The sequence below is a fragment of the Apium graveolens genome, chromosome 3 (assembly GCF_009905375.1).
Source record: "Apium graveolens cultivar Ventura chromosome 3, ASM990537v1, whole genome shotgun sequence".
NCBI classification, from domain to species: Eukaryota; Viridiplantae; Streptophyta; class Magnoliopsida; order Apiales; family Apiaceae; genus Apium; species Apium graveolens.
In genome coordinates, this window is record NC_133649.1 from 154,762,212 (window position 1) to 154,834,300 (window position 72,089).

Below are 72,089 nucleotides of genomic sequence, written 5' to 3' on the forward strand. Positions count from 1 at the left end.
CCCGAAGGCATGCATGCATGTGGATTTCTCTTAGAATGTTGTAAGATTTTGATCATTTGGAAAGATTTTGTTAGTGAGCCTTAATTTCAGTAGGAATAATGTGTTAATATTGATTTATGCTCCTTGTTGCATGGTAATAATTCATGGTTATCTTTTATAAAAAAATATATATCTTGTTGTTTCAAAAGCATGAAGATTTGTGATTTGTGAAGTGTAGTCTCTTTTGTTTTGCCATAATTGTACCTTAGGTAAGGATGATCTCACCAAGGTTATTTTGAGAATAAGGGAGTTAGTTCAGTAGAATGCCATGTATAAGTCTTGGTTTAAGTATTTAGTTGTTGTTAGTTGAGTTTGTCAAGTCAAAACCTTGGAAAATGAGAGTTATAGTTTCTGCAGAAAAATTAGTATAGCACCCTGAGGTTTAGAGTGAGTTTTGACCATGTAATTGGTGTGCACTTTGAGGCCCAAGCTACCAGAAGTTAGTATTGGGAGTATATAAAAGTTTTTAGGAGTTGGTTGGAGGTTTGCATGTCATTTGGTTAGGTGCACAAATAGAATAACAAAATCTATCCAGCAGGGGACAGTTATGTTGCAACTTAGAATTAGGGAGATTTGACCATGTCATAGGTAGGCCCTCATTAGGCCCAATTGGGCGTTAGTTAGAGGGAGTGTCAGAGAAGTTTTGCCAACCATAGTTCATAAGATATGAGTTAGAACCATGTGTCGCAAGTTAATTCAAGTCAGGGCATTTTCTGCCCAGAAAAACAGGGGAACCTTGGACTTTTAGCTTAGGCCCAAGAAGGCCCAAGCCAGGCCCTTGAGCCACATAAAGTTTGTGAGATGCCCTTAGGTCAGGAGAGTCTTGTGTAAAAGTTTTGAAGGAAAGCTTGTAGCTTAAGAGTGTCTAATGTACTCAAGAAACCATAGTTGTCATTCTGAAATTTGCACCAGTGAGCACTTTCACTTATCACATAGTTTTAGAACACTTAGAAGTGAGTATTAGGTCAACCACCATAGTTTTAAGATAGTATAAGGTCAGTAGAGCAAAAGGCACAAGTGAGGGTCAATAGGTTTTGGATAATTTAGGAAAGGCACATCGAGTTAGGAAGCCAAAATTTGAAGATCTTGTCTAGTTTAGCGACCAAGTGACTTAAGTTGTGAGTCGAGATCATCCAAGCCTAGTGTTGAATTATGGTGTTATTTGGTATTAATATACGATATGTGATTATGTGGCTACGTGTGTATAATTGAAATATAAAGGTGGATATAAATTAAGTGCATATAGGCCTAAGTGCCATCCGTGTTTAATTTCGGGTTGTAAATAGGTTGAGATGGTAAGAATATATTATAATGAGGATTATTATTATTTATGTAGGATCTCGAGACGAGGGAAAACTTACCATAAAAGTCGAGTGAAGCTCCAGTTGCTCCTACCAGTCAGACCAGGCCAGCCTATCTCAAGGCAAGTGATTCAACTTGACCTTCATATTTACTATAAACAGTTCATATTTATCGATGCAATTATCCTGAGTCATTTTGATATGTTTAAATCAAGTGTATCTCTCGCTTATCTTTGAATTACATAGAGATGCCATGAACCCTCAAGTATGTATTGCAAGTAGTTCAAAAGTCTCTTCATGATAGTTAAATGCCATGATAAAATAAAGAGTTGTTATATTACTTGATTGATCCTTTTGATTAACATGATGATGATTCCTAAGTATTGATATCTCATCCTGATACTTGAACCCCTATAGAACCTTACCTTGAACTTTGATAGACAGAAACTTACCAACCTAATTCCTCATTGATTGATACCCTTTTTCCTATCCTAAAGCTTGACAATTCTGATATATACATTCATTCTGAGCTAGAGATCATTACCTTAACACCCATAGTATTCGTGAAGCTTATCTTCTTAATGATCCAACACCTGTACCTTGACGAGAAACCATTGCTTTAAGCCCAGTTTGGCATTACCCCTTCATATTATCCATTAGTCTCACCATATTTTCCTGTCCAAGTTCTGACATATGAAAACCTTTTGGTTACCCTAATAGAGTAAAGTTTTGTGAATCATGGCCCTGAGATTTAGTACCATATTTCCCGTGTTTCGAGTTGATCTATATTCCCTTAATAAAAATGTGTACTATTAAAAGAGATTTTGTTACAATTCGGCATCAGCTTTTGAAATAAATAAAATAAGGGTTTTCAGTCCCAAAGGGGGATAAATGTTTTCTTGAATAGTGGATCTGGACTGAGACGCGAGTCCTTTCCACACTTATATTAGGCTTAAAAGTTGCCTAGGGATTCCCGTTAATGTTTTAGAACCCAGCGATGTTCGGGATTACTTCGCGGCTAATCACCGGCTGTAATCCGTAGCGTCATAAAATGATTTTGATTAAGACATGATTGTTTTTTTAAATTGTTTTGATACAAGCAAAATGATGCCATCTCACATAGTTTTATCTCTCGTTATCATTAGTTATATCTTTCCATTGGCATTCTTAAAAGTATATCTCGATTTATGTTTTGTGTTGTGTTGTTAGCACTTGTTGAGCATTCGGCTCACTTCTTGCTTTACCCTGATATTACAGCTAGCAGCTATGGTTAGATTCAAGCAGACTACCCGTAAGACCTGTGATGCTGATGCTTATGTTCGAGCACAGGTAGAATAAGTAATAATAGTTGTGTGAGGACTCGGTATTTGTATTCAGATGTAATAGTTGGTAGTGTTGGGCTGTTCCAAACCTTAAACTGTAAGATCTTGGATTTGGTTGTGTATTCTTCATTAAAATGATGTAATAGCTATATTTATTTTGCTGTTTAAGTTGGGGGTGTGATAGGTTTTGGTATCAGAGCTACGGTTTAGAGTCCCTGGACAGCCCAAATAGGTTATAGGATTTGTGTGTAGGTTATAGATATTATGCGAGAGAGTAGGTTAAGTAAATTATTATTAATACTCCTCTTACTGGTTGTCAGCAAAGGGCGCATTCCTCGTCATCCTCTGGGTCGGACGACACTATTGCTTTCACAGTGTATGCTGAGTTGAGGCGCGAGTTCGACATGCTTCAGTGCAAGTACGACCGACTGATAGACCGACTGAAGAACGTGTATCCGGACAGCCGAAACTACGAAGGGAAGCCCAAGGAGCAGATGACTGCGAGACTTGAGACCTTGGTTCAGTACGTCAACACTAAGCTTGAGGAGATGCCAGCGTACCGGGACCGTACCAGCCAGTATGTCATTCAGATGGTGGCAGATGAGCTCCAGAGCATTGTGAAGACGCTTCGAGAGGAAAAGACTACCAAGCCCCGTTCAGATGGAGTGGAGCCTTAGTTCTTTCCATTTACCTTTCATGTTGTTGTACTATCAGACTCTATGGAATCCCCAGTTGTTTCCGTTTTTCCTTTAAATAAGCCTGTTATTCCTAGAATCAGACTATGTCCCAATCCTATATACTGTGACCTTTAAAATTTCAATAATTATGTGCTATTGTTCCATTTGCTCTCAACTGTTATTTTATGTTTTTATCATCATATCTACTTAATTTGGAAACTTGACCCCATATGTAAATGAGAATGCCATGTGATACCCTCGAATCATTTTATCATTCATATATGTTTTGATACAACTCTTATTTCAGGATCATGCCTCCCAAAAAGAAGAACCCAACAACCACCTCCACCACAGACCCAAATATTCTTCGACTATTGGAAACCTTGCAACAGCAAACCAATGCTATAGCTCAACAACAACTAACTCTTCAACAACGAATTGAAAACCAAGATAACCGTGAGCCACACCAACCACCTGAACCACCAGTACCACCTAGACAAATTGTCACCTTCAAGGCTTTTCAGAATGTGAATCCACCTGCATTTCATGATACCACTGATCCAGTGATAGCTAACACATGGATCAAGGAGATGGAAAGGGCTTTTGAGTTGGTACAGTTAGGAGACGATCAGAAGACGCCATATGCTACTTACTTCTTGAAGGGAGAAGTCATCTATTGGTGGGAATCAGTAAAGGCTATGGAAGTCACTCAGCAGGTTTCTTGGGAGAGATTTAAGAAGTTATTTCTGGACAAGTATTACCCTAAGTACATGCAGAATCAGATGGAGCTAAAATTTCTTGAGTTGAAGCAAGGGAACATGACTGTATTGGAGTATGAGAAGAAGTTCATTGAGTTGTCAAGGTTTGTGACAAAGTATACCAGCACTGAGGAGGAAAAAGCAAAGAAATTTCAGCAAGGATTGGAGCCTTGGATCAGAGATAGGGTGGCTATGTTTGAGCTTGAAACTTATGCGGGAGTAGTACAGAAAGCTGCTCTGATTGAGAATAATGGGATGCAGTCAAGGAAAGAGAGGGATAACAAGAAGAGGAAGGTTCCATTTTATGGAGAAAAGTCTGAAGCTGGAAGTTCGCAAGATCGGAATATAAAGAGGATTGGTTTCCAGAAGGGCGGAAATTTTCAAAAGAAGGGAAATTTGGGCAAAAGGCAAGAATCAAAAGGGAACAACCAGGCAAGCCAAGGGCAAGTTGGAGAAAACAGGTTCCAGAGACCGGAATGCAAGCACTGTGGGAAAAGGCACCCCGGAGTATGCAATAAGCTGAGCATGACCTGTTATAGGTGCAATCAGAAGGGACATTTGGTGAATGAGTGCCAGATGCCGAAGCCAGGAGTTACGTGCTACAAGTGTGGGAAGACTGGACACATGGCTAGGGAGTGTAAGGCAACCGGACCAGTCAAAGCTCTGATGAACGTGGCAAGTACCAGTGCAAGCGTGCCAACTGAGATATTGGCATTACCTCCACCACCTGCACCAACCCCGCAAGCAACAGCAAGGACATTTGATTTGAAGATGAAGGATGTTGTTCAGAATTATGAGGTGATGGCAGGTACACTTTTACTCAATAATGTCAAAGCTAAAGTATTGATTGATTCGGGAGCAACAAGATCTTTCATATCAGAATCTTTTGTTGATAAGCTCTAATGTGATAAAATGGTTATGAGTGAGGTAGTAAATGTGGTAATTGCGAAACAAGAGAAGATTCCTGTGAATCAATTTTGTCCAAAGTGTGAGATTGATATTTCGGGGTATAAGTTTTCAGCCGACTTGATACTCTTCAAGTTGGGAGAGTTTGATATAATTTTAGGAATGGATTGGTTAGGAGAGAATAGCGCTCAGATAAATTGTAAGACCAAGAGAGTGTATTTAAAGACGAAGAGTGGAGAGAATGTAGTATTTAAGGGGCAAAGGCAAGAGCAACTATTTCTTACAGTTGTTCAGGCTAAGAAGTTACTTAGAAAAGGTTGTGAGTCGTTCATAGCATATGTAGTGGATTCAGAGAGAGACAGCCTCAGAATGGAAGATATTCCTGTAGTTAACGAGTTCCCCGATGTGTTTCCCGACGAACTACCAGGCTTACCACCAGATCGATAAATTGAGTTCGAGATCAACCTTGCTCCAGGCACGGAACCAGTTTCAAAGGCCCCATATAGGATGGCACCAACAGAAATGAAAGAGTTGGCGAGCCAGCTGCAAGAATTATTGGATAAAGGAGTGATACGACCAAGTACGTCGCCATGGGGAGCACCTGTTCTGTTTGTAAGGAAGAAAGATGGGAGTATGCGTCTATGCATAGATTACCGGGAGTTGAATAAGGTGACGATCAAGAACTGCTACCCGCTACCAAGGATAGATGACCTTTTTGATCAGTTGAAGGGAGCAAAATGCTTTTCGAAGATTGATTTGAGATTGGGATACCATCAATTAAAGATCAAAGAAGAAGATATTCCTAAGACCGCATTCAGGACCAGATATGGGCATTATGAATTCCTAGTAATGCCGTTTGGATTGACCAACGCTCCGGCCGCATTTATGGATCTGATGAATCGGGTATTTAAGAAGTATTTGGACAAATTTGTCGTGGTATTCATTGATGACATTCTTATTTATTCTAAGTCGGAAGAAGAACATAAGCAGCACCTCTGGATAGCATTGGAGATACTCCGACAAGAGAAGTTGTATGCCAAGTTTACCAAATGTGAGTTTTGGTTAAAGGAAGTTCAATTTTTGGGGCATGTTATTGGAAATGAGGGAGTTAAAGTGGATCCGGCCAAGATTGAGGCAGTTATGAGTTGGGAGAGGCCAAAGACTCCTACGGAAGTGCGAAGTTTTCTAGGATTGGCCGGATACTATAGAAGATTCGTCAAGGATTTCTCGAAGATCGCCACGCCATTGACCAAGTTAACCAGAAAGAATTAAAAGTTTGAATGGAGTGCAGAATGTGAAGATAGCTTTCAAGAGTTAAAGCAGAAGTTGGTAACAGCTCCGGTGTTGGTACTTCCAGATGATCAAGGGAATTTTGTAATATTCAGCGACGCTTCACATAAGGGTTTGGGTTGTGTGTTGATGCAACACAGTAAAGTGATCGCATATGCGTCAAGACAGTTGAAGCCGCATGAGTTAAAGTACCCGACACATGACTTGGAACTAGCCGCCATAGTGTTCGCACTCAAGATCTGGAGACATTACCTCTATGGAGAGAAGTGTGAAATCTACACGGATCACAAGAGTTTAAATTACATTTTTACTCAAAAAGAGCTCAATATGAGGCAGAGGAGATGGATGGAATTGATCAAGGACTATGACTATTCGATAAAGTACCATCCTGGAAAGGCGAACGTAGTGGCCGATGCTCTGAGTAGGAAGGAGAGATTGAATATGATGATAACATCAAAAGAGTTATCTGAAGAAATCGAAAGATTGGAATTGGAACTTTGTGCTTATGGAAAAGTCGAGGAAGTTTGTCGTGCAATGACCTTTCAGCCAACACTAGTAGAAAAGATAAAGAAGTGTCAAGAGGAAGTAATGGAAAAAGAGAAGAATCAGTTATCTGGAGAGGAGATTAATACTCAAAGGGATGAGCAAGGGATACTAAGGTTTTCATCCAAAATATGGATTCCCCATGTACCTGAATTAAAGAATGAGATCATCCATGAAGCCCACAATTCGAAATTTTCAATCCACCCGGGAAGCACCAAGATGTATCGAGACTTAAAGAAGAACTTTTGGTGGCCAAATATGAAGCGAGACGTGACAGAATGGGTTGCGAAGTGCTATACTTGTCAGAAAGTAAAGGCAGAACATCAACGACCAAGCGGATTAATTCAGCCCCTGAAGGTTCCAGAATGGAAATGGGAAAATATCGCTATGGACTTTATAGTGGGACTACCGCAAACGAAATCCGGACATGACGCAATATGGGTTATAATTAGACCTGGCAAATCGGATAATCGGATCGGTTTCAGATCGGATATATTTCGGATCGGTTCCACTTTCGGATTATGATATAATTGGAGGTCATTCGGATCGGATCGGATGTGATTCGATTCGGGTCTAATTCGGATCAAAAGTGGATGAAATTCGGATAAAAATCGGATAAAATTCGGTTCGGATTAAATTTGGTTCGGATATTTCGGATTGTAACTTATTTATTTTTTCATGTTTTGAGACTTAAAAAAATATCTTTCTATTAAATGTAGTACTTTTAATATAATATAAGGTACTTTTACATTAATTTATAATTTAAATAATTAAATTATCATGAATATAAGATACATTTAAGTATGAATTTTGCTTATTTCAGATCATATTCAGTTCGAATATTATATGAATCAATTTTGTTCGGTTCCAATTTATAATCGGATCTAGTATTTCAGATCATTTTCGGTTAAATTTTCGGTTCGGATAATTTTCGGATTAGTTTAATTTGGTTTTCGGATAATTATCGGATTATATAATTCGGATCTCGGATCGGATCTCGGATCCATAGATTTCGGTTCGGTTCTTCGGATCCATACCCATTTTGCCAGGTCTAGTTATAATTGATCGTCTTACGAAGTCGGCGCATTTCCTTCCAATAAATGAAAAGTCGTCACTGGACAAGTTGGTTCATCTGTATGTGCGCGAAATCGTACTAAGGCATGGAGTACCTGTATCAATAGTTTCAGACAGAGATCCCCGATTTAACTCGAGATTCTGGAAGCAATTTCAGGAATGTCTTGGCACAAAGTTGAATATGAGCACGGCGTACCACCCGCAGACTGATGGCCAGAGTGAAAGGATAATTCAAACGATTGAAGACATGTTGCGCAATTGTGCAATCGATTTTGCAGGAAGTTGGGACGACCATTTGCCGTTGATTAAATTCTCTTACAACAACAGCTATCATTCCAGTATCGGCATGCCACCATACGAAGCTTTGTACGGGCGAAAATGTAGATCACCAACAAGTTGGGATGAAGTGGGAGAAGGAAGAATTCTCGGCTCGGAATTGGTACAACAGTTGCATGACTCGGTCAAGTTAATTCAGAAAAGGTTGTTTGCTGCTCAAGATAGACAGAGGAAGTATGCGGATCCAGCGCGTAAGGACGTTCAATTCCAAATTGGTGAAGCTGTGTTGCTGAAGGTGTCACCTAGAAAAGGGTTGATGAGATTTGGCAAGAAAGGGAAGTTAGCACCTAGATACATAGGTCCTTTTGAGATTTTGAGTCAAGTGGGAAAGGTGGCCTATGAGTTGGCCTTACCACCTCAGTATCAGCATGTGCATAATGTATTCCATGTGTCGTTGCTTAAGAAGTACAATCCTGACGCTAGCCATGTGATAGAATATGAACCTGTAGAAATTCAGGCAGACCTGTCATTTGTGGAGCAACCGGTTAAAATACTCGACTGGAAAGTAAAGAGTCTTAGAAATAAGTTAGTAAAGTTAGTAAAAGTACTTTGGAGGAACCCTAAGGTCGAAGAGTCGACTTGGGAGTTAGAGTCTGATATGCGTTCCCGGCATCCTCATCTTTTCTCTTAGATTCTGGGGACAGAATCCCTTAAGGGGGAGAGGATGTTACGACCGGCATTTTATGTAATATTATTTGTGGATTGGGTATAATATTAAAGTCAAATGAAAATATATTCAATGATTGTACGCTAGTGTGAGTGAAAATTTCTGCAATATAAATTTGCTTTGTGTAGTATATGATTTTTCAAAGCAAGAGTTTATTTAATTTCTTTATTTTGACTTATAAGGAATATTCTAAGCTTTGGAAAAAATTTCTTTTAAAAGGTATTTTGTTCACAAATTTTGAAAATGATTTTATAAAGTCTCTAAAAATCCAAGTTATTTTATGATATAAATTTTATAATTTTTGAACTTGTATTTTATTTTATAAAAATAAATCTTTATAAATTTTATTTGTTATAATTAGCAAATTACATGGCTACCCTTGCATGCAAATACTCTTCCAATTCAACTAAGGGGCAAGGAAGACATTTCCAACCCCACTCACTTTCATTCTACTAACCAAATTACCCCTTTACCCTTGCATGCAAATCTACCTAACTATATTGGAAGGTTACTCTTGTAAAATCTCAAATCCACTCACTTTTGGCCAAATAAAAACCAAACTAACATGATTATTACTCCACATTCACCCCACCATTTCCACACTCCTCCTTTCCTCCCCCTCCTCTCGGTTTTTCCCCCTCCCCTCTCGGCAATTCCCAAAAAACTGAGCCTCCATCCCCTTCTTTCTTCATTTCTCACTCAAACAATCATCCTATTATCAAGTAATTGTAATAACCCCAATTTTTGGAATTTTTGAAACCTTGATGAATAGTAACTTTTGCTGACTATGCTGATTAAGAAAAATTATCAGACCACGCTATATAGGAGTACTGTTATGGAAATTCTAAGATCGTATTAGTATTCCATAAAGTAAATGAATGTATGTAAAGGTCGTCATAATTCGAATTCGAACACTTTGATTTTTCCCGAAAATCCACCAGATACCGACAGAATTGAGTATAAGGTAACATGATTGAAAGGATTTTAATTCAAGGATTATAAATGAGGATCATTAAAGGATTATAAAATATTAGAAAAGATTTAGGGAAGCTCAAATAATGAGATCTCGGATATGATCCCTCAAACGGGTATCGAGAACGAAAGTTAAGCAAACCGTAAAATAAATACGCAACCAAGAGATAAGCTTGTACAAGAATCCAAGGTATTATGACATCATCAAACCACAAGACAAAGACATGTGGCAAATAGATGACACAAGCAAGATGACATAAGCATGACAAGGGGTTTTGTTTTGTTGGTTGATTTTGAGCCATGTAAAATTTACCATGGTAAAAAGCTAAAACATTTTCCAAGGCAAAAAGGAGAAGCAACCAAGCAAATATTATAAAACACAAAAATTAGACGTTGACTTTTGCTTCCAAGAGCAAAAGCTCTCGGCCAAAACAAACCCAGCAACTTTAAACTGCCATATCTCCTTCAATACTCACTCAAATGTTGTGTTCTATAGCTTGTTGGAAAGGTATTGAGATGGCCTACAACTCTTGTTCACAAGTCTCGTCCAAATTATCAGGGTAAGACCCTCATTTTTACAGTTCTTTCAATCGGACTTTTAGAAACTTTAAAGCCTAACTTTGTGTTCTTGATTTCTTTGGAAAGATCAAGCTTGTAGGAGGCTCCATAAGGCTTCCTAGTAACTTTCCACCCTCCAAGAAAGGTATAAATCTTCACACCCTTTAGTAATAAGTTTAAATGTTGAAGTTTGGAGATGGTTTGGATGGATGAGTAGTATTTTGAATGATAAGCATGATTCGAGATTAATTGTTAAGTAGTTTAGTTGAATTTGGAGATGTTATAATATATGATTGGATTGAGATCCTTGAGCTTATTATGACTGAAATCATTAGCATTGATGTGTATCTTGAGTTGTTGTTGATTAGTAGTTGGATTGATATGATTTGGAATGGTAAAAATTTGGAAAATCGCGTAAACATAGCCGTCGTAATGTCCGATTTACTTTAGACTGTTTTTGCTCTTAACATCAGGACCCGAGAACTCCCTGTTAGGTTTTGACCATTGCCATGATTAGATAGTTCATGTTACGAGCTTCGTTTTGATATGTGGTTCGTTTGAATCCGATATACGGTTTAGGAGAAACGACCGTTTTAAGTAACGGCGTTTTGCGACCGAACCATTACCCCTCGCCTTACTTTGAAACCTTGGTTAAGGACTTTAAATGACTATTTGGGGTATGAAACATTTGTGTAAAGTGGATTAGGCAGTTGGTAAGATACTCGCGAAAGAATCGCTTTAAAATTCTTAATGGTTAATTTATTAAAAATGGTGGAGTCGAGGGTACTCGAGCGACTTAAGTAAATCTTTAAGCGCGAAAGCGAACGTTAGGACTCTAAATGGTTAAAGTCTAGTTTCTTAAGCGACCGGGGTTTAATTCTGACTTATGTTGTTGTTCATAGGTTATCGGACCCACTCTAAGCTTAAGTCTAACCCGGAGCACTCAGGCAAGTTTTCTATCCGTTATACTGTTGTTGTGATGTATACACTTGTATATGCATTATCTTGTGATAGATGCATGATGGTTAAATTAGCAAATTCTTGCGATATATTGTAGCATGTGATATGGTACATATGCATGCCTGTTTCGTATTCTTTCCATATATATCTGTTGGTTCAGTTGATAATACATATGCTAGAGAATAGCGGTAATTTGCATATACCCTTAGTATAGGGACCCAAAGGTGAAAACATTTTCTAAAACCGGGAGTCGAGGATCCCGAGTAGATTTTATATATATATATATATTTATATATATGTATGGTTATAGTTTTCAAAACTATTAATCGAATAAGGTTTATTCGATAATTTTATATTATTTATTGAATATTACTTGAATATTCATTCGAGGACTTATGACTCCTTTATATTATTTATTGAATATTACTTGAATATTCATTCGAAGACTTATGACTCCTTTATATTATTTATTGAATATTATTTGAATATTTATTCGAGGACTTATGACTCCTTTATATTATTTATTGAATATTATTTGAATATTCATTCGAGGGCTTATGACTCAGTTCATATTATTTGATGAATATTATTTAAATATTCATTTGAGGATGTATGACTCCATTATTTTATTTAATGAATATTATTTATAATATTCATTCGAGGTATTATGACTCCGCTTATTATTTAATAATATTCTTTATTTTATTAAAGAATAATGTGTTGATAATCAAACTCACTTTTGATTATTCAAATAAAGATATTACTTTCGTATAAGTATATCTTTGGTTATTTAAGAGTCATTTCAAGTATAAGTTTTACAACTTCTACTTCAAGTTATTTATATAGAGATTATCCTTATGGGAATATTATTTAATAATATTCAGATATTTTCTAATATATCGGGACTGATTTACTTTATTAAATCAGCATTACTCCAAACACTCTTTAAAGTGTTTTCGAGTCTTCAAAATGATTTTTAAAGGTTAGAGCGGATCCCAAAACTCGTTTTCAAATTTAAGATCTTCCTTTTTGAAGGGGACTTAAATACTCGCTCAAAAATCTGAGGGATCCGGCTCTGTGGTGTGTTTTATATTCGCAACAAGGTTGCTGTTTTGATAAATGAATTGATTACTTACCCAACACTCGGGAAGTAAAATTCTTGGAACAAGATAATCCATTAACAGGCATCGCCTGGGAAATATCGGTGAGTTCTCCTTTCCAACTAGATACGACTTCTTGGTGGAGCCGTATCAACAAGTTTCTACTTGGGGAAAGGGGGAACGAGCTTTATATTTCAGAGTCATGGATTTCATCTGAACTAGGAGTGGCGTAAGTGGTCGAGTGGCGCCGGCCCAGCCTTATTATATTGGCCCAAATGGCCTGGAAGTTCCGCTAAGGCGGTCCATTCCTTAGGAGTTCAGTGTTCGGTTGACAAGTAAATCCGACAGGTTCTCCTCTACATGTAGAAAATGGTGGGGTTGCACTACTACGACTGATCATCGTAAGTGGTCTTCCTGGCGCGGCAAACTCCCGTAATGAGTTCATCATCCAATTGGATATTTCTGCAACACTACCCAGAGCACTTCGATAGAAAGGCTACGGTTGGGCGATTGTTGAGTGTTGGCAGGGTCAAGTTTTCAAAATGATGTTTGCATCAAATGAAGTATCTCGTAACTTCATTTTATTTTGATGATATTTTAAAGATTTAATCTATTCAAATCTGGTCTTGTAGTCTCATCTATGTGATGAACTTTTGAAACTAATTATAACTTGAACGGTGGTAGCTCAAGTAGTATTTGGAAAAGATATAAGTATATTGGAGTATCTTGTAACTTCATCTTTTAAACTTATATCTAGTAAATGATTATCTTATGCAAGACAAAGATTTTCAGAAAAACGTTGAGACAAGGTTAGATATATGAGATCACCTTGCAACGATATTTTTATACAGTTATAAACTGGAACTCTGTGTATATTATGCATGGAAGAGGACTTCCAAGATTTTGAAAAGTATATATGTATATATACTGAATATTTTGCGACTTCATCGCATTAAGATATCAAACTTGGTTCATTTCTTTTGACCAAGACTTTCATGAGTACTATGAGAAGGCTCATATATTGTAAATTATTATACATATTATTTTGGTGGGCTTGCTGCTCACCCTTGCTTTCTTCTTTCATCACACAACATCAGATAGACAAGATGAACAGGACCAAGCTCCCAATTCGCGAGTGGATAGGAAACGTTTCGCAGTTTCCTATAGGTGTTGATGTCGCTGTAGCTGAGGTAGGAGCTACCAATAGGCTAGGCTTTCAACTTTTGATGTATTAGACTTATGTATATTATGAATTGTAATAATGGCAAAGAAATGTAAATTTATTCAGAAACCTGTTTAAGGTGTATTGGCATATAATTGTGGAATAAAGCGACTTGTGATTATTTTTGGATATTCATCTCTGAGACTATAACTTGTGGTGTGTGTGTTTATTGTGGGGTCACAGTACAGAGTAGTTGATTATTTATTAAGATTGGGTGTTATTAAGGGAAATGGAACTCGTGACAGCCCGGATCCCCGACCCCGGATTCGGAGGTGTTACAGTAATCCTACTCCCTACATGTTGTTCTTGTATATCTTAAGAGTTTAGAGTAGAAAAACTTATGTGTTGACCTTGCATGGTGGTGTTTTGTTAAAACTCCAAGTGAATATCCTTGATTCTTGTGAATTCAAGGCTTTCACCATGAGTTATAGTAGCAAAGGGTTGAGAATGGCTAGACATGAGTATGCTACACTCATGCAATTGTTGTTTTCACCCTAATCCATTTGGCCATGACTTGATAGGAGCCGAATGGATGGTGTTTTGGTTGTCATGTTCCACTTTGTGTGTTTTTGTGATGATAACATGAAAATCTTAGTGAAGTCTTGATAAAACTCTTTGCATGCTAAGTGATCATCTAGGTATATCTTATGCTAGGCTTGCATGTCAATTTTATGATAGAACATATGTAGAAAATGTGTTGTTTTGGTTTGAAAAACCCGAAGGCATGCATGCATGTGGATTTCTCTTAGAATGTTGTAAGATTTTGATCATTTGGAAAGATTTTGTTAGTGAGCCTTAATTTCAGTAGGAATAATGTGTTAATATTGATTTATGCTCCTTGTTGCATGGTAATAATTCGTGGTTATCTTTTATAAAAAAATATATATCTTGTTGTTTCAAAAGCATGAAGATTTGTGATTTGTGAAGTGTAGTCTCTTTTGTTTTGCCATAATTGTACCTTAGGTAACGATGATCTCACCAAGGTTATTTTGAGAATAAGGGAGTTAGTTCAGTAGAATGCCATGTGTAAGTCTTGGTTTAAGTATTTAGTTGTTGTTAGTTGAGTTTGTCAAGTCAAAACCTTGGAAAATGAGAGTTATAGTTTCTGCAGAAAAATCAGTATAGCACCCTGAGGTTTAGAGTGAGTTTTGATCATGTCATTGGTGTGCACTTTGAGGCCCAAGCTACCAGAAGTTAGTATTGGGAGTATATAAAAGGTTTTAGGAGTTGGTTGGAGGTTTGCATGTCATTTGGTTAGGTGCACAAGTAGAATAACAAAATCTGTCTAGCAGGGGACAGTTTTGTTGCAACTTAGAATTAGGGAGATTTGACCATGTCATAGGTAGGCCCTCATTAGGCCCAATTGGGCCTTAGTTAGAGGGAGTGTCAGAGAAGTTTTTCCAACCATAGTTCATAAGATATGAGTTAGAACCATGTGTCGCAAGTTAATTCAAGTCAGGGCATTTTCTGCCCAGAAAAACAGGGGAACCTTGGACTTTTAGCTTAGGTCCAAGAAGGCCCAAGCCAGGCCCTTGAGCCACATCAAGTTTTTGAGATGCCCTTAGGTCAGGAGAGTCTTGTGTAAAATTTTTGAAGGAAAACTTGTAGTTTAAGAGTGTCTAATGTACTCAAGAAACCATAGTTGTCATTCTGAAATTTGTACCAGTGAGCACTTTCACTTATTACATAGTTTTAGAACACTTAGAAGTGAGTATTAGGTCGACCACCATAGTTGTAAGATAGTATAAGGTCAGTAGAGCAAAAGGCACAAGTGAGGGTCAATAGGTTTTGGATAATTTAGGAAAGGCACATCGAGTTAGGAAGCCAAAATTTGAAGATCTTGTCTAGTTTAGCGACCAAGTGACTTAAGTTGTGAGTCGAGATCATCCAAGCCTAGTGTTGCATTATGGTGTTATTTGGTATTAATATACGATATGTGATTATGTGGCTACGTGTGTACAATTAAAATATAAAGGTTGATATAAATTAAGTGCATATAGGCCTAAGTGTCATCTGTGTTTAATTTCGGGTTGTAAATAGGTTGAGATGGTAAGAATATATTATAATGAGGATTATTATTATTTATGTAGGATCTCGAGACGAGGGAAAACTTGCCATAAAAGTCGAGTGAAGCTCCAGTTGCTCCTACCAGTCAGACCAGACCAGCCTATCTCAAGGCAAGTGATTCAACTTGACCTTCATATTTATTATAAACAGTTCATATTTATCGATGCAATTATCCTGAGTCATTTTGATATGTTTAAATCAAGCGTATCTCTCGCTTATCTTTGAATTACATAGAGATGCCATGAACCCTCAAGTATGTATTGCAAGTAGTTCAAAAGTCTCTTCATGATAATTAAATGCCATGATAAAATAAAGAGTTGTTATATTACTTGATTGATCCTTTTGATTAACATGATGATGATTCCTAAGTATTGATATCTCATCCTGATACTTGAACCCTTATAGAACCTTACCTTGAACTTTGATAGATAGAAACTTACCAACCTAATTCCTCATTGATTGATACCCTCTTTCCTATCCTAAAGCTTGACAATTCTGATATATACATTCATCCTGAGCTAGAGATCATTACCTTAACACCCATAGTATTCGTGAAGCTTATCTTCTTAATGATCCAACACCTGTACCTTGACGAGAAACCATTGCTTTAAGCCCAGTTTGGCATTACCCCTTCATATTATCCATTAGTCTCACCATATTTTCCTGTCCAAGTTCTGACATGTGAAAACCTTTTAGTTACCCTAATAGAGTAAAGTTTTGTGAATCATGGCCCTGAGATTTAGTACCATATTTCCCGTGTTTCGAGTTGATCTATATTCCCTTAATAAAAATGTGTACTGTTAAAAGAGATTTTGTTACAATTCGGCATCAGCTTTTGAAATAAATAAAATAAGGGTTTTCAGTCCCAAAGGGGGATAAATGTTTTCTTGAATAGTGGATCTGGACTGAGACGCGAGTCCTTTCCATACTTATATTAGGCTTAAAAGTTGCCTAGGGATTCCCGTTAATGTTTTAGAACCCAGCGAGGTTCGGGATTACTTCGCGGCTGATCACCGGCTGTAATCCGTAGCGTCATAAAATGATTTTGATTAAGACATGATTTTTTTTTAAATTGTTTTGATACAAGCAAAATGATGCCATCTCACATAGTTTTATCTCTCGTTATCATTAGTTATGTCTTTCCATTGGCATTCTTAAAAGTATATCTCGATTTATGTTTTGTGTTGTGTTGTTAGCACTTGTTGAGCATTCGGCTCACTTCTTGCTTTACCCTGAAATTACAGCTAGCAGATATGGTTAGATTCAAGCAGACTGCCCGTAAGACCTGTGATGCTGATGCTTATGTTCGAGCACAGGTAGAATATGTAATAATAGTTGTGTGAGGACTCGGTATTTGTATTCAGATGTAATAGTTGGTAGTGTTGGGCTGTTCCAAACCCTAAACTGTAAGATCTTGGATTTGGTTGTGTATTCTTCATTAAAATGATGTAATAGCTATATTTATTTTGCTGTTTAAGTTGGGGGTGTGACAATTACCGAATACAGAATTGATTATTAAACAACTTAATCTTAGGGTTGTCAATGTGACTTAGTCTTGTTATTGTACAGACATGTCTTGCACAACAATTACACATAACCCTTGTTCCCTCTCACTTGTTTTCCATGCTTAGTTTGGGAAGTAGCCTCAGGTTCGAATCCTCCCACACCATTTGTTTAATTTATATATATGTTTACAAGTTAATCAATGATAATACTCATTTCTATTATTATTATTATTATTATTATTATTATTATTATTATTATTATTATTACCCGCTACATAAATTTTATGTATACACCTCATGACCACCACATTTTATTTAACTCTTAGTAACGTGATTATTTGATTATTAAGTAAAATAAATGAATATATATATATATGGTCTTACCAGAACCTCTACTAGTGTGAGATATGAGATATAATCATATCCACTCATTTAAATAAATCATATTCATCTCTCACCATTCATTTATTATTTAATATTTTAATATTTTATCATCTTCTATCTAATTCAACTACCACCTCCGGTGATCACCATTTTCGGCCACCACCACTTCCGACGACCACTAGAAAGTCACCACCGTCAAACATAAAATCACCACCGTCAAATCAAAAATCACCACCAAAAAATGATAAATCACTGCCAGCAACCAAAAATCGCCACATCCAGCCACTATTTCTACCCATCAGATCTGACCACCAGCTACGTTAATCAACTTCAATCACCAACATAATACGGTGTAACCTTTTTAATTCATGGCAGGGTATTACACAAATTATGTCATTGTCATATTTAATCAATGTATTATTTTAATTATATTAATCTATTATAAATAATGCGATAAAAAATTTATAAAGAATAATCTGATTTTTTATCGAAGTGGCCTGAAGGTTGATTGACAATTGATATATTGAATTGGATAAATTTTAAACTGTAAGCATAGCTCCAAATATATGTTAGATGACTCCAACTAGCCCTCCCCCTAAGAACCGCACATGCGAGTTTTTAGTGGCGAAGGCAATGGTTAGAAATGAATATGGCATATAGGCTTCTCAATAGATCGGATATCCCATGCGATCCGGTCCGACCCGAGTCTTAAAAAGAGAATATGAATTGCATAAAAAATAAACTGATTTGACAATAATCTGATCCGATACATAAAGAAGTGGATACGAATTTTGCCTAATTAGGTCTAATAAAAATTATATGTTAAAATTTTTTATATATGAACTATATTTAACTATATAAAACCAAATATGTTAGAAGCAAGTTAGCACCCTTAATATGTTTCATTATATTTATTCTTTTAAGCTGTTTATTGTATTTTCACGTTATTTTATCATGTTTAATCTCTCGTGCACACCATTATATCAGCATAGTTCGATAAATCATTATATTTTTCTGGCTATAATATAATTTTTTTGCATAAAATGTAGTGTATAATTATATGAATCCGGAGGTCCAATTTGATATTTTGAAACCCTAATATATTGGATATGGATTATGATATCGAAAATCCAAATGTGATCCGCTCTGATTCCTATCCAACAAATTTAAATGAATATGAACTTATTCAAAACCGATCCAAATCAAATCCGTTGAGAGGTCTAACGCATTCAACTTGAAATATGACAATATAAAGTAACCTATTGTTTATAGGCAGTACTAGAATTTACTTAAAATGCCTATGAGGAGAACATACTAATTCAACAAAAATATTACATCTTATAATTGTTATTTAGAATTAATATAAATTTAAATTTGATGTCAATCAAGTACTATTTCATTCTTACTTAATTTACTTGAAATGTTCTGGCAAAAAAAATACTTGAAATGTTCTGACAAAAAAGTCCGTTATGTTTTATTCAGTACAACAACATATATACATGAACCTTTGTTTAAAGAAAATATACACGATTGAACTTTTAATCTCAATTAAGTTCGACTTACTAGCTACTACAAGCTAGTGCATATATTGTGAATACAATCTGCGATTAATACATATAAATTAAATAAGTGTGTGCGTGAGTAAACGAAATCAAACAGAGAAAGAAATGATATAAACAGAAGAGAGATCCTCGATTCCAGTTGAAACTGTCTCCTTAAAGCTATTTCGCCTCTCACCGTGTGTGCGAGTCGATAACCTCCCAGGATAAAACGAGGTAGCGACGGCGTTACGGATAACGAGCACCTTCAGCGAGTTTGAACGGGTACGAAACTATCACAGAGAGAGAGGTAGGGTTTGTGTTTAGGAGGACGGCTGTATATGTTTAGTGAGTTAACCCTAAATCCTATAACGAAAATATATAGGCTTAGAGAAACGTGTGCACTACTTTTCTTATTTAATTAAAACGCGTTAAATTATAACTGTCAAATCAATTCATATTCGTATTTATAAAAATAAATACCGAATAATGAATATTTATTTAAGAGCCCAAGCCCAGTGAAAAATAGCAAAACTAGTCTGTGATTATTCGGGCCAATTTTCTGTTACATTTGTGTCCGCACGTCGCACACGCGGGCAAGCCCGAAGGTTTCGCAAGCCTCGGATTACCCCTCGAAATTCCACAATTTGCACCCCATACGCGCGCACATAGAAGATGGAGCAACACCTTAGTAACACTTTTAGATACTACTAAAGTGTTATTCTATATAAAGCAATGGAAACCCTTTTTTCCATTTTAATGTGGGATACAAGTTTATTTACAATATTTTCACCTTCAAGGCAACTTTAGATGATCACATCTCATTCATCCCTTAACCATTTTGAGTGTTTCAAAGTGCCTCGGAAAACTCTCACGGAGAGAACATACTCCAAGCGTCACCCACTCAAGAACCGCTCAAAATGACTTGACAATGTGGGGCTCAATACCCACATTTTCCAACATATATACCATAGCAGTACATGGAAATTAGAAATAAAGACCCACAGATAAAGTTAAGTTGGGGTTTTCTCCATCACAAAAACAGAAAGAAGGAACATAAAGCTAACATAGTAAATTTAAATAAGATGATATCATGAGCCATCCACGAGTTAAGTTGAAGAGAGGACTTGTAGTGCATGCATGGTGTATGAATGAATTACATCCTCTCATGTAAATTTGGTTGATTGGGCTGCACACGGAATGCAAAGGGCATCTGCTGTTGTTGGTATTCTCTCACATTACTGTCCATTGCTGCAACCGCCATTCCCATCTCTTGTTGTTGCTGTAATTAACAACTAAACTACTTTAATTTCCAAACTATCCTCACATTAATATATACAAAAGACTAAGTGTACAAAATTAATTCCCAAAATACTAATTTCTGCATATATTCGGCATTCGGTATGCATGTATTCTTCTTACCAGCAGGTACCTGAGGCGCTTATTTTCATCCTCCAAGTCCTGATCCTGATTGAATATTGGTTTATTAAACATATTTTAGTTTCAGGACAAGCAAATTTCTAGATACAATTAAAGCATAAATTGAACTTGCAATAACATAAGTTTTTGATCATGTACATACACGTTGAGCAATCTTGTCGAATTCCTCCATCTAAAAATGTCATAAGAAGATCAATTAATCAAACATTATAATAGCTACGATTACAAAGAATAACTCTAGCTTGTTAATACTTGTAAATGTTTTAAAAGACTTGCCTTCCAGTTTCTAACTCTCCTAAGGCCAGTATCAAGAGTAGCTTCGAGGGAAGCCAGTTCTGGTAAGTGCAGAGATGTAACATCTTCCCCATTCAAGTGCCTAGACAATCAAGTTTATATAGTAACGCCCAAACATATATTAACAGCTAAACAACATCATTAGTGCAGAATTCTAATTACCTCAGCCTAATCTGCATGCTCTTATTTTCATTGTCGATTCTTTCGATTTCTTTAGAAAGTTCCTAATTTTATCCGCACAAACAACAAAGAGTTAGTTAAATACGAATCTAGAATGTGTTATAGATCATACAGATTTAAAATTACACATACAAATCCATTCAAAATATTACCAAAACACAAATTTATATCTGTAACGGAAGGCATTTTAGAGAGCTATTTTCTGCTCAGATCTGTAACGTGAACTAAAATTTTCAAGTTTTTTGATTAATAGCACTTTAATATCTATAATTAATTTTAAAAACTTTACCAGAAGATATAAAAACAATGAGGAAAATATACTGACATATTTCTACTAGCATGTACTATCAGATCTGTTCATTCTCTACGAGAAAGGGAGGAAGGGAGGGAGGGAGGGGGAGAGAGAGAGAGAGAGAGAGAGAGAGAGATCTTTGAAGAGAACATATATATAAGTGCAAATCCTAGGTAGCTAAATGTGGATCTGTTTATAGAAATTTGTGTTTGAAGTTACATGACATATTTTAAGCAACAAATGATTATCATTTTACAAAAGGAGAAGCCCAATATATGGCAGATGCTTTAACCAACTAAGGAAAGAAACTGGAAAAGAGAGACAGAGAAGCAACCAACCTCATGCTTTGCATCCCACAGCTTTGTTCTGGATATGTCCTGGTAGCTTTGCAGCTGCGAAGCTAAACTGCAACAATCAAGAAACTTTCATTTTCTTTAATAACCCTAAAAATACCAAAACCCACAAAATATATATTTCTTTCATCCAGTAACATGATCTATATATTACATGAAAAACATTATATAGTACATACCTGGTGTCAGGGCTGCAGAACTCAAACATCTTGTTAGAACCATTGACGATAACAACAGAGACTTTAGCGTCACAAAGAACATTGATCTCTTTAGCCTTCTTAAAAAGACCTTGTCTTCTCTTTGAATACGTCACATGCCTGTTTGTTGAATTCTCAATCCTCTTTATCTCAATCTTACCTCTCCCCATCTTTCTGATCTCTCCCTCTCTCTCTCTCCCTCTCAGGCTTCTCTTTAGTTTATAGACTTCTCTTTGCTAGAATAATGTATATAGGGGAGAAGAAAGAGAATAAAGTAAAGAAGATAATAATGATGAAAAGCTAAGTTACAGAGTGGAGTTTCTAATAATAGTTTGAAAACAAGAAACTTTCAAAGAGTTAAAAAGGAAGGACTCATTTCTAGGTATTTGACAAAGTCAAACTATTCCACTGTTTAATCTGTTGTTTTCTTTTGTGCTTTACTACTTCGTTTCACCCTCTTAACCCTATAGCTAGCTAGTTTCACCTCATTATCCTCGAGTTCAAGTTTTGTTTCATAGCTTAATCATATTTTGTTTCATCTTTTTATCCTTGGGTTTCTTACCTTCTTCATCTTTGGTCACTGAATTTAAGGTTTTTATTGTGAGATGTGACAAACATCATGAACCTATACATACTACAAAAGTAGCTACTTTAACTATCTAGGGCGTATCTCATTGATAAAACAGATGTAGTTTTTGTGTTAGAAATTTAAGGCATTGCTGTAATAATTAGGACCATGAATTTTGTGATGGTCTTGTCTAGGGTTATTGGTGATGTTACTAACAAGTGGTACAAAGATCAGATCCTAACCGTCAAATCAGAAATCTGATATATATTGTGTTCACAAGATAATGTAATGTCTTGTGCAAGAGTCAAAATGTGACAAGAAGTGTCCAATCCCCAACTAAGAATTAAATTAGTAGTTACGTTTTTTTACTTTCTGAAACCACCTTCTAATTTTATTTCTTTTGTCCCTCCTGTTTCATTTTTCTAGTAATGATTTGTCATGTCAAACATTGAACCCCTTAGAACCTATCAGAATCTTTACAATATCAAATACTTTCTACTGTATATCATTCTTTAATATAATCAATCCTTACATAAAACTCAAATGTTATAACAATAAATCGTGTCTATTACATTAGAATTAAAACTGCTGGTTAAAGAGGTAAGATCTACTGAACTTTTGAGTGCAGAATATCTATATAACTCTAACTTTGGCCTCACTTGAATCCTTACGTTACATCTGTAGCTAGCTAGTTATAACTTCCGCATGAGTAAATTTTGATTAGTGAAAAACGATGTTTCTTTTGTAACAATATATAAGTTTGAAATACATGATATGAGGAACTAGCTATTTGGCTTTTTTGCAACCGTTTTTAGACCTGGAACTAGCTAGATATCTATATAACTGATAGAGAACCAGCTGAGATGATATATCTCTTACTTTATATTGATAATTAATATGACAGCACAGCAGATAAATGATTAATTAAACGCAATACAGAAGCAAGTTTGCCTCATCATGAGATTTAGGTACTTAATTATATGTATTAACTTGCAGTCTTGGACTTGCTTCGCTGATTATTTTAATCAAGGCAAATTTTAGTCGAGAAGCATCTGGTTATGAAGATTAGGCTGATTTGGCTGCAAGCGGAAGGCAAAGGGCATCTGAGCTTCATACTGATCATTCACTTTGAGATGATTAAATCCATTTTCAATGTCTCGCACTTTACCAGCCATAGCTTCCATCTGCTGTTCCTGCATATCAAACATAACCGAATATCATGTGAATATTTATGAACACCAATACTTCATGCGTGCAGTAGACTCAGTTTAATTATGAACATACATAGACATAACGTAGATGCATATTCTCCTCCTCCAGACGTTGCCCCTGCACAAAATTCATCAAAGCATTAATTTACAGGTATCTCATCAAGAATCGTGAACCATTTAAATTTAATCGTCAAGCCGATTGTGCTTACATCTTTCTGCATCCTTTTATACGACTCCCTCTGAAAATAGGAAGAAGGAAGGCAAATTAACAAATTTACAAACAATAGTGTATCAATTCATGCATATTTGTATATAACAAATGTGTGAACATGAGTCAAAAAAATTGTAAAATCATATTTGCTTAACTAATTATAGAATTATACCCTTTTTTCACCAATACTTATCAGCCCATTCTCCAGATCATTTTCGATAGTCATGAGTTCTTTGATGTTCAAGGAAGTAATGTCTTCAGCATTCAAGTGCCTTGCAGATGATAAGTTAATTAGTGTTAGATGTCGTCTTTAAATAAATATATACTGATGATAAGAATTATAAGCAGCTTTGTACCTGAGATCAATCTGCATTTTCTCATTCTCTTCCTTAATTCTTTTAATTTCATTGCTGAGAGCCTGTAACGTACCATTTCAAATTTCAATACTATTTAGCAATTTAATTATGAGCATGAAATAATTAAAAAACAACTAAAGAAATTTAAAATAGTTTTAAATCAGGAAGAAAAAAACATTTACTATTAGGCCATCAAAAATTTGATGATAAAGTACATTACAAAAAATATGAGAACCCGGGGTAAGAAGACAGATCCATGTAATTAAAACAATGTATCAATATTGTTTCTTGACAATGGATATGCCTACCAACTACAGTAATAAAAATAATTAGCTAGAGAACTAGATTGTATCTTTGTTTTCATTTCACTCTTTTATGCTAAAAATCTATAAGTACTATAAATATTCATTACATGGGATACATTTAGTTAAAGTTGAACTACAGATGCTTGCAAGAAAATGGAAGAGATGGAGCTTTACTGGTACCAGATCTGTAAGATGGATGGATGTAACGTAACATATGCATATACTTTTTCACATGTACTTTAACACTACACTAAATTTACTAAAACTAAAGTGTGAGACATAAAAACCTTCATCCTATTTGTAGATCTGTTTCATAGATCTCATGCTATCAAGAAATCATGTCAAGAAATATTGGACAAAAGGGTACAATCCATATATCATACATCAAGAAAGATAGAAAGAGATTTCTATTTATACACATACATATATAAATAGGTTTAGGGAGAGAGAGGGAGAGAGAGGAGAGAGAGAGAGAGGGAGAGAGAGAGGGAGAGAGAGAGGGAGAGAGAGAGAGAGGGGGAGAGAGAGAGAGAGAGAGAGAGAGAGAGAGAGAGAGAGAGAGAGGTCATGTCCAAAATACCTCATGTTCAGGATTCCACAATCTCTGTCCAGAGTGCTGGTGGTACCGATCTAACATTTCAGTTATGCTACATGTCCAAAAAAATGAAAAAGATTAAACAAAGTGCATAGATTAAAAAAACATGAGTGTGATGTATATGTGTATACTTTGTGGAAGGGCTGCAATATTCATAGAGCTTAGTAGGAGAAGCAAAGATAACAACAGAAACAGCTGCATCACATAGAACAGTAATCTCCTTAGCTTTCTTGATCAACCCTTTCCTTCTCTTGGAATAAGTTACCTGCCTGTTGTTTGTGTTTTCTATTCTTTTGATTTCTATCTTCCCTCTCCCCATCTTTTCTTGGGTTGGTTGGGTTTCAGATTCTTGAGATAAGAGAGGAGATAAAGAGAGAACTATTATTGTGTATAGAATGAAGAGAAAATTAATTACAAGTAGCATTTTCTATTATAGGTTAAAGTAAATTGAGCTTTCGGACTAGTTCAGAAATGATGAGTTGTTTTAGGGCTTTGGTTTTACCTATTAACCTTTGGACCGTCTTTGTTTACACGAATTTAAATTCTTCCAAATATATAGACCACACACTAAAAAGTTACCCATGCCAATTGTTTTAAATTTCAAAAATTTCACTGGGTGTGTAGATATTCTAATTACAAATGTTATTTTTTGTATCGACTATATAATTTTTTATTTTATTGAATTCTGTCGAAATGGATACATTTAGTAGATGTGACTTTTATCAATAAAATGGAATATTATATTTTTTTTTTGGCCCTAAAATATTATAGATAAATTAGACGAATTCAAGTAATCAGAAACTAAACTTGTTGAACTGAAATTTTTGTTATTTAAAGGCTTATTTTATCATCTTGTATACATTATAAAAGAAGTTAGATCAATGATGAAACTTTTAAGAGCTAAAAATATCAATTTTAAAAATACAAAAATATACTTCATTTGTCTTAACCATTTTTCTTATACTTTTCTTTTTAATATATTTCTTCCAATTTTTCACATTTCAAAATTTTTAAAAAATAATAAAATTTTTATAATATAAAAAATAACTCTTCCACTACTTACATTCACTATACTCACTTTATACTCACTTTATACATGAAATATTAATCGGTTCAATCACTTTACTCACTATTTTAATTTTTTACTATTTTTTTTAACCTGACTGTCCAAATCAAATATAAACAAATGGCCGGAGGAGGGAGTAGATCTCTCATGTTTTATCAGAATACATGAAAATGATTATTCAAAATTCTACCCTACCTAGTACCAAGTATTTGACTGCCAAGGCTTGACGTGACTTACCAGTTAACACTGAATACATGACTTATTTGAATGTGTAAATAGTAATAATAATAGGTTTAAAAGCTGAAAACTTGTGAAGCTATTATTTTGCCAGCAATAGAGTTTTATGGATGCCAAAATCTGGTGCTATTTTTGTTTCCGAACTTTAAAATAATCTTGAGCTGCTTGGCGGGTGTGTACTTATTTGGTTTAAATTAGAGAGGGAAAGAAACAGGAGCGCTCAAATGATAATTACTACATATCAGGACATTGATAACGAAATTTACAATGGAAACCATGTGCGCGCAACAAACTTAATATTACGTCGTAATATTCTATTGTAAGTTTATTATTTTATTCTTAAAATTAAAACCAATCGAATTCAAAAAGAGAAAATCAGTACAATGAAAAACAAAAAAAAAAAATCCTTCTTTTAATTATAAGTGGAGTCTTTGGTAATATTTTCATTATATTTACTACCTTATAACTCGTGTAATGCACGGTTTTTAATTATTATTTTTAATTCTTTTAGTATACACGTAATTTATGATATTGCATTATTGTTTTTAGATAATTTGTTATAATATTATAGTAATATATATATATATAAATATTGAGAAATATACGGATGTAGATTTAAATTATTGTGGCTATATATAGTAAAATATCTAATCATATTTCATCTTCACCTTATATTATGATTTATGATTTTTTAAATTTCTAATCATATTACATTATAAGAAAACAAGCCTAAATACAACCGCACAAATAAAACCGGGGTCAAATTCAACAACTTTCGAGGGCGCGGCTAAATTCAACCGTATGCGGTCGTATTTATTTACGGTGGTATTTACGCGGTCGAATTTAGCAACAAATGTGACCGTAGGCGGTTGAATTTAGCAGTACTCCTAAATTCAACCGAATGTGGTTGAATTTAGCCTTACCAAAAAAATGGGGGGAATTTTCCCGCCAGCCAATTTTTTTGACACTCCTAAATTCAACCGTTTTCGGTCGAATTTGATATTTTGAAATGGAGGGAAATTTCCTGCACTTTTAAAATATTGGTTACAAAAGTGGGGGAATTTTTCCGCTTTTTTAAAAATTATAATTTTAGTAGAAATCAATTGTATTTATCTATTATGGATGCATTCAGTAATATTAATTCTTTTCAGGATTTTATTTTTTTAAAATAAATTAATTAAGTAACTTATTAACTTATTTGAGTGATATGATATAAATTTTAGAAAAAATATAACGTATTTGATTTGCTATTTTAATAGTCAATCAGTAGTTTGACCACTACTTCTTACTAGTGTTTAGTCCCAAACTTATTTTTTGATTTTTTTTAAAAATATTTATGAATGGTCCAACTGTAAGGATATCAAGATATGTATATTTTAGTGATCTGATAAACTTTTAGAAAAAATAATATATTTGGTTACAATTTTAATAGTCAACTAGTAGTTTGACCAGTATTTCTTACCAGTGTTTAGTCACATACTGATGTTCAATTTTTTAAAAAATGTTTATGAATGATCCAACTGTAAGGATGACAAGATCTATATATTTAGTGATATGATAAAAATTTTAGAAAAAAATAAATGTATTTGATTTGTTATTTTAACAGTCAACAAGTAGTTGACCAGTACTTCTTACCAGTGTTTAGTCTCATCGATGTTTCGATTTTTTTAAAAAATGTTTATGAATGATCCAACCGTAAGAATGTCAAGATCTATAAATTTTAGTGATATGATAAAAATTTTAGAAAAAAATAGATGTATTTGGTTTGTTATTTTAACAGTCAACAATTAGTCGAATAGTACTTCTTACTAGTGTTTAGTCTCATACCAATATTTTTCAATTTTTTTAAAAATGTTTATAAATGATCCAACCGTAAGGATGTCAAGATCTATATATTTTAATGATATGATAAAAAATTTAGAAAAAAATAAATATATTTGGTTTGTTATTTTAACAGTCAACTAGTAGTTTGACCAGTACTTCTTACTAGTGTTTAGTCTCATACCGATGTTTCGATTTTTTACAAAATATTTCTGAATGATTCAACCATAAGAATGTCAAGATACATATATTTTAGTGATATTATAAAAAATTTAGAAAAAAATAAATGTATTTGGTTTGCTATTTTAACAGTCAACTAGCAGTTTGACCAGTTTTTCTTTCTAGTGTTTAGTCCCGTACCGATATTTCGATTTTTTAAAAAATATTTATGAATGATCCAACCGTAAGGATGTCAAGATTTTAGTAATACAATAAAAAAATTAGAAAAAATAAATATATTAGGTTTAATATTTTATTTTCTTTAAAAATATTTATGAATGATCCAAACTTATAGATGTTAATATCTATATATTTTACTGATATGATAGAAAGTTTAGAAAAAAAATAAATGTATTTGATTTTTAGATCTCAATTATTTTAACAAATAAAATATAATTAAACATAATTCTAAATTTCACCGCACACTCATGTTAATGAAATTTATAATAAAATCGACCAAAATCAAAATTTTAATTTTTTTATTAAAATAATGAGTTTTAAAAATAAATTATAATATTATAAAAAAATTAACAAATTATAATATTTTTTTACAGAAATTATCTGGATTTTAATTTTCATAACAAAAAATATGTAATATTAATTGACACTCCTAAATACAACCGCGCTCGGTTCAACCGAGCGCGGTTGTATTTATCTTTGTCACGTGACTTAGATCCAACGTACCAAATTCAAGTACTAAAATAAAATCCAACAGTTGATTTTAGATTTCATAACCCCTCTCCCCCTCCCCCTTCCCTGCTCCCTCTCCCTCATTTTTCCTTCTTTATTTTCCGGATAAACTACTTTTTTCCGTCAATCTCTTTTATTTTCTACCCCTACAAACATCTGCCCCCAACACCTATTTTTTATATTTACTTTTTTAACAAAAAATTAAATGGGTCTTCAAAATTTTGTATTTTATTTTCATTTTTGATTGTGGGTTTGTGTTTATGAAAGTTGTAGGAGTATGTATGTGAAAATTTTGAAATGAAAACTTGATATTTGTGTAAAATTGAATTTCATATGATTTTTGAATTATTTGTTTTATTCTTGATAATAAATATATGTTAATTAATTATTGATAATTGATTGTATAGGTTTTTGGCTTTGTTTTGTGATATTGAGTGTTCAATTTGGTTGATTTTTTCATCATCTCGATTTGGCCGAAAAAATGGTCATTTTGATCGGAAAATGGATTGTATCGTTGAGACATCATTATTGATGTTAGTTTTGGATTTTGGAAATGATTTAGACTGATTTGTTGTGCGAAATTGAACCGAAACCCTCCATTTTTTGTAACATCGGAGTTATCAGAATGGTTGCCGAATTTTTTGAAGCGCACCGGAATCTGAGAATTTTTCGGCGAGATTTTTTTTTAAAATCTGGTGCTCGTTAATTCGACCGCATTCGGTCGAATTTAGAACAATATTTTTAACCATATACGGTCGAATTTATATTTTAGGCGGACTTTTCAAATTTTTTTAGAAATCAATTTTTTGGGCAGGATTTTCAAATTTTAGGTGAAAAACAAATTCGACCGCTTTCGGTCAAATTTAAGCGGTTGAATTTAGCCGATCGAATACTAAATACGACTGATTTACTAAATATTACTCGAGCGAATGCGACCGGTCCAAAAACCGGTCGTATTTAGTTAAATACGACCGAAAATGATCGAATTTAACTAAATACAACCGGTTTTTTAACCGGTCGTATTTACCCGTTTTTCTTGTAGTGTTATATCTAGGATTGTATTATAACAGGGTATCGCAATTGGTGTTTAAATAGTAGTAGAATAATATAACTATTTTTTTATTTATAATTGTATTAAGAATACACTTATTTTAGTAAAATATAATTTTAATCTTTAATTTTAATTATACTAAATCAACGATTGAGATTATTTTGACGATATATGATCAAAATTTTGTATAAAAAGTATGTTACGCTTACTATATATAAAGATATAATTAGATTTTGATGATTTGATAACCCACGTGAAACTTATGAAGTTATGTTTAATACAGTGATGGTTTAAAAAAATCAACAAATATTATCCAGAAATAGAAGAAAATAATAATTACGAATTTTGTCTTATTATTCAATTTGTTTTAGAATGCGTACTTTTCAGTTTCAATCTTTTATTCTATTCAATTTAGAATATATATTTATCGTTGGTTGTAGAAGACTTTGTAAAGTATTAGGAGTGAATGTATTTATATTTCAATTATTATATCTAATTTTATAATCTAACGGCTAAGATAACAATATTGATAAATATACCGATGTAGATTTAAATTATTGTGATTATATATAGTAAAATATCTAATCATATTTCATCTTCACCTTGTATTTATGATTTATGATTTGTTAAATTTCTAATCATATTCTATCTAGGATTGTATTATAACAGGGTATCACAATTGGTGTTTGAATAGTAGTAGAACAATATAATTATTTTTTAATTTATAATTGTATTAAGAATACACTTATTCTAGTAAAATATAATTTTAATCGTTTATTTTTAATTATACCAAATCAACGATTGAGATTGTTTTGACGATATATGATCAAAGTTTTGTATAAAAAGTATGTTAGCTTACTATATATAAGGATATAATTAGATTTTGACGATTTGATAACCCACATGAAACTTATGAAGTTATGTTTAATACAGTGATGATTTAAAAAAACTCAACAAATATTATCCAAAAATAGAAGAAAATAATAATTACGAATTTTGTCTTATTGTTCTATTTGTTTTAGAATGCGTACTTTTCAGTTTAAATTTTTTATTCTATTCAATTTAGAATATCTATTTATCGTTGGTTATAGAAGACTTTGTAAAGGATTAGGAGTGAATGTATTTATATTTTAATTATTATATCTAACTTTATAATTTAACAGCTAAGATAACATCTTTTATGATCCAACAGTTGAGATTGTTTTGACGGTACATGCACCATAACTACCAAATATTTGGATAAGATCCCCCCTTATGCATATTATATAATAAGGATATAATTTGAATACAGTTGAATATCTGAATTTGGGTAGAAATATTCAATAAGCAAAACTTATCATTGAGCTACATATTGTACAGGATTGTTATTTTTTATTTTGGACAAGGAGCTGGTGCACATTTTTTTCGGATTGTGAACTCTACACTTGAGCATAAATTATTCATCCTAAATGAATTATTTTGATTATATTTTAATAATATTTTTAAGTGTATATTGTAGGGGAAGGTCCTACCTAACAAAGATGATTATGTTGATGGTGGGAGCAATAACGCGAGAGTACCGAGCCCGTGATGATGTTTGTGATATAAGTGTTTTGCCTTATGTATTTGATGTGGTTAATGGATGTTTATAAGACAACCCAAATTGTGTTTCTAAACTGAATTTGATATTGTGGTTACGTATATATCTACCTAAGTTTGTGTATACTTTAAATTTTTGTATTAGACTTGTAAATTAGTACAAAATTAAGGTATAACTGATGTAACTTATGGTATTTGACTTGTAGCGTTAGTTTTATATTTTGGTTGTGTGTGATTGTAAGGGCATGTTTAGAATTTAAATTGAATGAAGAAAATAGATGAAAACTGAAAAATCGGCATTTTGGCTCTTCTGAAGATACAAATTTACGACGAATGTTCATAACATATTCCGTCGTAATGTAGTAAATTTTCATATCTTTAATTTTTTTATATTTTTAATTTGGCTAGCAGGTGGGTCCCAGTTTCTAAATACAACATATATTCATTAGAAAATTAACTACATACGACGTATATTCTTGTCATAACATTTATATTATTTTATTAAAGATGGGCCTCTCTGGATAAAATCCGACGATTATTTCACTACACCGTAAATTGAATCAGACAACACATGTTACACAACGGTTGCCAAAAAACTTGTTATCCCAAAATATCAGACTACGGTGAACTAGTAGTTGACTGAGAAGTGTTGTGAGACGTTGTTACCGGCAATGGTGATTTAACTTTTTGTAAAATATTATCTAGATTGTCCATGTGGGCTTCAATGAGACAATGGTTCATATCGTATTCATTGTGTGAGCTTTATTAACACAAGTTTAGTATTGAGTGGCATTTATGACAATTTATAACGCTCCATAAAACTTTGAATTGGTGTTTTTGTACTCAAGTTGTTGGTATTTTAACGTGTTTTGTAGTGTTTTTGTATTTCAGGCATTAATCAGGAATACAAGTGAATTGGCATTGATTTGATGCCAATATGGTGTTAAGATGGTGTCTAGAATAAAGGCTCATGAAAAGAACAACTCATTGCAGCAATAAAAAAAGAAAGCAGAAGTTTTTCCAGAGAGTCGGCGTGCCCGCGCTGCGATAGCACACGGCCGCACCCAAGAAGCAGAAACTCAGCGCGCCTGCGCTGGTCAAGCGTGCCCGCGCTGGTCATGCGCGCCCGTGCTGGTCATGTGTGCGCCCTCGCCAGGTCGTGAATTAAAATCCTGATTCTTGTGGACTTTTGATTGGAAAGACTTCTACTATGTATGGGCTGCTATATATACATAAATAAAGGTCATTGTTTATAAGGAGACGTACCAGAGCTCAAGGAAAAGGCGTAAGAAGACCGTATAGCACAAATTCAACCAAGGAGAATAGGATCTAGTTTATACTTGTGATTCTTTGTTCTAAGTTGTAACTTTGGATGCTAGTTTTCTTACTCGTGAACCTATACTCTTGTTTCGTATTTGGTTTATTATTTATTCAGTATAAAGACTACGTTTATTATACCATGCTTTCATCGGAACCCACATTGATGATGAGTCCGATTATGAGCTAATCGTTATGATGGGGTTCTAGCGGATTTATTTATGGATTTCTTTAGTTAATTTGTTTCGATGTCTTAGTGTGTGGTGATTGTATGATAACCTAGTATTGGTTGTGCTTATTCGTCTTATGAGCGTCACGAACTTATAAGATAGCGTGTTAATCTCTAATGAAGCGACGGTGAATTTAAGGATTTAGAACTTGTCATGCTAGCATAGGTTCATGTGTTATTGTTATGCATGATTCGTAGGTAATTTTAACCATCTTACTAGCCCTATGTAATCACGATAGATAACTTGTGCACTAAACCATTATGTTGTCAATATCTATAGATATATAGGGTCTCAATATACTTGGTGTCTATTCAGCTTCTATCTCTTTTATGGATGTCTGATAGTATGTTATGCGTGCAATGAAAGTTGTCGTTTATCAGTTTCGTGTTATCTGATTAGTGTTATCACCATTACATGCTAAGGTTAAGAATAATAAGGCTATTGAATGAAGTATTTAATGAAGTTAGAATCCCATGTTTGTGTCATATATTATTCAACTCTCTTTAATCTCTTAGTTAATGTTCTTTAGTATAACTCTCAATAGTTAATCGTAGTTATAATCAACTCAAATTGTTATTCGTCTTAGCATTGAATAATAGCAATATTATTGTTGCATAAGTGCATAAATCATAAATTTAACCTAAACCGGTCTCAGTGGGAACGAACTAGAAAGAATTCTATATTACTTGTGAACGCATATACTTGCATGAATATTAGCGCGTGTTTAGCCCTAACAAGTATTTGGCGCCGCTGCCGGGTACTCGGTGTTAACTTTTAGTTTATGTGTTTGTCATCAGTGATCGTTAAGTTCATTGACTCGGAAATTATTACTTACCTACTCTTTTCCTTGTCGTGTTTCAGGTACTCTAGTGAGCGTGTATGCATACGCGTTCGCGGGCTCGTAAGAGAAATCTGGATCAAGCCGAGGAGGAAGTTGTAATGGTTCGAAGGGAAGTCTTTGAGGACGAAGAGAAAGTTGAGGAACCAGCTTTAGTAGTGATGGGAGATCAAGCAGAAATTCCGAAGGCTTTGATGGGCTATTCTCAGCCTAAGATCAATGATATTTAGTCAAGCATCATCAGACGAGCCATCTCGGCTAACACTTTTGAGATTAAGTCAAGCATGATTCAGATGATACATAACTCAATTCAGTTTGGGGGTTCTCCTACAGAATCATAACTCAAGTCAAGCATGATTCAGATGAAAAATCTGAATTGAAGGAGTTGAGGCTCATGTGCAAGAGCCAGGCTATTCCTATCAAGATATTGGAGAATCAGATTGGGCAGATTGTTAATGCATTACTGAATCGTCAACCTGGCACGCTTCCTAGCGATACTGAAGTGCTAGGCAAGAAGGAAGATAAGGAGCATGTTAAGGCAATTACATTCAGGTCTGGTAAGGTACCTAATCCTAAAAAAGCTAAGACTCCAGAATCTGAAGTTGTGGCTGAAGAAGAAGTGCAGAAGGAAGTAGAAGTGGAACCAAGGAAGACTACTGTTGAGCACACTCCTCCTGAGGGTAATATAGGGGAGAAACAGATCTATCCTCCACCTCCCTTTCCTAAAAGGCTATAGAAGAAAAAGTTGGATAAGCAGTTTGAGAAGTTTTTGGAGGTGTTCAATAAACTTCATATCAAGTTACCTTTCGCTGAAGCTCTTGAACAAATGCCTTGTTACGCGAAGTTCATGAAAGGTATTCTCTCTAGGAAAGTGAAGCTTGATGACTTGGAAACCGTTTCTCTCACGGAGGAATGCATTGTTGTTCTGCAACAGAAGTTGTCTCTGAAGCTTAAAGATCCTGGAAGCTTCATTATTCCTTGCACAATTGGAAAAGTGTCATTTGACAAATGTTTATGTGACTTGGGAGCTAGCCTCAATCTAATGCCCTTGTCAATCTTCAAGAAGTTGGACTTACCTGATCCAAAACCTACTTATATGACTTTGTAGTTGGCCGACCATTCCATTATATATTCACGAGGTATTGTGGAGGATGTCTTGGTCAAGATGGATAAACTCATCTTCCCTGCTGATTTTATAATTCTTGATTTCGAGGAGGATAAGAAGATTCCCATAATCTTGGGAAGACCTTTTTTGGATACTGGCCGAACCTTGATAGATGTGCAGAAAGGTGAGCTCACCATGCGTGTGCTGGATCAGGATGTAACTTTTAATGTGTTCAATGCCATGAAATTCCCTACGGAAAATGAGGAGTGTTTTAAGGTGGAGATGGTCGATTCTGTGGTTACTTCTGAACTTGATTGATTGTTAAGGTCTAATGCCTTAGAAAAGGCCTTGTTGGGGAATTCCGAGAGTGAAGATGATGAAGGTGATGAGCATTTGCAATATTTGAATGCTTCTCCCTAGAAGAGAAAGATGGATATACCTTTGGAATCTCTTGGGTTGGAGGAGTTGAAAAGTTCTGCAAAGCGCCTCAAGTCTTCTATTGAGGAAGCTCCTCCTCTTGAGCTTAAGCCTTTACCTGAACATTTGAGGTATACGTTTTTAGGTGATACATCTACTTTGCCTGTTATTATTGCATCTGACCTTTTAGGTAGCGACGAGGAAAAGCTTTTGAGAATTCTTAGAGAATTCAAGGCGACAATTGGTTGGACTATAGCAGATATCAAGTCGATAATGCGTTTTTAGGTGGTATCTGTTAGTGTTTGTGCCCTAGAGACAACACTATTACGTTTATATTATAAAATATTTGGATTATTAATTATGATTATATGGATTAGTCTTTAGTAATTTATTATATCTTTATTTTCTGCGATAAGATGTTAGATTAATAAATGTCCTTGGAATATGATATGTAAATCTATATCTCTAAGTACGTGACTTAGAAATGAGATTATGAGAATAGTATTGATATTCCTAAAGGTCCCTAGTCAAGTATTATTGTTAAGGGACGATAATAAATATATTGAGACTAGTGTGTTTGTTGGCTGATGATCACATCTCATTGATCATAGGTATGGTGATACTAAAGTCAAAACACAGGCACATGTATTAAATACATGGTGATGGATTGACCCGTTGTGAGATACTACATATTTATAGTGTCATAATTTAATCTCACAGTGATAATGATGTATTGGTCATTTGACCTGAAATCATTATATTTCTATACGAGAATTAATATACTTTGATACTATTGAAAGTTATCCTTGACCGGGTAATAATAAAAGTAGACATTGGGTATATTATGAATCGTATGAGAAATATGAATGATCTAGATGGGATTTAGCCCTCCTTTATTAAAGAAATAATATTATTGGCCTCTTGATTGAGTAAGACTATAAAATGCATGGTCGTGCTCAAATATAGATTTGTTTAATAGTTTACTCATTGATCAAGGAAAGAAGGATTGAACATTAACAATGGATGACACAATGCATGCCTCGAGTTTGATCTATAATATAAGGCTAAAGGGATTATATTACATTGTACATTATTCACGAAAGGTTTAATTGATCACCGATTTAATTATTATTACTTGGGTAACAATGATGTATTACTAGATGTCGCTCATTGTTTATGATTTTAAATTAGATTTAAAATTATTGCAAACGTAATAATAACCTAAAGGGTCGCACAAAGAATGATTGGGGGAATATTTAATTTAAATTCGGGATTTAAATTAAATGTAAGTAATTCGAATTATTTGTTATTAATTAAGTGTGACTTAATTAATTAAATAGGAAATTCGAATTTAATTTAAATCCGAAATTAAGTTATTGTATGATTAAGTGATAATAATAGAAAAATTAGAATTTCGAATTTAAAAATAATAACAACTCTAAAATTTAGTTTAGGGTTGGAGGCCCATTAACTCTTGCCTATATAATATCTCTTTCTAATAAAATTAGGGTTACACGTTTCATTTGATAAAACATAAACCCTAGCAGCTGGAAGAGAGATAGAGAGAGCAAGAAGGCGGCCTCAAGAACGTGCTAGTACACACCCATCCTCCGGGCGATCATTCGTGTGGATACCTTCAAGGCGTAGAACGTTCCAGCGACGGGCTACGTGGTGATCATTCAAGACCTCCATCTTTCCATTAATGTAAAGCTTCTTAAGGTAAAACATCTATTCTCCGTAATTATCCGTTCATTATACATACATCCTGCGATAGAGCTTCACAAATTTTATTTTTTTTCGTTGCGTTTTTATGCTCGAATCCCTAACAGTATCACTGTGGTAGCAAATGAGAAGAATAAGCTTATTCCTACAAGAACAGTCACAGGGTGGAGAGTTTGCATGGATTATAGAAAGCTGAACAGGGCTACAAGGAAGGATCACTTCCCTCTTCCTTTCATTGATCAGATATTTGATAGATTGGTTGGGCATGATTACTACTATCTTCTGGATGGCTATTCGGGTTATAATTAGATTTGTATCGCTCCAGAAGATCAAGAGAAGACTACATTCACATGTCATTTTGGTACTTTTGCATTCAGGAGAATTTCTTTTGGGCTATGTGGAGCACCAACCACTTTTTAGAGATGTGTGATGGTTATCTTCTCTGATATGATTAGAAATAATGTAGAAGTGTTCATGGATGATTTCTCAGTCTTTAGAACTTCTTATGATGAATTCTTGCACAATCTTGGGTTGGTGTGGATACCTTCAAGGCGTAGATCATTTCAGCGATGGGATACATGGTGATCATTCAAGACCTCCATCTTTCCATTAACGTAAAGCTTCTTAAGATAAAACATCTATTCTCCGTAATTATTAGTTCATTATACATAGATCTTGCGGTAGGGATTCCAAAATTTTATTTTTCCGTTTCATTTTTATGCTCGAATCCCTAACAATGGCATCAGAGCTATGTGTATAATAGGATAATTTGGTTATGTGTTTTACAGTTTTTCGATATATTAAGCATGAATCAGATCTGCCATGTATGTATGTGATACGATTTATATGTGAGATGTAATATGCATGCTTTTATGTTGATTAATGATCGAGCTAATTATGTAGAGCTTTCTGGATATTCACGTGATGTTTATGCATATAATGATATGAGCACATAATAAATTTGCCATGACTAATCAGTATGCGATTTGTATGTTATGCATGGTGTCTGGTTTATAGATAATGATCTAATCTGTTGGACAGATGGTGTGTTGACATGATCTGTGGAATGGGGTATGTTCAATATGTGTATGATACATGCTTCCGGAACTGCATATGATGTAGTAGAGGCAAAGATTGGTTCAAATATGATATGTTGTTCCGAAATTGAGATTTCTGTACATGACTGGTCTTCCGACCCCGGCCAGGGTGTGCCACCCCCGAACCCCCGTGTTGGTGAGACTGCGTAGCTGTATGAACAGTTACGTGATAACTCAACACAATAACAACACTAGAAAAGGACAGGTTAATAATACTACGTCTACACAAGAAATCAGGAAGAATGAAGATAAGGCAAATACAAAGAATCAGAAGATTAGAAGAAAGCCTGAAGTCTGTCTACAGGTCACTGAAAGAAGTTCATTAATATGTTCATGCCTCAGTGAAGAATAAAGTTTAAAGACTTTTAGGGTTTCAGAAATGATGAAGATTCAATGTATAAAGTGCTACTAGAAGATTTCAGTGTATTGGCATTGATTGAAGATAGACAGTGTATGAAGCATAGGAATCTGAAGAATTGAAGACAGGGTATAGACAGAAGTTAAAGAAGATGGCTGCAGTCTTGAAGTCATACTCACTGACAGGAGTTCATTTATATGTACAAGCGTCAGTGAAGAACAGTGAATGAAGTATTCAAGATTGTATTAGCAATGAAGATTGAAGACGTTGTCTAAAGTACCAGAAAGGATTCCAGTGAAAGTACATTTGTTAGTTGACAGTCAGTGTTAGAAATAATGGATATTCAACCAATCTGTATCAACTCAGAAACACAAGTTAAATTGAATTAGGTTCTCTCAATGCTAGTTATTTGTGAACCAGACCAGTGTACCAAACATCAGTATACAAGAAGGGAGTTTAATTTAATTACAGAAGAAGGTGTTGATACATTGAAGAATGGTTTGACAAGAGCCAAAATATTCTAAGTCATGACAGCTCTCTCTACCTGTCGCCACAGAAGCTGTAACCACAGAGAAACCGCTCTAAGGTAACTCTGTCGCCACAAAGTTTTGTCGCCACAGAGAAGGCACAAGTGACTCTGTCGCCACAGAGCTGTCGCCACAGAGAAGGCACAAGGGAAACTCTATCGCAATAGAGTTGTCGCCACAGAGAAGGCACAAGGGAAACTCTGTCGCCACAGAGCTGTCGCCACAGAGAAGACAAGTGACTCTGTTGCCACAGAGTTGTCGCCGCAGAGAAAGCACAGGGGATGTTGGTCGCCACAGAGCTCAGTCATCATAGAAATGTTATTCATTAATTTTATTGCATCAAATGAAAAGGATTTTGTGGACACAAGAGTGCCACCTGTCCAATGAATTTGAAGTCTACATAGAGAAGCAGAATAAATAACAAGATAGTATTATTATTGTTAGAAATTTTGTTCATCTTCTCTCTCATGAGAGCTGATGAAAATAAAAAAACAAAGAGATTACAGAGAAGCTCAGCACATTGATATCCGTTTAACTTCTCACCGGAGTAACGTTATAATGCCCGATTTATCTCTTGTATATTCATAGGGGCATTATAATCGTTACCCGGTAATTAAATCCTTAGACAAACAAAAGCTAGATCATTGTATAGGATTTGATTTGTAAATCTTTGTAGTAGCTAGAAACTTTGTTGTTCTTAGATTGTAGCCGGTTAATTTATTTACCGGAGTGTAGCAACACCCTCGAGGATTTATATACGAATATATATTTCCCCGAATATCTTGTGTTCCTCGTTTTTATCGTTCCAAACACTATTCCTCTCAAGAACACGAAACACTAACCGAGCACTAAATATTTTATCCGCTAAAGATTCGAGAGAATTTTTAATTTAGTGATTATCGTATTCAACCCCCCCCCTTTCTACGATAATTCGGGACCTAACAACTGGTATCAGAGCTGACTGATTGATACACAAATCAGGATCCTTAAATAGATTATTTTATTAATTTGATTTTACTTTAATTTATTTTATAAATTTGATTTAGTAAATTTATTTTATAAATTTAATTTAAATGAATTTATTATTTAAACTTGAATAAGTTTATTTTATGAATTCAATTTAAATAAATTTATTTTATTAATTTGACTTAAATAAAATTATTATTTAAATTTTAGTAAATAAAACTATTAATTTGAATTATCTTTCGGATGTAGCTGCCAGATTTGTTTGGGTATTTAGCTGCCATTTTTTATTCACTTGGCAGCTTCAGTTTCTGTACATTTGCTTGAAGTCACCTTAGCTAGTTGATATGTTGTTTGCACGAGAAACCAAAAAAAGTTACACCAGCCTCCTGGAAATATGTATTTTACACGCGTGGGTAGTTGCCAGTGAACGGGCTATTTTATCGCGCATGTTTCACACGCGCCTGGCGATAAATGGAGACACAGTTGAATTACAGTGTCACGCGCTGAATTGGCTAGCTGAGTTGCCATGTGCGGGAAAAAATCAACAGGTAACTCGAGACTTGATTTTGTCGCCACAGAGTCGCACGTCGCCATAGGCAGAGAAACAATGAAGTCGGCGCATTCAGTCAAAGGCGGCGCAGTTTTCTCCTCCTGTAGGTTTTGTTGTCGCCACAACCAGGAGACGAATTAAAAACTAAGGTAGCCTGTTGTTAACACCTGGTCACCATAGAAGTCAGGAGTCGCCACAGACATTTGTAACCCCAAAATTAATTATTTCTGATTTATTTATTTTTTCATAAAATTTAAAATTCTTAAATTTAAATTTTTCTTAAATAATAATTTACGTTTGATTTAATTTTTAAGAAAATTCGAAATTCTTGAAAATTAACTTTCTCATAAAATTATTTATTTTTTATTAATTTATTTTCTAAGAAAATTAAAAATACTGAAAATTTAAACTTTTCTTAAATATTAAATTAAGGGTACTCAAGGATTGGTAGACTCAGGATTCCTCCGGGCTTTTAAGGTGGATTTTAATCTTTTGAAGAAAACGAAGACCATGTGCTATTCAGACGAAAATTTTCCGAACACGGAAATTATAGATAATGGTTTTCTTACTCCAAGGGAATTGATTTCAAGACCTACAAACGAAAATTGTGGATCTTTCTCAAAGGCTTACTCCATAGGATACCACTGGGTTTTCAGATGCAGGGAATGAATGAAATTTTTACGGGTACAATTTTTCTCGGAGAATTTAAGATAACTCTATGATTCCAGATTATACAGTCACACAGTGGTTTGTACCAATGCTATATTTATCCGGGAATCAATGAGATCATACAAGCAGGAATTGCGGAGGTCAGAGGGAACAGGAACTGTGGAGGTCAGAGAGAACAGTGGGGACAAACAAACATCTCGGTTACATGCAGTATAGTTGGAACCTCAAGACAGAATGTAAGAGTTACTGATAGCTGAATCAGAAGAAGCTCAGGTAGAAGTACTTGAGGGACTGGACGTCAGGGCAGTGTTTCACTTGTCAGGGAAGTTTGGTCGCATCAGATTCACAAGGAGTACATAAGCTATATCCAAGGTTCAAGCCTATCTATTCTGAAGCAGGGTTTCTTACAGATTCAGTTCAAGAGGTGGTTACAGACTGAGGTTGGAACAGATACAATATTTGATAGCTACAGTTATGACAAGACATATGTGTCAAGTAACTATTAGGGGTTTTGCTACAACAGTACAAGAAGCTTGACAAACAAGGATAAGTAGGGATTCAGTTGAAGAGATGAGATAAAGGAGGAATGTTTTCTTAGGGAAGCAGCCAGTCAAAACTTATAGTGTACGGGAAAGAGTTGGGATGGATCAGATGACGAGAATCATGAATATCTTGCTTTCATAGCAATCTCTGAAGATGGTCCAACTCACATATCTCAGGTTTCAAATTCTTGAACCATTGAAATATTTTGTTCTCAATATTCAATGCATGATAAGATCTTAGTGTTTAAATGTTTAACACTCGCACAAGCATGATAGCATCACACATAGATAATGCTGAACTAGTTCACTGGATTATTTTTCTGGTAACTAGGATTGATTTTTACTTGTGCATGTTACTTTAGATGATCTTAAATATGTGTTTGAATATTTGTTGAACATGATTAATTGCTTTAGTGAGATAGATGTTTTCCAGCATATAAGACCTTTGTTTTTGATTATTCTCTGTATCCTATTATAATATGATTTGCTCATTTATTCTGAATTGTTTGTTAAGATGTATTAGTTTATTATTGGATTGAGATAGCTAGATGAGATTTATCAACATGATTGGACTAAATAGAATTAGTGATTTATTTGTTAATTATGTTTGTTCCATATCATGCCTATCTTGCTTAGTTCTTATGCGTAATGTTTCTGAATGAATGCCATGTATTCTCAATTCAATGATTTCTTATATTTATGCCATGAATGCATCTCTTAGTACTTGCATTAATTGTAGAAAAAGCATGGTTAGGAAGGATTACAATAGGGCAAAGACTGCTAGTCCTCCTTATGTAAGGTTGGAACCATTTTTCCCCTAGCCTAGAGACAAATTTTGTCAAGGGCAGTAAAATGGAGAAAATGGTCAGTCAAAGATAAGAATTAGCATGATAAGGTTGCAGCTGTTATTATCTTTGTTTATAATAAATATCTCTAATCCATCTGGACCCAAACTGATAAGTTGGGTACCAAGAACTGTTAATCCATTTGTGAGTGCAGGACATAACAGGTCAATTGATTCATATGCATACTTGGTAATTCATACTCAAGGCATCTGATCAAAGAAAGAGCCTCATAATCAAATATGACTGCCAAAAGCTATTCCATCAATAATCTTTGAAGATGACAACAAAGGTTTTCATTACGGGACAACCTATACATATAAAGGGATATCATCATGAATTAAACAATTGGTATCACTGATAACAACTAATCATTGGTGTCACTGATAACAATTGAAGCAACTTCCTTGCTGAAGAATCAAGGCACAAATCCTCTTATCAGACAGTTCTGCATTAAAGGACAAAAATGTCAATTCAATGAAGGATTAGTGTCTCATCTGAAGCAGGAAGATTGAGAAGCTTGCTCTGATTAAGAGTAAGTTAGAAGCTCTCACCCTTGAACATCAACACAAGGAACTCTTTTGTAAAAAGGGTTTAGTGAGAGGACTGCCTCATCTGGAATTTAGAAGATGATAAATGTGAGGCATATCAAAAAGGGAAGTTAAAGACAACATCATATCAAAATAGAGATATACCTTAGTGATAGTGGTTGACTACTCTTATTAAACAAAGTTGTTGTTCGTGCGTTCTCAAGACAAGACATCACAGATGGTGATTGATCATATCAGGAGATCAAAATGGAAGCAACTGTAGAGACATTTTCAGCACTGGGAGCTCCGTGTTAAAATGGAGTGGTACAAAGGAAGAACCAGAACTTGATTAAAGCTACAAGGAGAATATCAAGCTAATCAAGACTTTCTAAATACCAAAGGGCTGGAGCAGTCAATACAGTTTGTAACAAGTAAGATCAAGCCTTGATCGGGATGTATATATAAAGATCACTAATGAGTTAATGGCCAACAGAAGCAAATACTGGATAACCTCAAAGTGTTTGGAGAGAATGTTCTACAGTTAGGATATTTTCCATGGCTACTCAGTGGAGTCTACAACCTACAGGGCATTTGTGGTTGATCAACAGAAGATGATTGAAAGTCTAAGTGCACAGTTCAACAACTCAATGCTCCAAGCTGTTAAAGGAGAAATTAATGGTATTAATGATTCATATCCAAGCAGTGGAACGGCAGTGTATAATACAACTCATTAATTCAATGAAGCCAGTCAGCAAGGGTAAGGATTTTTAGGAAATCCCAGCAACAGCTTAGTGCGAGAAATAGAAGGATCAACTAGTCAGACACAACACCACATTGAAAATTCAGAGGACACAACAAGAACATATCTGCTGAGACAAAGGGTTTGATGTCAAGTCTATTCCCAGAGTCTAGTTCTTAAGTGATCCAGATGGTGGAGTAATGATTAGTAGGGCTACTGAGTATAGATGAGTATCTCTCTAGTTTTCTATCTAAGGAAGAAACTAAGAAAGTAACAGAAGCTCTGATAGATCTGGATTGATTGGGTGATTGTAAAGCAAGATGAACTCAATCAGTCAGCAAGTAGATTGTAGGGAAGCTGGTATCCAAACCAAATGACAAATTTGTAATTGGTACTAGGATAACCAGAAGTCAATATTGGATGACAATGGCATTGTTACGAGTGACAAGGCCAAACTGGATGCTAGGTTATTATCTGGAAGCAATATCTTACAGGAAGCACCGGTGACAAGACTTGAGGATATTATGACATATCAAGCACCTGATGCACATTCTACCTGGAATTGGACTCTGGTAAGTGTGTATAAGTGCACTCCTGGTTGGTGAGTCAAAAGAGAAAGTCAATGCAAAATAGTTCATGGACTTTGCAATAGCAGATCAATTGAACTCTGTATATCTCTTCTTCACAAGCTCATTTCAGTTGGTATGAACTAGTATATTACTCGAGCAATCGTCAAGGACATGGTATGGCACTCTAACTGAAGTTACAGTTAAATATGAACTAGTAGAGTCGTCATATTAATAACTCTATTATCACTAGATACAAACATAATGTTATATATGTGCTCTGATATAATGATAATGTTATATGTTGGTCTACTGACAAAAACTTGTGCAAGATTATTTGCTAAGTAATTGCAGAGTAGGTATGGAAGAGCATGTTGGATAGGTTACAATTCCTTTTGGAATTACTTCAAGCAAGCCATTAGGATAATTCTTTTAGGAGCTCAAGCAAGCCAAAAGAACAATTCTTTTAGGAGCACGAGTAAACCAAAAGGATGATGGCAATACAAGTAAGTATAAGGATCTTCTGAAGATGTAAAATTTAGAAGATTCTGAACATGCCAAGACTACTGACCAACAGAAACCACTAAAGCTTGATTAGTGCAACTCAGGTATAATGACAAGCTATAGAGGTATGACGAGCTCACTCTTTTACTCAAATGCTAATAGACAATATGTAATGTTCTCAAGATGCCAAAGTGCAAGGTTCCAAGTGGATCCTAGAGAATCCAATCGTATAGCTATTAACAAGATTATTAGATATCTTAAGGGACTATCAACTCTTGGAGTAAAGTACCCTAAAGATATTATGCTTAACATGTTTGGCTATATAGATATAGATTATGCAAGTTGTAAGAAAGATAGGAGAAGTATCTCTGAAGCTGTCAACTTAAGTGACAGGAGAAGCATCTCAGGAAGCTGTCAACTTCGTGGAAGAAGATTGATTTCTTGTTATGATGAGAAACAACCTCAAATGCAACAACTCTGTGAACACTCTATGACAAGGCACCTTCATACCAGGTATCATTTAATTCGAGAGCATGTCTTTCAGTCTAAGAGTTACTTGTAGAAACATTTATTAAATCACTTGATAAAGTTAATTTTTCAAGACTGGATTGTAAGTGTGGGATATAATTCATTGCATATTAGTTGGAAATCCCATCTGTAAGGAATTATTAATATAAGTTCACAAGTATTAAATCTTCAATATTTAAAGGACTTGTGAATTTATCAGTAATCCAGTACCTCGTACTTAGTGCTAATATCTTGATTATCATGATTACAATGTCAGATACATTTGTGGTAGTTAAGTATTATAGCATTAAGTTTGAATATTATTTTAATTGATTTAAATTATGACTGTAGACAATTTCATTCCATATTAGTCTCATAATATAAATAATATTAAAATAATATGCAGCATAGTTATTTGTATCAAGTATGAATAATTATGATACTTTTAGTATTAGTGATAATATTTAGAATTTTTGTTCTAAGTAATCAATGCTTATTTCTAAAATCACTGATATTGAAAGTTGAAGTATTTTCTAAGTCATGTGTATAAAACTCTCAATATTTTATATGCTTAGAAAGTATTTCTAAAAATTTCTAATTATCTAGAGAGTGATTGCCATGTATATAAGTCATATATCCTATTGGTGATTATTCAAGGATAATTATGAAAACATTTAAGTGCTAATATCTAACTCATAGATATTTAGTATTTATTTATTTAATATTTATTTTGGGTAGTTTGGATTATGGAAATTGAAGCAATTCAATAATTTTATTTGCTCCATAATTCAAACTAACTTAAAATAAATAAGCAGCATGATTGCTTATAACTAAATCTGTCAACAATTGATATCTAGTATATTGATTGTAACTTATGTGTTATAAGTTAATCATGACATTTTGGTTTTAGTGAATTTAGCAATGCTTATATCTCAAGAATTCACTGAAATCAGAATCATGTTTGTAGCATGAGTAGTTGTGTGCTAATTTTTGACTTATATCAGTTAATGATATTTAGTTAAGAGTTCAAGTATGAACTAATTGTGAAGTATTAGTATTTTTGACATTACTTATAACTCCTCTAAGTAATCAATGTTTATCCGCAGTCACTTATACTAATATAAAAAGTGTAAAAATATCTCTTGAAGTACAACTATGGTCAATGAAGATTTTGCTTTATTAGAAGTAACCATATGTTGTTCACCTATAAAATTTTTATACTTATTTGCAAATTCATAAACACTTTGATAATAGATGCAATACTCAATGGATCAAAGTATATGGAACTTAGAATATTTTTCTAAGATTGCAAACAAGTCAATGTTGGTTAATGTTGCTTTATTTATCGAACCAATATTGTTTGAGATATTACAGTTGTTAGGAGTTAACAATTGTATGATATATGAAATTGAATGCTGATATCTTTCTAATAGATAATTGGTATTTAATTCATTGATATCTTATTTTAATGTTTAAAATAGGATGCAACATAATTATTGGTATCCAAAGTACTTGACAAGTATCACTCAATGATATATTGTTAATATTTTGTTGCAGATAATTGTGAGATTTTAAGTTCTAGTGAATTTATATGAGTTGCTATATCTGAAAGATTCACTATAATTTGAAATTAGCAGCATAGTCAGTCTTATTAAGATTATTTATCAATACACAATGTTGCTGATTGTAATTTTATAAAGATAGATTATGGAGCTTTTGATATGAATGAGAATTGCTTCGACTTTACCCTAAGTGATCAATGCTTTTTCAAAAACTCATTCACATTGAAAGACAAAATCTTTCTTTCTCTTCTTAATACTGCTAGGGCATCAGTCTGTGTCTTATCAAATCACTTATCTTTTTAGGCATAAAAATAGACTTGTGCACTCGAACAGTTTTAAGAGAAAATCAAACTTCTTTCTACATTGGTGATTTCTTATTTCATTAAAATCTTTTGGAAATAACTATTGTACATCATTTCTCTCAAAAAGATTAAATGCATAATTTTCATTCATTATAGATCTTAAGTGCATTTTATCTCTATATTGCCATATATTTTGTGATAAAGGTTCAGCCTCCAATGGCATTCTTTCATTTGATAGTCATGAGGTTGAAAACCCACAACTTCTATCCCAGACTGTAAAGACAAACACAAAAACAGAACCAACTAACACTCTCTTACCACTGAAATGAAGTATGAATGAGCGTGAGGGAGAAAGTGCCTTAGTGCACCACATAAGGAAGGTTCTGAAGTCAACCCAGCAGCTCTGTCTCCTACAAAGTTGAAATAAATCAAAACTGAGACAACTGCTAGCCCCCATACATCTTCTCAAAAAGATGTAATGGCTGAAAAGGCACAAACAGTTACTAGATTCATCCTCTCAACAGGGCGCGTCTATTGAAATTCCCCTGTCGGCCAGGGTATCTGATGTAGTGTCACCACCTCAAACATAAACAATTCTTGATGCACAAGGAAAGGTTACACACACAAAGGATGAGTTGAAGGAAACAAGAGTTTCGACCATTTTACGGTCAGAATCGATTGTTCAAGGTTCTTTAATGGACCAATTGCCTTTACAGGTGTTAGGAGAGGATATTGATCCAATAGCCATATGTCAGGGGTCAGTGTCTACCTTTCCAGGACTAATAAACCTGGATGTATCTGCGGATAGTGGATCTGATATAGGTGCAGATCGGAAACTTGTTGACAATGATTCAGATATTACCTGATGAGTCACAAGGAAATGTCTTCACAGACATTAGAAGGAAACTTTGATCTTTATGCTAAATTCTTTGGATCATTGTTTACCTTCCCAGAGTTCAAATCTGGAACCCTAAAAGGGAAACTAGCAACTTGTAGATTATGACTCAGATTCATCTGACGAGTCTTACAAGGATGGGGATTTGCGGACTCCCATTGCACCACCTGTGACCTCCTTAAGGATGGCTAAGGTGATTTTTCTTGCAGGTACAACTGGATTTTGGAGCTATGAGAGGAGTGATACACTTGTGTGAGAATGAGTGTAAACACGAGTGGAGAGAAGAGTAAAACACTTGTGAGGTACACGAAATAGAATCACACACTCACAGTGAGGAAGAAAGACAGAAACACCATATCCCATTCCCTATCCCTAAACATGGTTCTTGATACTTCGGGTCTCGATTCTATTTATGATTGGAACTTAACTCTTAGGAACCTAACATTTACAGATTGGATTAGAATACTTCGGGACCTTTGGGAGCTAACAATTGATAACTATTGGTGATCTCACATTTGGGAGGTATAAGGAGTTGGGAAGATTGGTGAACATGATGATCAACAGTGAAGTCATTCTTGCAACATTTAAAGGGACATGGTTGATCAGACTCTGACTTTTTATTTCTTTTCCAACCAAGTAACATATGAGAACTCCTTCAGACAATAACATACATTCCTTCTCTAAGGGGGAGATAAAAGCTTATATAATAGTTTGGAGGATTCCTCAACTAAGGGGGAGAAATAGCAGGGAGGAGAAAAAGGTAAAGCACATGTACATCACACAACATCAAAAGAAGTGGTTTGGTTCATCACTATTATTCATAAGGGGAGAAGCTGTTTTCCAAAAGGGGAATACCATTAGTTCTTATCTGCGGATCCTATTGTACGGGAGAGGTGGTAGACGAAGGTGATCTCCTTTAAGCAGTTGATTCTGATAGGGGGAGAAGCAAGAGAGATATGTGCTTCTCAACAGGAAATATGGTTTGTACAAAAGAAGCTGCTGATGATTACTTCAAGACTGAGAAGTATTATCTGGCAGAGATTTGAAGAACCAAGGAAATGAAGATGAAACTACTTGAAGATCAGTTTAGTGCTAGAGGAACAAGCATCTTTCATTTCAGTTACTCGAGAAATCTGGAAATGCAGTATTTGATCCATAAAACCAGTAGCATTATTTACAAGTCCTGGTACATTACTTTTTCTAGTTGTTAGTTGAGTTATCCTCTCTATTTAATTTGTTTGTTAAGTTTAACAATCAAATAGGGGGAGATTGTTGGTGAGACTGCGTAGCTGTATGAACAGTTACATGATAACTCAACATAATAACAACATTAGAACAGGACAGGTTAATAATACTACGTCTATACAAGAAATCAGGAAGAATGAAGATAAGGCAAATACAAAGAATCAGAAGATTAGAAGAAAGCCTGAAGTCTGTCTACAGGTCACTGAAAGAAGTTCATTAATATGTTCATGCCTCAGTGAAGAATAAAGGTTAAAGACTTTCAGGGTTTCAGAAATGATGAAGATTCAATGTATAAAGTGCTACTAGAAGATTTCAGTGTATTGGCATTGATTGAAGATAGACCGTATATGAAGCATAGGAATCTGAAGAATTGAAGACAGGGTATAGACAGAAGTTAAAGAAGACAACTGCAGTCTTGAAGCCATGCTCACTGACAGGAGTTCATTTATATGTACAAGCGTCAGTGAAGAACAGTGAATGAAGTATTCAAGATTGTATTAGCAATGAAGACGTTGTCTAAAGTACCATAAAGGATTCCAGTGAAAGTACATTTGTTAGTTGACAGTCAGTGTTAGAAATAATGGATATTCAACCAATCTGTATCAACTCAGAAACACAAGTTAAATTAAATTAGGTTCTCTCAATGCTAGTTGTTTGTGAACCAGACCAGTGCACCAAACATTAGTATATAAGAAGGGATTTTAATTTAATTACAGAAGAAGGTGTTGATACATTGAAGAATGGTTTGACAATAGCCAAAATATTCTAAGTCATACCTGTCGCCACAGAAGCTGTAACCACAGAGAAACTGCTCTAAGGTAACTCTGTCGCCACAGAGTTTTGTCACCACATTGAAAGCACAAGTGACTCTGTCGCCACAGAGCTGTCGCCATAGAGAAGGCACAAGGGAAACTCTATCGCCACAGAGCTGTCGCCATAGAGAAGGCACAAGGGAAACTCTGTCGCCACAGAGTTGTCGCCACAGAGAAGACACAAGTGACTCTGTCGCCACAGAGTTGTCGCCACAGAGAAAGCACAGGGGATGTTGGTCGCCACAGAGCTCAGTCGCCATAGGAATGTTATTCATTCATTTTATTGCATCAAATGAAAAGGATTTTGTGGACACAAGATTGCCACCTGTCCAATGAATTTGAAGTCTACATAGAGAAGCAGAATAAATAACAAGATAGTATTATTATTGTTAGAAGTTTTGTTCATCTTCTCTCTCACGAGAGCTGATGAAAACAAAAAAACAAAGAGAATACAGAGAAGCTCAGCACATTGATATCCGTTTAACTTCTCACCAGAGTAACGGTATAATGCCCGATTTATCTCTTGTATATTTATTGGAGCATTATAATCGTTACCCGGTAATTAAATCCTTAGACAAACAAAAGCTAGATCATTGTATATGATTTGATTTGTAAATCTTTGTAGTAGCTTGGAACTTTGTTGTTCTTAGATTGTAGCCGGTTAATTTATTTACCGGAGTGTAGCAACACCCTCGAGGATTTATATACGATTATATATTTCCCCGAATATCTTGTGTTCCTCGTTTTTATCGTTCCAAACACTATTCCTCTCAAGAACACGAAACACTAACCGAGCACTAAATATTTTATCCGCTAAAGATTCGAAAGAATTTTTAATTTAGTGATTATCGTATTCAACCCCCCCTTCTACGATAATTCGGGACCTAACACCCCCTTTATTTTTTTTCTCAAAGTACTTTATTTGTTTACTTGAGCATGGTGCTGGTTATGGCCTTAAGACCTTTAGATTAGAGTTTATGGTTTTGGTTTTATAAATACGAGTTGCATGTCATTTTCATTATTCTTGTAACTATATTACCTCGAATATAACTCGAGTTTCCTTATGTAAGTACATTAGTATAGGTTGTTTTTATGTAATGTACTTCAAGAAGGAATGATCCGAGAGGAGAAGCAGCAATCGAGATAAGAAGAATGAAGACATGTAATTGTAATTGTATTTATTTTATTCACCATAGATTGACCTTGATCCTTTCATTAGCTTGAAAGGATCACATAGGATAAAGGCCATAACCAAGCACGTTTACATACCGTACTTTACATATTGATGTATGAATGTATGTATAGAATAGTTAATGATGCATGCTTTAATTAGATTAATCATGCGTGAATGTATGTATTAGATACGTCACCCATGCCATGCCTAAACAAGATAAAATCTGTAACGACTCAAGATTTTAAAATTTACAAACGATTATGAGATTCTCGTGTTTATGAAAAACGGAATGAAATACGGATCTTCTTTATTTCCGACATGGGGCGATTTTGTCAACAACGGGTTCATAGAACTTGTAAGGCTGTGGGTTTTAAGCGAGACCGATGTGACTCCTCCACTACCTGGGAATCAAACCATTGACGAGTATTGATTTGAAGTATTTTATTCAAGGAAAAATTGGGAATCTCTTTATGATGGGATCATGATCGTTATAATACTAACAAAACCCTAATTTTTATCTTAAGTTATTTAGATGCCTTCCAATATGTCCAACGCGTTAACCCCTAGATCGATAAGGAGTGGGTCTGCCAGAACGAAGTACTCCCATCTATCGTGGGACGGTGTGTTGAATTATATGATACTTTTAGACCTTTGGGTTTTGACTTAACTAAGTTACCACAATAGGATTGTGAACTTAGAGGTATAGAGTTTGGTGAGATTTATTGGATAAATAAGAATAAATATTATTTCACTAAACTATCCAAGAGTTATATAGTTGATATAATTGACAAATGTTGTCTACCTTATTGAATCATGTTTTAGGAGTAAAGCCAAAGCTGAACTAAAACGTTATAAAAATTTGGATCTTGGCTCACTAGAAAGTATATAGAAGATACTCTTTCCGAATTAATAATTAAGGCTATTACTTTGATAAAATAGTGGGAGATATATATTTTGAATATATATGAATAATCACTTGAACATAATTTAATAATCATCTGTAGACTAATTTATCTTATGCATTTTAAACACTATAGATATCAATTCAAACAACTTCTCTGTGCGATCAGTCCTTGAGAAGGACAAGCTGACAAGAATAAACTTCCTTGACTGGCAGAGGAACTTGAGGATTGTCCTCAAACAAGAGTGCAAGCTCTATGTCATAAATATCCCTCGCCCTGCACCTCTCCCTGAAGGAGCATCCCGTGCTCAACATAATGTTTATCAGAAATATATCGATGATGATATGGATGTTCAATGACTCATGTTAGCGACCATGAGTGTTGAACTTCAGAAACAACATGAGAATATGGATTCTTATGATATGATTGAGCACCTTAAACGTATGTTTGAAGGACAGGCTTGTCAGGAGAGGTTTGATACTTTCAAATCGTTGCATGCATGTAAGAAGGGAGAACGTGATCTGGTTGGACCTCATGTTCTAAGGATGATTGGGTATATTGAGTACCTTGCCAAGTTGGGTGCCCCGATTGCTGTGGAGCACCAGATTGACCTAATTTTGCAATCTTTAAACAACAGATATTCTTAATTTGTGATGAATTACAATATGAATGAGATAGTTAGGAACCCCACCGAATTGTTGGCTATGTTGAAAACTGCTGAGATCAATGTTCAGAAGGCATCCCCTACTCCCATGTTGATGATGAATAAGGGGAAGGCCAAAGGAAAGGGTAAATGGAAAGGCAAGAGGAAGATGGGATATAAATCGAATGCCAATCCAAAACCTGATCCAACCAAGGATTTGAAGCCTAAAGGTGGTGTTCCAAAGGTTGGTGATTGTCACTATTTCAGGAAACCATGTCATTGGAAGGAAGAGAAACTGTCATGCTTATTTGGAGGATCTAAAGAAGAAGAAGGTTGATCTTACTGCTTCTGATTCAGGTATTTATATTATAGAAGTCAATTTGTCTACTTCTACATATTGGGTATTAGATACTGGATGTGGTTCTCACATTTGTATAAATGTGCAGGAACTGCAGGGAAGTAGGACATTGGCGAAGGGAGAAGTTGACCTATGAGTTGGCAACGGAGCAAAGGTTGATGTTTTATCTGTAGGGACTTTTCATTTATCGTTGCCCACTGGGCTTGTTTTAGAACTAGATAACTGTTTTTACGTGCCTGCGATTTGTAGAAATATTATTTCGGTTTCTTGTTTGGACAAGAAAGGTTTTTCATTTTTGATTCAGAACAATAGTTGTTTCTTTTCATTCAATAATGTGACCTACGGGGTTGCACGTTTGTTTAATGGTTTATATGTTCTTGATATAGATACTCCTATTTATAACATAAATAATGATAATAAATGTATTAAGATGAAAGACTCAAATCAAACATACCTTTGGCATTGTCGTTTAGGTCACATAAATGAGAAACGCATTTCTAAATTACAGAAAGATGGTTACTAGGATAAGTTTGATTTTGAATCATACAAAGAATGCAAATCTTGTCTCATTGGAAAAATGGCTAAAGCTCCTTTTACCAGACAAGGTGAAAGGGCCACCGAACGATTAGGACTTATACATAGTGATGTATGTGGTACAATATGTACGATGGCAAGAGGTGGCTTTTACTACTTCATTACTTTTACTGATGATTTCAGTAGATATGGATATGTATATCTTTTGAAGAACAAATCCGATTCTTTTGAAAATTTCAAAGAATACAAGGCTGAAGTGGAAAAGCAAACAGGGGAAAGTATAAAAGTTCTACGATCAGATCGTGGAGGAGAATACTTAAGCCTCGAGTTTAAAGGTTTCTTGAAGGAGTGTGGTATCGTATCACAACTTACTCCTCCTGGAACGCCTCAATGAAATGGAGTTTCTGAGAGGAGAAATCATACCTTGTTGGACATGGTGTGATTGATGATGAGTCTAGCAGATCTTTCAATATGTTTCTCGGATTATGCTCTAGAAACGGTTGCATATACACTAAACCGAGTTCCAACTAAATCGGTTCAAAAGACTCCATCTGAAATATGGACTGAGAAACGTCATAGTATGTCTTTTATGAAAGTATGGGGATGCGAAGCATTTGTGAAATGCTTGGTGTCTGACAAGCTGGGACCAAAATCGGATAAATGTTATTTTGTGGGATATCCTGAAGAAACTAAAGGGTATAGTTTTTATAATCCTACCGAGAACAAAGTGTTTGTTGCTCGAACCGCTGTATTTCTTGAAAGAGAGTTACTTTTAAAGAAAATTAGTGGGAGGACTATAGATCTCGTTGAATATCTAGTTGTACAAAATAATATTGAACCAGAGTTGGAAAATGGGCAGGAAGTACATCAAGATGTTCCTGCTCCGGAAACACATGTTGTTTGTAGATCTATTAGGGCTCGTCACGAGCTAGAGAGATATTATGGATTTCTCTTGACTCAAGATGATGATGTAATGCTCATAGATAATGATGAGCCTCTTACCTACCAAGATGCTATGAACAGTCCAGACTCCAAGAGATGCTAGAGGTCATGAAATCCGAAATGGAATCCATGTATCAAAATAAAGTATGGACTTTAGTTGATCCACCTTAAGGGGTAAAACCTATAGGGTGCAAGTGGGTTTTTAAGAAGAAGACTGACATGGATGGTAAAGTACAGACCTATAAAGCGCGACTGGTGGCAAAAGGTTTCAAACAAGTTCATAGTATAAACTATGATGAGACTTTTTCACCAGTTGCTATGGTCAAGTCCATCAGGATTTTGCTAGCAATAGCTGTTTACTACGACTATGAGATTTGGAAAATGGATGTCAAAACCGCTTTCTTAAATGGGAGCCTTGAAGAGGATGTATACATGATATAATATGAGGGTTTTGTCGATCCCAAGTTTGCTAAGATGGTCTGTAAGTTGCTTCAATCTATTTATGGATTGAAGCAAGCCTCAAGGAGATGGAATCATCGTTTTGATGAAACAATCAAAGAATTTGGCTTTATTCAAAATGAAGATGAACCATGTGTTTACAAGAAGGTTAGTGGGAGCCATGTGGCATTCCTAGTACTATATATAGATGACATATTACTAATAGGGAATGACATACCTTCTCTACAGGCTGTTAAGACTTGATTGAGAAATAGTTTCTCGATGAAGGACTTAGGTGATGCTACCTATATATTAGAGATCAAGATCTATAGAGATAGATCAAGGAAATTAATCGGCCTAAGTCAGAGTACATACATTGTCAAAGTATTGCATCGATTCGGGATGCAAGAGGCAAAAAGAGGATATGTCCCAATGTCTCATGGGATATTGATCTCAAAAGACAACTGCCCTAAATCATTAGATGATAAGGGTCGTATGAGCAAAGTTCCATATGCTTCGGCAATTGGATCTATAATGTATGCGATGATATGTACTCGGATGTTTCGTATGCCTTGAGCATGACGAGCAAATACCAGTCTAATCCTGGTGAGGGTCACTGGATAGCTGTCAAGAATATTCTTAAGTACTTGAAAAGGACTAAAGATTCATTCTTGGTGTATGGAGGAGATGGGAAGCTGGTTGTAAAGGGTTACACTGACGCCAGCTTTCAGACACACAGAGACGATTCAGTATCTCAGTCAGGTTTTGTATTTTGCCTTAATGGAGGTGCTGTAAGCTGGAAGAGTTCAAAGCAAGAGATAGTAGCTGATTCTATAATGGAAGCTTGAGTATATTGCTGCCAGTGAAGCAGCCAAGGAGGTTGTTTGGATACGAAAATTCATAACCGGACTTGGTGTGGTTCCATCGATCACAGATCCAGTTGACCTTTACTGTAATAATAATGGAGCCATCGCACATGCTAAAGAACCAAGGTCCCATTCCCGGGCAAAGCATATACTTTGGAGATATCACCTCCTTCGAGAGATTAATGAAAGAGGAGATATACATATATGTAAAGTGCATACTGATGATAATGTTGTATACCCACTGACTAAGGCTTTGTCACAGCAAAAGCATGAAGGTCATACTAGTTCCATGAGTATTAGATACATGGGTGGTTGGCTCTAGTGCAAGTGGGAGATTGTTAGTGTTTGTGCCCTAGAGACAACACTATTATGTTTATATTATGAAACATTTGGATTATTAATTATGATTATATGGATTATTCTTTAGTAATTTATTTTATCTTTATTTTCTATGATAAGATGTTAGATTAATAAATGTCCTTGAAATATGATATGTAAATCTATATCTCTAAGTACTTGACTTAGAAAAGAGATTATGAGAATAGTATTGATATTCCTAAAGGTCCCTAGTCAAGTATTATTGTTAAGGGACGATAATAAATATATTGATACTAGTGTGTTTGTTGTCTGATGATCACATCTCATTGATCATAGGTATGGTGATATTAAAGTCAAAACATAGGCACATGTATTAAATACATGGTGTTGGATTGACCTGTTGTGAGATACTACATGTTTATAGTGTCATAAGTTAATCTTACAGTGATAATGATGTATTGGTCCTTTGACCTGAAATTATTATATTTCTATACGATAATTAATATACTTTGATATTATTGAAAGTTATCCTTGACCGGGTAATAATAAAAGTAGACATTGGGTACATTATGAATCTTATGAGAAATATGAATGATCTAGATGGAATTTAGCCCTCCTTTATTAAAGAAGTGATATTATTGGCCTCTTGATTGAGTAAGACTATAAAATGTATGGCCATGCTCAAATACTGATATCTTTAATAGTTTACTCATTGATCAAGGAAAGAAGAATTGAACGTTAACATAGGATGACACAGTGCATGCCTCGAGTTTGATCTATAATATAAGGCTAAAGGGATTATATTACATTGTACATTATTCACGAAAGGTTTAATTAATCACCGATTTAATTATTATTACTTGGGTAACAATGATGTATTATTAGATGCTGCTCATTGTTTATGATTTTAAATTAGATTTAAAATTGTTTCCAACGTAATAATAACCTAAAGGGTCGCACAAAGAATGATTGGAGGATTATTTAATTTAAATTTAGGATTTAAATTAAATGTAAGTAATTCGAATTATTTGTTATTAATTAAGTGTGACTTAATTAATTAAATAGGAAATTCGAATATAATATTAAATCTGAAATTAAGTTATTGGATGATTAAGTGAGACTTAATAATACAATAATTAGAATTTCGAATTTAATAATAATAACAACTCTAAAATTCAGTTTAGGGTTGGAGGCCCATTAACTCTTGCCTATATAATATCTCTTTCTAATAGAATTAGGGTTACACATTTTATGTGATAAAACATAAACCCTATCAGCTGGAAGAGAGATAGAGAGAGCAAGAAGATGGACCTCAAGAACGTGCTTGTACACACATCCTTCAGGTGATCATTCGTGTGGATACCTTGCCAGGCAGTAGATCGTTCCAGTGACGGGCTACGTGGTGATCATTCAAGACCTCCATCTTTCCATTAACGTAAAACTTCTTAAGGTAAAACATCTATTCTCCGTAATTATCCGTTCATTATACATAGATCCTGCGGTAGGGATTCAAAATTTTTATTTTTCCGTTGCAGTTTTTATGCTTGATTCCCTAACAGTATCACTGTGGTAGCAAATGAGAAGAATGAGCTTATTCCTACACTGAACAGTCACGGGGTGGAGAGTTTGCATGGATTATAGAAAGCTGAACAAGGCTAGAAGGAAGGATCACTATCCTCTTCCTTTCATTGATCAGATGCTTGATAGATTGGCTGGGCATGATTACTACTGTCTCTGGATGGCTATTCGGGTTATAATCAGATTTGTATCACTCCAAAGATCAAGATTAGACTACATTCACATGTCCTTTTGGTACTTTTACATTTAGGAGAGTTTCTTTTGGGCTATGTGGAGCACCAGCCACTTTTCATGAGATGCATGATGGCTATCTTATCTGATATGATTGGAAAATAATGTAGAAGTGTTCATGGACGATTTCTCGGTCTTTGGAACTTCTTATAATGAATGCTTGCACAATCTTGGGTTAGTGCTGAAAATATGCGTTGAGACCAATTTGGTTCTCAATTCGGAGAAATGTCATTTTATGGTGCGCCAAGGCATCATTCTTGGTCACAAGATTTCTATTAAGGGTCTTGAGATGGACAAAGCCAAGGTGGGGGTTATCGAAAATCTTCCTCCACCAATTTCTGTTAAGGGAATTCTCTGTTTTTTGGTCATGCGGGTTTCTATAAGCGTTTCATCAAGGACTTCTCTAAGATTTTGAAATCGTTGTGTAATTTTCTAGAGAAAGTTGTTTCTTTCAAGTTTGATAACGAGTGCCTTTCTGCTTTTGAGACACTAAAGAAGAGTTTGATTACGGCACCTGTCATAACTGCACCTGATTGAGCTGAATCCGTTTGAAATGATGTGAAATGCAAGTGACTATGCAGTTGGAGTAGTTCTTGGGCAAAGAAAGAACAACATATTTCATGTAGTCTACTATGCTAGTAAGACTCTTAATGGTGCTTAACTGAACTACACCACTACTGAGAAAGAACTTTTGGCTATTGTCTATGGTTTTGAGAAATTTTGATCTTATCTACTTGGGACGAAGGTGACAATTTTCACTGATCACGCTGCCATTCGCTATCTCGTCTCGAAGAAGGACTCGATGCCTAGATTAATTCGATGGATTCTTTTACTTCAGGAGTTTAAATTAGAGATCAAGGACAGAAAATGGACCGAAAATCAAGTCGTCGATCATCTCTTGCGTTTAGAGAATCCAAATGCAACTTCACAAGATAAGTCTTTGATTAACGAATCTTTTCCCGATGAGAAGAACCGTGGTTCTCCGACATTGTGAACTACCTTGTGAGTAACGGTATGCCTTCATATTTGACTTACGCTCAAAGGAAGAAGTTTCTGCATGAAGTGAAGTGGTATATGTGGGATGAGCCATTTCTTTTTTGACAAGGAGTTGCCTAAATCATCAGGAGATGTATTCCTTACAGTGAAACGGGGGGAATCTTACGAGATTGCCACTCAACGGCTTATGAAGGACACTATGGTGGAGAAAAGACAGCAGCTCGTATTCTTCAAGCAGGTTTCTTTTGGCCAACTTTGTTTAAAGATGCTCATCAGTTTGTTTTGAAATATGATCGATGTCAACGTGTGGGTAAAATGTCCAAGAGGTATGATGCCTCTTAATGTGCTTTTCGAGGTTGAAGTCTTCGATGTTTGGGGAATTGACTTAATGGGGTCATTTGTCTCATCTTCTAACAATTAGTATATCTTGTTGGCGGTTGATTATGTCTCGAAATGGGTTGAAGTCAAGGCGTTGCCAATGAATGATGCGAAGGTAGTGCTTAATTTTCTTCACACGCAGATATTCACAAGATTTGGAACTCCAAAAGTCATAATCAGTGATGAGGGGTCGCATTTTTGTAATCGCAAATTCACTGCTATGATGCAAAGATATAATGTGAATCATCGCATTGCTACGACTTATCATCCTCAGACAAATGGTCAAGCTGAGGTATCTACAGAGAGATCAAGCACATTTTAGAGAAAGTTGTGTGTCCATCGAGAAAAGATTGGTCTTTGAAGCTTGATGAAGCTGTTTGGGCGTATCGAACAGCGTACAAGACTCCGCTAGAGATGTCACCGTATTAGTTGGTTTATGGTAAGGGGTGTCATTTACCTGTGGAGCTAGAGCATAAAGCGTATTGGGATTTGAAGAAGTTGAATCTAGATTTGGATGCAGCTGGAAAGAAGAGGATACTTCAATTGAATGAACTCGACGAGTTTTGACTTCAAGCATATGAAAACAACAAAATGTATAAGGAAAAAGTCAAGAGGTGGCACGATAGGGGTCTAGTGCTCAAATCATTTATGTCGGGGCAACAAGTTCTTTTGTTTAACTCTCGTCTCCGTCTTTTTCTGAAAAGTTGAAGTCGAGGTGGTCGGGGCCGTTTGTTGTCAAAATTGTGTTTCCACATGGAGCGGTGGAGATTTTTGAGAATAATTTGGGCCAAGCATTCAAGGTAAATGGTCAGAGGTTGAAGCATTACTATGATGACACGGCAAACCGTGAGGTGGTTAGTGTCGTTTTGTTGTCCGTTTGATCTCGCATTTCTATGTCAAGCTAACGACGTAAAGCAAGCGCTTCTTGGGAGGCAACCCAAGTTTGTTGTACAATAATAGATAGAGGAAGAAGAAAGAAAGGAGAAAAGCACAAAAAATCAAAAAACTAAAAAAAAATCAGGATGAACTTCAGTAGCACGGCACGCCCGCGCTGATTTTCCAGAAGCTGTGCGCGCCCGCGCTGCCTGGCGGGGTGGCCGCGCTGAAAAGTCAGAAACACGGCGTTGCCGCGCCAAGGTAGCATGCGGCCCTGAGTTCGAAAAAAAATTACAGCAGAAAAAAGAGAAAATTGGGGACTTTATTCCAAAATCAATTTCTCCCCAATTTTTACTCTTTCACATCCCAAATTTCCCTCTCCAAATCAAACCCAGTATTCCCACTATTCCCATAATCAATTCCCACTTCTATTCCATATCTAATTCTCTCCCAACCTCCTATATATACACACACTTATACACAAACTTCTCCATCACTTCTCAAATTCTCAAACACAATTCTGCGAGTTTCCGAATGACACTTTTCCCGTTTTTGAACATTAGGGGCGCGACAAGCCTGAAATACGCAGGACAATAGGATAGTCCCTTACGCTCCTTGCTTGCTCGAGCTCTTTAGCACCCTGGGACGGGAGTGCGAATCCATAAATCTGAGGAGCATGCCGCAACAATAGGATGGTCCCCTATGCATTTTATTCTTTCCAGAAGGGAAAATAAAATGTTCCATGAGTGAGATTTCCCTCTCAAACACTTATATCTTATTCTCTCATATTCAATCCCAATGGCACCCAAAAGACAGCGAACTCAAGTAAGCAGCAGCACCACTGATTCTTCGAGTGCAGGTGGTGTGAGGCCTAGATTTTTGACTCCCGAGGCTGAGGCTGAGTATAAGAGGCTTCTCTCGAAGCCTAAAGCCAAGGAGCGTGATTTTCTGCCATCGGGAAAAGAAGGTAAGTTGTTGGAGATGATCTTGGAGATGGGCTGGGTCGCTTTTTGTGAGGCACCCACTGTTGTGCCCATGAGTGTGGTTCATGAGTTTTATGTTAATGCTAAGGCGGAGAAGAACACATTGGTTAGGGGGATGACGGTGGAGTACAGTACTGAGGCGATAAGGTGGGTGATTGATCAGCCCGAGAGGAGGCCCGGTCAGGATATCTAGAATGAGAAGACACCGGAGGAGTTTAATTTGGATTTGATAGTTGTTACTCTATGTGTTCCTGAGACTCACTGGAATTTCAAGAGGGGCACGACTGATTATTCCGCGTTCCCTGCTTCCGCATGAACAGGTTTGCACAGTGCATAAAATTCTTTTATTTGTAACATCATGCCATCTTCTCACGTGCATGATGTTATTATGGAGCGTTCACGTTTGTTGTGGGGTATTCTTCAAGGGGACTATGTGGACCTTGGTATGGTTATTCACCAAGGGATTCTGAGATTTTTGAGAGAGAGTACTACGGTTTCTATACCTCTGCGTCCGGTATGACGAAGTTGTGTGCAAAAGTTGGTGTTCGTTGGACCGCACATGAGCAGCTTCGGCTTCCTAGTTCTGCTATCGATAGTTCGACATTATTGAGTATGACGGAGTGGTACAGTGGTAAGCCCAATCCTAAGGGGCTTGGTTATTCATATGCTCTTCTTTCGGGTGGACGGCCAACTGATCAGATGTATGCTGGTGATTTTTCGCATACCCGTAAGGCGGAATGGAGAGCTCAGTTGGGTGAGGAAGTAGAGCCGTCCCAGTCACAGCAGCCATCGCAGCAGCAGCAGCAGGAAGCAGAAGCGAATATTGGAGTTGGTATGAGCATGGCGCATTATAGGCGTTTAGTGAGGAGGATGGATGTGATGCATGACATGCATAGTCGGTTTGTACGTGATCTCACCCAGGCGTTGGGGACTGCATTCAGAGCCACGGGAGTTGACATCCAGTGGCCAGTATTCGGTGAGGACTCTGTGTATCCACCTCCAGACACGCCTGACACTCCACCCATTGAGGGTGAGGATCCTTATTCCGAGTAGATATGCCTGATTCCTTACTATTACCTTCACTGAGAACAGTGAAAATTTTAAGTTTGGGGATAGTAGTTGAAGGAATGTGTTTTGTGTGAGTCGCATATAGTTTCCATATTCATGATAGTTTAGTGCATATACTTGCATTTTTTCCATGTAGTAGTTTTTTATTATTTTTGTAATTTTTATGATAGTTTATTCATATAGTTCATGCATTTGCATAATAACATGATCCCTTAGATAATTTTTCCGATTGATTTGTGACATAGGGATGTCGTATTTAGTGATGTTAAATCGTATCAAGTTGATTTGCATGCTAGAGATAATTGTATTTCACTAAGTATTATAGGTTTCTTGAGTGCTTGATTATGGTCATGGTTTATTTGTTTGTCGAAGTTGAATTGCTTGTTTATATTTAAAATTTAGGATATTCTCTTAATGATAAAATAACATGGATTGTTAAAAATTGGAGAAAATTGGATTTCATTGCTAGTTGTTGTGGCTAGGTGTCAAATGGCTAGTAGCCGACTCAAATTTATATGAGTAGTCTAGGGTTGAACGAGATGGAGCGAAACACTCTCGTTCAGAAATTTGTGAAAGAAAAAAAAAGAAAAAAAGAAAAAAAAAGAGAAAAAAAATGTTATGTATAGTTGATCACGAGTGGGCTCTTTAGTACTAAAGTTATTAAGTTCTTAGGGGACTTTGTGCCTAGTGACCTAAGGCTTTTATAGTCTGGGATCCGCTGACCTAACGCTCGCTACATGGGTACTATTGTATAAGTGTAGCATACTTGCATTGTTTTGATGTTGTAAATAAAAGCATGAATCCATATAAAACTCCAATATAAGAATTAAAGTGTTATAAGTTATTTTGAGTCTAGCTTTTATTTTATTTATAACCTTGGGATTGCTTTGTTGAGTAGTGAGTCATGATTATTGATCTAGTTTCGATGGTAAATCTGTAAGCATTTGCACACACACACTTTTCTGGTTTGTAAGTTGATTTGTGGGGTTTAATTGATCTTTATGCGAATAACTACATTTGTTGAGATGTTGTGTGGCGCCCTCCAAACCCGGGTTAGAAGTTTGGGGTCCACAACACATACTCAATATATAAACCTGTATATAAATTATTATTTGCAATGACCCTACTTTACATAACCACGGATCGCAACAGGTTAAAGTATGAAAACAAGCCACAACCTTAACATTTATTACATCGTACCAAATCCCAACTAATTTAATTTACAAGTGATATGAAATTATTCTTACAACCTTACTATCTCACTACTGCAATAAGCTCCTGCTAGCTCAATCAACCATAATCTGGAATCCTAGCTCGAACATTGAACTGTGAAACCTCGCTATCAACTGTATCCTTTGTAACTGTAGCATACATAAAAAGATTTGCAAGAGTGAGCTAACTAGCTCAACAAGTCATATCATTATTCACTGAGGTTAAACAATAATAAACAAGATGATTCAAAGGAATCAAGTTTCTTGTTAAACAACCAATAGAATTGGATATTTATTTTAAGTTTTTAAAACCAAGGTTAGGCTGCTGATCAGTCACGCACTAACCCCGAGCAAAGCGCACAACATTGCTCTAACTACTGGATCCAAGGCACACACTGGCCTAACTTGACCATTGATATGGTCTGACCACGAATCTGGTCTACACAAAGAAAACTATCCAATTCTAAAGCAGTTCAATATGATAAACTACAGAATTCAATAAAACCTGATCATAATCAATAACAATAAAACTTTTGTATAAAAGCATGGTAAAAATTCATGGTTACTGAAAGGGTATGTCAAAGTACATGAAAGAAGTGGCCTCCAGCCTGCAGGACAATCGGGTATTAGATGAATAATGTTTTTACAGGGTTTTAATACTTTGATGTCACAAGGTATGGTTAAGTATAAAAGTTTCTGCATGTTTAAAACAATTTTGTTCCAGTGTTTGGTATGTGATAGTTATATATTTGTGGAGTAGTATCGTATATATGTGGTTTAATATTTGGTAAATCAACCAGAAATGGTTCACAAAGAATAAGGTTTACAGCTCAAGATCAAATGATGTGGCTCAGGTTCAAGGCTGAAGGATTCAAAGTATTTCCAATATAAACAGAGCTTTTTTGAGTATTAACAATATGTCACAAGAGAATTTAGAAATATTTGCAATATATCTCGAGAAAGGTTTAGAAGTACTTGCCTTATCATAATCGATTTCAACTTCACTTGTACTTATCTACTGACTCCATTCAACAATCACTCGTCTGCTTTTCTTATGCCTCGCTTCTATTCTCTGATTACTTGCTGTATTTTCTACATGACAATCCTATTTTCTGATCACCTGATTCCTTTTCTTACGCCTTGCTTATTCTGCTAGGCATTATAAATATCTATCAATATTTAACTCATACGATTCTATTCGACATATACTTCTATCTACCCTTCGTTTCACCCAAATCCGATTAACGGATTGAAAGTTATGCTATAAACAACTAATCACCGAATATATAGATCGACAGTCAACCAACAAGTCACATATAACACATAGCACGTCATATAATCAATGATATATCACTTATAAAGAAGTCTCAGGTCATAAACAGGCTTTCAGGTAAAAAAAATGATTTTTAAAACATTTTTCGGAATTAAAACGGGTCGTTGGATCAATTTCAGAGTAATAAACAGGGTTCGATTGGCCACATCTGGCTTCGAAACAATTTTATAATAATTTTCTAGCCTTAGAAATAATTTACAATAATATTTTAAAGCTCGAAACTATTTTCTGGAATTTTTAAATCATTTTTAAATAATTAAATCTAATTAAATAATTAATTAAAATCAATTAATAATTAATTAAATCAATTAATCAATTAATTTTCAAATTAATTGACTAATTAATCAATTAAAAATTAACTGAAATTAATTAAATAATTAATTCAAATTTATTTTTAAATTAAAAATAATTTTTGGAATTAAAATAATGATTTTTTAAATTAAAATAATCATTTTCGGATTTTTCTGAAATTAAAAACAATTTTGAAAATAATTTATAAAAAGAAATCTAAATTTTAAAAGAATTTAAAACAGGAATCCAGAATTTGTAAAATTCTGGAAACTTCAGGTACTAACTTGCAAAAACGCCAAAAATAACTTTGATTTAGGGATATTCTGGATCAAAACCGGGGTTACTAATAAAAAGAAACGGGTAAGGAACCGGGTCGCCGGGTCGGGATGAACCGCCGGACGAACCCAGAATCCGGTGACCCTTTCCGGATTCCGGTGACCTCAATCGGGGTCGAAAACAACCTCGTTTGATCTATTTTTTAATGCAAAATCAGTCTAAGCATTTCCAGAAGCCTAACCATTCAACAAGCTGTCCACAACAATCATTTAATCAATTTTTCGGCCAAAACACGAAGAACTCCGGCGAGAACTTCAAACAACAACTCCGTTCAATCTAGAAATCGTCTGATAATATGCTATATACGATTAGATTGCAAATTTTAATGGGAACAAAACCCACCCCTTTAGAACTTCTGATAATCCCTAAATAAGAAGCCCCCAATTTTAATCAAGAACATTCAAACGAATATAAACCCTAATTATACAATTCGAGAATCAAACCCTAATTTGAACATGTTATTAAACTCCAAATTCGAAGTATAATATACCAAAATGATCAGGAAAACAAGCTCTACAACATACAATCATCAAATCATTCAAACAACCATCCGTACAAAAATTCATAGTTTAAATACCAAGAAATTCGAATATAAATAATTAAATAGAAAATCACCTGATGTTTCTGGGTTGAAATTGATAGAAGATTTGGATTCTAGATTTCAGTAGCTTCGTTTTGAGTATATGTACGCCAAAATCGGATATCGATAACGCCTCCGAATTTGTGTTTGATTATGAAGAACATAATATAATTATAGTATTTTCTCTGTAAAAACTCTGTAAATACTGTTTGTAAATGATTTCAGGTATAAAATAAAATACGGTAGAGGCTATTTATAATTACGGAAAATTAGTATCCCGTTGGATCATTCCGGATATAAAACGGTACGTTTATTTATAAAAGCTGATCCAAACGGTACCGGTTTTCGAGATAATTATCCAAATCAGTACAATTTGTACTACGGTCTTGGTCTCAGCGCCTGGTTACACGTATTACGAGGTGATAATTATGATAGTTTAATAAAAAGCTCCCGTTTATCGAAAATACGAGTTTTATTGATTTACCGAAACGAATAATGTATCGAAAATATTGCGCCGGGACCCGCGCAGGACAAACCGTACGCCGGATTTAAAAAGTCGAAACACGGAAAATGCTCGGAATATTGTAATTAGGTTAGGAAGGAGTTCTCGGAAGAGTTTCGGGTTCTAAAAACGTAAAAACGGATAACGGTGGTTGGTTCCCGTTTTTATAAAATAGATTTTAAATACCCGGAAAAAGATTTTATAAAATCCATATGATTCTTATAAATTCATAAATCAACATAAAAATAATTAGGAAGATATGACAATTATCTGTATTTTATTTTGGACATATAAAAATTAAAATACTCAACTAATAATATTTTTAAACATCCAACACATTTAACACTTAACCAATAATTCACAGAATAGATACTGAACACATATAATAATTATTTAATAGCAAAAATAATTACACGATATATCCCGGATATTACATCCTTCCCCCCTTAAAAGGATTCTGTCCTCAGAATCTCCTAAGAAAATAAATGAGGGTACCTTTCTTTCATATCTTTTTTTTTAACTCCCAGGTTGACTCTTCAACCTTTGGGTTTTCCACAATACTCTTACTAACATCATTACTTTATTCCTCAATACTTTTTCTCTTTCCTCTAGAATCTCTATTGGACTTTTTACATATGACAAATCTTCCTGGAGCTTTATTGGCTCCTACTCTATTACATGCTTGGAGTCTGGATTATACCTCTTAAGCATCAAGTATGTGAAAAACATTGTGAATTTGCTCCATGTGTGGAGGTAAAGACAACTCGTAAACTACTTTACCAACGTGCTTTAAAATGTCAAAAGGTCTGTCATATCTTGGGCTCGGTTTTCCTTTCTTTCCAAACCTCGTTAATCCCTTCCACGGTGATACTTTTAGTAATATCAAATTCCCTTCTTCGAATTCCATATCTTTCCTTGATTAATCTGCATATTTCTTTTGACTATCTTGTGCTGCTATCAATCTTTTCTAGATAACTTTAATAGCTTCCTATGTCTGCTACACTAATTTAGGTCCAAGTACTTTGCGTTCTCTTACTTCATCCCAATACACTGGAGATTCGTATTTGCGTCCCTAAAGGGCTTCATGGAGTGGCATCCTAACACTAGCGTGATAATTGTTGCTGTAAGCAAATTCTACCAGAGGTAAATGCTCGTCCCAACTTCTTCTAACATCAATAGTACACACGTGCAACATGTCCTCGATTATCTGGATCGTTCTTTTACTCTGGCCGTCCGTTTGCGGTTGGTACGGCCGGTTGGTAAGCCGTACTCATATTCAGTCTCGTTCCCAAACATCCTTGAAAACTCTCCCATAATCTTGAATTAAATCTTGGATCTTGACCAGATACGATGGACACAGGAACTTCATGACGAACTACGATTTCCTTTGAGTACTGATTTGTTCGGTGAAAATCTCCTATTTATAGACATAAAATGAGCTGACTTGGCAAATCTATCCATTATGATTCAAATGGTATCATGATTAACTTTTGTGATTGGTAACCCCAACTATGAAATTCATGGTGATATGCTCCCACTTCCACTCTGGAATCTCTAATGACTGTAGCAATCCACTTGATCTCTGATGCTCTACTTTAACTCTGTTAACATATATAACATCTGCTAATTCATTCCGCAATTTCCTGCTTCATATCTAACCACCTATAATTTCCTTTAAATCTCTATACATTTTGGTACTCCCTGAATGGATTGAATACCTCGAATTATGAACTGCATGTAAAATTTCATCCTTCAATTCCGTCACTGGTGGAATCCAAATTCTAGAAGAAATCCCAAGAATACCTTGATCATCCTTTTCGCGTGCACAATTTTTCACCTACTAAATGATTTATATCCTGATCCATTATCTCTTCCTGACACTTCTTTATCTTTTCTAACAATTCTGATTGAAAAGTTATACTTATACATTCTTACTCCTTTTTAGATCATGAACTCTGACCTCCAATTCCAACTGCTAGAATTCCATAGATAATTCCGCTGGTATAGTCTCTATGTTCATTCTCCCTCCTTCTTACCCATCTCTTGCCACTACATTTGCTTTTCCTCGGGAGTTCATACTTCAAACTCTTATGGTCCGTATATATCTTCATCTTTCTCTATACTTATAATATTTCCCAATCTTTCAAAACAAATATTATGGTTGCTTTTAATTCCCAGTTGTGAGTTGGGTACTTCCGCTCATAAGGTTTCGGTTGTCTGGATGCATATGCAATAACGGTATTACTTTGCATCAACACACATCTTATTCCCTTACGAGAAGCATCACTATAAACTATCAAATCTCCCTGATTCTTTTAAAGTGATAAAATAGGTGTTATAATCATTCTTTCATTTAACTCCACAAAATTTTCTTCATCCTTCTCCATTTCATTTATCTTTCTTGCTTTTCCTGGTTAACCTCATCCAAAATATTGCAATTTTCAAGAATCTTGCACAATCTCTGATAATAACTGGTCCACGATAAAACTTCTTACTTTTGTTGGTACCTCTGGTTTTTCTTCATTCATACTATCTTTAAACTCTTCTGCTGAATCCTCTTTCTATCTCCTCCTTACTGACTGTCTATACTAAGAATTATACTTCCTGCCATTAAAGTTTTCACCTGGTAAACTTTTTATACCGCTTCTTCCTTCTTTGACTCCTCAGCTATCATTGTATAGGTTGCATGGTTCTTCTTAAGTAACACAAGTACATCTTATCCAGATTCCTCCTTCAAAATTCTACTTGCCAAATTTAAATATCACTGGTATATCAGTTCATCCAACTAACATTTCTAGAATTTTGTAACAACAGTACTGAGTTCTGAAAATTATCTTTGATATGTCCATAAGTTAAATTTTCACTTGGTAATATACCCAGTCTTAAATCAATCTTATAGAAATACCTTACTTCGCTCATTTAATTACACAAATCATTGGTTCGAGGTAACAGATATCTGCTCTTGAGAGTAAATTTGTTGAGCTTTCACTACCATATAATCTCACCCTTCCATCCTTTTTATTAACACATCGTGCCGGTGCATTTTAGGGGGTACGCTAGGTCTAGTTGCTTTTTCTTCTAATCATCTCATGCGTTTGCTCTGGTAACTTCTTCATTTTATCTGGTGCCATTTTGTACGGGGCTTTGAACACTGGCTTCATTTCAAGTGCTAAATCAATCATAAACATATTTTCTTTATCTAAAGGAAATATTGGTAACTCATCTGGAAATATATCTTGGGACTGTAAAATCTTCAAGTTCGGTTTACCCCGGACTCTTAGTTATAATCGTCATAGCACTTATATTTTGGTCACTGTAACCTTAAATCGTTCTTAACAAATTCTTTACTTTCCTTTGTCCTTTAAACTTCTACATGTTTTCATTTGGCGTCTTCAGAACTATCTTCCATCACGACGGTCTACCTGGGCATCACACTTGAATAGTTAATCCACTCTTGAAAATAATGTCAAATCCTCTTATCTCAAATGATATCAATTCTTCGCAGCTTATTTCCAGAAATATCGATTCCGCCATTGGTACTTACTTATTCAATAACTGCACGTTCTTTACTTGCTAGTCCTTTAGACATCAAATTATTGATTCGACAGGATAATTCATCTTATCAATAAAACCTTGAGAAATATATGATCAAATTGCTCCCACATCTTTCAATACTTTAACGCATAAGGTATCTGCGATAATCTTCCGCATTATCATATCCATTTTTTTAAATAACATATTTCTCAGGAAAATCACAAATTCTCGTTCTCGGAGATGTATTCCTTATTAAAGTAGATTCCCTTGACTCGTAATGTATTCCTGGCTAGGGCCAGTGATTCGTAATTCTCACTATATGCCCTTGTTTCCTTTCCATGCATGAGAGATAGATGAGACTTTGCCCGCTGGGTGTATAATATATTGACTTTTATTTGAAAAGCTCTCGCAAGAACAACGATACAACGAAACAACTAGAAGAATTCAAAATTTTAATAAACTTAGAGTTGAAAAGAAAGAAGAAATAATGATTAGAATAGGAATGAGACAACCACATTGGTACTTAAGATGGCCAGTCTTTCGTACCGTATGGCATACAGCACGTGATTAGGTGGCGTCCCACCCGACTCTTCGTCATTCCGACAAAGCGTCTCATCATAACACTGTTTGTCCCAATCAGAAAGCAAAATCCGAGGGGAACAATTAAATTTGAAAGGAATGCAAAATCCTCCATTTTGATATCACCAGAAAGAATTTGTTAAGAAAAGGAGTTCATACACTTTTAGGAACTTAAAAGGAATATATGCTGAAATGTTGAGGACGAGAATGATACCATTGGTCACTATCCACATTGCACTTGTATTCATTTTTCGAGCTTGCTCGATCATTTCCCAATTGTATCACATAACAACTTTAGAAATATGCTAAGATTGCCTTCGCAACTAAGCATGATGGTAGATTCTTACTTGTTAAGTCTCGTGTCTGTAACGTCGCACCTACACGTATAATACTTTAACAATTCAATCATAATGGCGTTCTTATCAGATAACTTTGAGTTTCCACTTTTTAATTTGGAATAACCATGAATCATTCAACATAGCGATCATTTTATTAATAATATTCTTCCTTTAGAAAAGTCTGAAAACTTTCTCAATCTTCTTCGATCATACTCAGGCTTCCGTTTAATTAATGAATTCTTCGAATTAACAATACTGAATCTGAAACAACATCCTTCCAGATAATCCGGGTCCTTTAACAAACAAGAAACTCAAGTAGTAACTTGACAACCAAGGTTTAAAACTTATTTTATTCAAAAAGGCCTTTGGAAATTT

The 72,089-nt window shown here is 35.1% G+C and overlaps 2 protein-coding genes across 2 annotated transcripts; both read right to left on the bottom strand.

Annotated features, from left to right (window-relative positions):
• Positions 1-20,227: 20,227 nt before the first annotated feature.
• Positions 20,228-22,216, bottom strand: LOC141712870 (floral homeotic protein PMADS 2-like). The gene is made up of 7 exons (XM_074515974.1): positions 21,958-22,216; positions 21,764-21,830; positions 21,116-21,177; positions 20,936-21,035; positions 20,802-20,831; positions 20,642-20,686; positions 20,228-20,501 (listed from the first exon to the last, which is right to left on the bottom strand). The coding sequence occupies exons 1-7, from the start codon at positions 22,143-22,145 to the stop codon at positions 20,376-20,378; spliced, it is 618 nt and encodes a 205-aa protein (XP_074372075.1). The 5' UTR covers positions 22,146-22,216; the 3' UTR covers positions 20,228-20,375.
• Positions 22,217-23,387: 1,171 nt separating this feature from the next.
• On the bottom strand, positions 23,388-25,632 carry LOC141712869 (agamous-like MADS-box protein MADS9). Its single transcript, XM_074515973.1, has 7 exons — positions 25,353-25,632; positions 25,207-25,273; positions 24,322-24,383; positions 24,138-24,237; positions 23,964-23,993; positions 23,828-23,872; positions 23,388-23,736 (listed from the first exon to the last, which is right to left on the bottom strand). Exons 1-7 carry the CDS (start codon positions 25,538-25,540, stop codon positions 23,581-23,583), a joined length of 648 nt encoding a protein of 215 aa, XP_074372074.1. The 5' UTR covers positions 25,541-25,632; the 3' UTR covers positions 23,388-23,580.
• Between the last annotated feature and the right edge of the window lie 46,457 nt (positions 25,633-72,089).

Coding starts and splice junctions, on each gene's coding strand:
- LOC141712870 (XM_074515974.1), bottom strand. CDS start 22,145: ATGGGGAGAGGTAAGATTGAGATAAAGAGGATTGAGAATTCAACAAAC. Junction 21,036..21,115: donor AGCATGCAGATTAGGCTGAG/GTAATTAGAATT, acceptor TTGATTGTCTAG/GCACTTGAATGGGGAAGATG. Junction 20,832..20,935: donor GGAGAGTTAGAAACTGGAAG/GCAAGTCTTTTA, acceptor TGACATTTTTAG/ATGGAGGAATTCGACAAGAT.
- LOC141712869 (XM_074515973.1), bottom strand. CDS start 25,540: ATGGGGAGAGGGAAGATAGAAATCAAAAGAATAGAAAACACAAACAAC. Junction 24,384..25,206: donor TGTGGAATCCTGAACATGAG/GTATTTTGGACA, acceptor GGTACGTTACAG/GCTCTCAGCAATGAAATTAA. Junction 24,238..24,321: donor AAAATGCAGATTGATCTCAG/GTACAAAGCTGC, acceptor ATCATCTGCAAG/GCACTTGAATGCTGAAGACA.